The following is a 72089-nucleotide window of genomic DNA, read 5'->3' as shown; positions in this document are numbered from 1 at the left end:
GTGTCCATTTCTGGGCACCACAATTTAAGAAGGATGTTGACAAGCTGGAAAGTGTGCAGAGGAGGGCAACCAAGATAATCAAGGGCCTGGAAACCAAGCCTTATGAGGAGCGCTTGAAGGAGTTAGGTATGTTTAGCCTGTAAGACTAAACATGAGACTGAGAGGAGATATGATAGCCATCTTCAAATATCTCATGGGCTGTCACATGGAGGAGGGAGCAGGCTTGTTTTCTCCTGCTCTGGAGGGTAAGACTCAAGCCACAGGCTTCAAGTTGCAAGAAAGGAGATTCCGACTAAGCATTCGGAAAAACTTTCTGACAGTAAGAGCTGTTCGGCAATGGAACAGACTCCCGCAAGAGGTGGTGGACTCCCCTTCCGTGGAGGTTTTTAAACAGAGGTCGGATGGTCATCTGTCATGGATGCTTTAGCTGAGATTCCTGCTTGCAGGGGGTTGGACTAGATGATTCTCAAGGTCCCTTCCAACTCTAAGATTCTATGATTCAAGGTCTAGTAACTCTTTAAAAGGGATTTACTTGTTGTGCCCACATGTGAATGGGTTTGATTATTTCAGTGAACATTTAGAATACACGTACATCCCTTTGAAGCCCGCTTTGGAATGCAAATCAGTAAGTGCAAGCGCTTACATGGCATGCGCACACGTGACATCCATGTTTGCATTCACACCAGAGTTATGCCAGTATTTCCTCATCCAGCAAGAAATTGGCATTAGGAAGCCTTAGGAAGCCTTAAACATGTTGACCTTCATAGCTGGATCAGGGGCACCAGTGCTGTAGGTGTGGATGAAGCAAAGTCAAATGGGTAATGGCATCCCAAATACCACTCCTCAGATTAGGTCTTTAAAACCTGGATGTTTTCAACTTTGCAATCACAGGAGTCATACCTTGATTGTGGAGGACACGGCCCACTGCTGTCTTATTCTTCAGTTTCAGTGACTGTGTTTTAACCCTGACCAAGGGTTCTCAAAACTCATCATGAATTGAACAGCACCAAGCGGAGAGAGGTTGTGGGGGGTAAGGAGAGAGTGGAAGCAAGTTACTAAGGCAACCTAAAAACAACTCAGCAGACAGCACTTGTGCACATAAGCAGAAATGTGAGAGAGACAAGGAATCATAAGGAATTTTCATAATTAATCTGCATTTGTCCAAACAAACATGACTAAGAATGCACATGACTCCAGGAAACACACTGCTCTGCCTTTATTTGCAAATAATAATAATAATAATAATATACAGCTTTTGAAAACTACAAAAACCATGCAGTTAATTTTATGCTCCAGTCAGGTCTAATTATAATTTATCACTATCACCAGTGGAAGGAAGCACAAAATAAAAAAGGAGACAGCGCAGCCTCCATAGCATGCTCTAAAAACAGCCTGAGAAAAGAAAGGAGGAAGGAAACAACTTGACCTGTAGTGACCTTCCCCAACCTGGTGCCCTCCAGATTCTTTGGACGATGACTCCCATTAGCTCCAGCCAGCACACTTGGGATGGCTGGCCCACAATACACTTGAAAGACCTCAAGGGAAGAAGAAGCTTGCAGAAAGAAAGACGTTGACCCACTAGCACTTCATCCATCCATCAACACAAGTGAGAAGCCACCCAGGTAGCCTGGAATTGATGACATTGTCCAAGGTCAATAAAGGTCAATATTGGGGTCTGCTGCCCCTATGAATCCTGCCACCTGTGGCGATCACTGCACCTTGCCTCATGGGTGGGTCTGAGGAAAATATGGCAGGCAGTGTTCTGGAAAGCTTTGAAAGTGGTTTGGGCTCCTCTTGTCTAAATCCGCCAGTCAATCCATCCACTGGTAGCCCACCTACTACCTCAAAGTCATGTACAGTGGTAACCTCAGGTTAAGAACTTAATTCGTTCTGGAGGTCCGTTCTTAACCTGAAACAGTTCTTAACCTGAGGTACCACTTTAGCTAATGGGGCCTCCCGCTGCCGCACAATTTCTGTTCTCATCCTGAAGCAAAGTTCTTAACCCGAGGTACTATTTCTGGGTTAGCAGAGTCTGTAACCTGAAGCGTCTATAACCCAAGGTACCACTGTACAATAAAGAACATCCAAATGCATAATCATTTGCTGCTGCTCTGGTTTTTAAATCTGTAGCAAACAAAACAAAATCCTATGCTGGTGCCTGGTTTCCAGATGCTTTGGACTGTGGCTCCCATTATCCCTGACTACTGACTATGCTGGGCCAGACTGGTGGAAGCTGTGGCCCAGGGACCTCTGGGGGAACCTGGTATATACCACATCTGCAGATAATACTGTGGAGTACGTGCCGTGTCCACTTGTACAGAAAATAACAGCTGCCCCTCTACTTTGCTATCTGACCTGTAATTTAGTCTGCTGTATATTAAGTTTTAAAACAACAACAACAACAACAACAACAACAACAAACATAGAAGTTGGAGCTCCTAGAATAATAGGATCTACGTAATATTTGCTGGTAGGGAGCTCTATATTTTAGGTTTCCACACTTCTTTAGTGGGTGTGTCAGATGACAGAAATGGCCCCTGGTTGCATTTTGTGATGTTCAACATTAGGAGGAGCTACTTCCATCTGTCCCCCATGTTGGAAGTTAAAGGTAAAGGTAAAGGTACCCCTGCCCGTACGGGCCAGTCTTGACAGACTTTGGGGTTGTGCGCCCATCTCACTTAAGAGGCCAGGGGCCAGCGCTGTCCGGAGACACTTCCGGGTCACGTGGCCAGCGTGACATCGCTGCTCTGGCCAGAGCCAGAGCCAGAGCCGCACACGGAAACACCGTTTACCTTCCCGCTGGTAAGCGGTCCCTATTTATCTACTTGCACCCGGAGGTGCTTTTGAACTGCTAGGTTGGCAGGCGCTGGGACCGAGCAGCGGGAGCGCACCCCGCCGCAGGGATTCGAACCGCCGACCTTTCGATCGGCAAGCCCTAGGCGCTGAGGCTTTAACCCACAGCGCCACCTGCGTCCCTTTATGTTGGAAGTTATGCACCTGCATTTTGGTGCAGGAGGAAATAAACCAGCAGTGAGCAGAATGCAGTAGGAACCAGTGGCCAGTGGAGCTTGTGGTTGTGGGCAACATACCAGCTCTCTCAACGGTTTGTTTCACGGCAGTTCTGTGCCAATGTTCTGTTTTGGCACCATAGAAACTGTTGCCTTTTGCATACGGCATTTCCCCCTCGGAAGCTCATAAATTCTCATGTCTCCTCAATTCCTTAAGCTTGTAAATTCTCTTGGCTACCCAAAAAGGAACTCCTTGTTTCTTCTCTCTCACCTGTGAGCTCTTTCAAATCAGGGACAGTGCTATTTGAGTGTTTGGCAAACTTGATTTGAGTATATCCTGGGCTCCAGAAATAATAGCAGGTTGCTTTGATTTCCTGACAATGCGCTCGCTGGCTGAGACATGCTGCTTGCGCAGAGGGGTGCATGCTGCCTCTTGCTCGCTCCAGCTGAGCACCTCTCTGTTAAAAGAGAGCGAGGTGGAGACAAAAACCACCGTCTCGTTTCATATTATGTGTGTGTTGGCATGGCAGAAGGGGGTGTTGTTGTTTGTTGTTGCGTGGGTCTGTGCAGATAACCTAGTCCAAAAAGAGAGAGGAAGAAAAAGTTGCAGGATGCCAAGGTCTCCGGAGAACACTGACTTGCTAAGGGCGGTATATACTGAGAAACGGATCCATACAGTCACTTACAAGTACATGCATGACTAGAGACTGTTGTGTGGAGAAGAAACCAGCTGGGAGTGATTTCTGTAGGTGTAGTTGCCAACACTCATCAACAGAAAAACAAAGAAGTTTTAATCAGGAAATCTTCCCATAGCTGTACCTAGGCATGCACGAATTCTCTCACAACACACTCTTGACAGGCCCGACCCCTCCATCTGTCTCCTACTGGCACTGTATCCATAGCATCAGAATGCCTCGTAATCTTTAACACAGTTATCCACTCAACATCACTCTATAAAGCTGGAAACTTCTATTTGCCTGGTTTATAAATGATGAAGAGTAAGTGGCGCAGAGGCACGGAGGCCATAATTGTGGCAGAGATAAGGGGCCGCATTTGAACATGGATAGACCCCCATACTAAGGGCTCCTTAAACACCTCCGCAAACTAATTCGATTTTATACCGTCGGCAGCACAGTTTCTGTACAGATATAGCTGCACCATTCCTCATGCCTGCCCCACAACGCACACAGCTAAGATTCTCACAAACAAGTGGGTCAGGACAGGAGTAGAACGACAGGCACTGGCAAGGCGGGCAAGAGAAGCATCCATAATTTAGGCACTTCTGGAGATGTTGCTGAGGGAAGAAATAAGCGAGGAACACTAAAATGCAGCTGCCTTTTGATTGCCTCCTTCAGCTAGGCATTAGCGAAGCAGGAAAGCTGGTAGCCAATGAGACCAGCAGGACACCAGTCGCTCAGACCTTTCTTGGGCGGAATCATGTCCAATTAAAATCATCTCAGTGCATTGTGATCCGCTCAAGCTCTGCTCCTGACCTCCCAGACTCTTGCAACCATGCCAGCTTATAACAAATTACTTTGGTTCACTAGAATCTTAGGGCAGAAACAGAAGCATGCCTTTTAGACTAACACACACAGACTGCCAAGCACTGCAGGGGGAGGGATTGCTAAGAATAAAAACCATGTACAAGAGGGACCCAGGAGGGCACTCAAATAGAAAAGAGAAGCTTGCAGAGAGAAATGACAGGTCGACAGGTTGGGGTCGTCCAATGAAGCTGGTTTGCAGCAGTTGCAGGACAAACAACAATAAAGCATTTCCTCAGACAATGCAGGGTTGGGAAACCTTTTGCACCTTCAGCACCCCTGATGTTGCTGAACTACAGCTCCCATCCTCCCTGACTGTTGACCGTGCCGGATGGGATAGGTGGACATTGTAGCCTGAGAACATCTGTAGGACCACAGATTCCCCATCCCTGACAGAATGCCGGCTTAATCCAATGTAATTCTGTACAGGAAGATGTGGCAATGTCCTCTATCTAAAGTGATTGGACTGTTCCACGGAGGAAGAGGGTAACCACTGGCTATTAGTCAAGATGGCTGCATGAAACTTCTATGCTCAGAGGCAGTCCATCAATGGATATCAGCTACTGGGAAGCAGCATTGGAAGGTCATTGCCTTCATGCCAAGCTTGTAGCCTTCTCAGGGGGTCATTTGCTTGGTCACTGCAGGAAGCAAGATGGTGGGCTGGATTGATATTTGGCCTGAGCCAGGTAGGCCCTCCATGGTGAAAATTAAAGACAATCTCCCATGCCTGAATTATTTTTTAAAAAAACAAACAAAATTGGTTTTGGAATTCATCTTATGAGGCTGTTGAAGTGTAGGTGGGTTCCCACAAGGCAAGACACAGAGAAAACAGCAAGAACCTTTATTGAACTAACAGAACTGGACAACAGGGGCAAAGCAACTGCTTATATACATTTGTGAAGGCCTGTGCCAGTCTCACTCCCAGTGTGATCAGCTGTCTAAACTTTCAAGCTGCAAATTATGACTCAGATGAAGAGTTTAAGTTTGTTATCATAAAGTGGGCAATGGACATGGGACATAACATTATGATGGTAGACTGGGAAAGACTATGGGGAAATGATATAAAATTAATGGCATGTACCTCACTTAAAGAGATTCTTATGAAAATGATGTACAGATGGTACTTACTGATAAAATTAGCAAAAATGTATAAAACAAAAGAAAATAAGTGTTGGAAATGTAAAGAAGTAGAAGGTATGTTTTATCATATGTGGTGGGAATGTAAGGTCATCAAAAAAATTGGGAAATGATATATAATGAATTGATTTTTTTAAAAAAAATAACCTTTGTTAAAAAATCTGAAGCTTTTCTATTAGGAATTACAGGAACTGATTTAGCAAAAGAGTATAGAACTTTGTTTATGTACACTACAACGGCCAAGAGAATATTGTTAGCCCAGCATTGGAAAGAAGAAGTCCCTACAAAAGAAGATTGGCAAACTAAGTTAATGGAATACGCGGAAATGGCTAAATTATCTGGAAAACTTAGAAATCAAGATGATAACAAATATAAAAAGGAATGGGAAAGCTTTATTACATATTTAAAAAAGCAATGTAAACAAGTCATACTTGGATTATATAAGAGACAACTGTAAACATTTAAAGACACTGGCAGGATTTGATTAACTTCAACAGCTTATGATCAAATAGATAAATGTATAAAATACATGACATAATGAAAATATATGATACTTACCGAAGGAGAGGAAGGAAGTCCAAAGCTCAACAGAGCTAATGTTATGTATGAGATGTATTAATACAATGAATGTATTGGAACGTATGTTTGATGAAAACTAATAAAAAATTAAGTTGGAAAAAAAGCAATGTAAACAAGTCAACAGGCTAGCAGGGTTAAAAAAACAAAACACTTGTAATGTTATGGACAATGTTTAAATTAGGATGTAATTAGAGATAAAGATTTGTTGCTGACATGCAAAAATGAAAATAATACAAAAGAATCAGGGGAGGGAGTGGAGGGAAGTCAGGGGATTCAAGGAATCCCAAAATATGGAATTGACATTCAGAATGTATTCAGAAGTTGTTTGTTTTTCTTTGTTCTTTTTAAGTTCTTTTTTCTTTTTCTGTTTTCAATGAAATGATTATTGTAAAAAAATATTTAAAAAATTATTTTAAAAAGATAATAAGAGTAACAACAACAATTCCCTTAAAGCAGGGATAGCCTGTGGTCCTCCACTGAACAATTTGTATCATCCAATCTAACTTGGGCTGGTGGTGGAAGACCCAGAGGTTAGATACCCTTGGTTTAATAATAATAATAATAATAATAATAATAATAATAATAATAATAATAATAATTTATTTATACCCTGCCTATCTGGCCTTGACACAATCTGTATTCATGGTTTGTTTATTATTGCATTTCTATCTCACCTTTTATATCATCCATGAAGCGTAAGGTGGCATATAAAGTTTGTCTCCTCCTGCTTTTATCCTCACAACAACCCTGTCAGGTAGGTTAGGCTGAGTGACAGTGACCCCCCCACCCCAATCACCCAGTAAGCTTTAGGGCTGAGTGGGGATTCGAACCCTGCTCTCCCAGATCCTAGTCCAGCACTCTTACCACTGCACCACACCGGGAAGCAGGTCCACCCTTTGACATTTCTAGCTTTTATTGAATTCTGAAGGCTTCCCCACCAACATGTAAAGAAAGTGATAGGTTATCTCACACACCCAGTGAAGGAGGATCCCCTGCCTGCTTGCCTGCCTGCCTGCCTGCCTGGGTTATCTCTTCTCTCTTACCTCTCTTCCTATTTTACTATCTAATTTCTTCAGGAGCTGGGAGGGAAATGTATTATGGAACCAGGCTTATGCTAGGCTCTCCATTTCCTATTTAAGAAGCAGCACGTGGCCTTTATTAGCCTGCCTTAGCTGCACAGAAAAGCCAGGCTTTGTCGACTTCTTCCATTTGACACATTAAAAAAAACCCAGAAGTTTCCTAACAAGTGACTACTTTTACTTTTGCAGGGAACAGAAAATAAAACCACAACGTAGGAGCTAGGGCTGCAGCCTGAGGAAAAAATTCAGCGTGGAAAGAGAAAGGCCTCCTAATTCTGATTCCCGCTCCAGTGTGAGGAGAAAATGAACTGCAAAAGTGAGCAGCATGGTTTTAACAGCAAAATGCCTGCCTTCTGTAGATCCTAAGGTGATTTAGAATCAGAGAACCAGAGGGTTGGGACACTCAGAATCATCTAGTCCAACCCCCTGCAACACAGGAATCACTGCTAAAGAATCACATTCTATTGTCAGGCAGCTTGAACTGTCAGAAATAGGTATCCTAATATTTAGTCAGAATCTCCTTTCTTGCAATTTGAATCCGTTGGTTCAGGTCCTACTCTCTGGAGCAGCAGAAAAGAAGCTCGCTCCATCTTCCATGCAACAGCCCTTCAGATATTAAAAGACATATATCCTATCACCTCTCAGTCTTCTCTTCTCCAGACTAAACATACCAAATTCCCTCAAACATCCCTCAGAGTAATGGCTTCCAGACCCCTTTTTTCATCACCCTGGTCCCTTGAAAGCCAGTGTGGTGTAGTGGTTAAGAGTGGTGGACTCGTAATCTGGGAAACCGGGTTCGTGTCTCCGCTCCTCCACATGCAGCTGCTGGGTGACCTTGGGCTAGTCACACTTCTCTGAAGTCTCTCAGCCCCACTCACCTCACAGAGTGTTTGTTGTGAAGGAGGAAGGGAAAGGAGATTGTAAGCTGCTTTGAGACTCCTTAAGGGAAGTGAAAGGCAGGATACCAAGTCCAAACTCCTCCTCCTCCTCTTCTTCTTTTCCCTGCACACATTCCAGCTTGTCAATGTCCTTCTTAAGCTGTGATGCCCAGGTAAAGGTAAAGGTAAAGGTACCCCTGCCCGTACGGGCCAGTCTTGACAGACTCTGGGGTTGTGCGCCCATCTCACTTAAGAGGCCAGGGGCCAGCGCTGTCCGGAGACACTTCCGGGTCACGTGGCCAGCGTGACATCGCTGCTCTGGCGAGCCAGAGCCGCACACGGAAACGCCGTTTACCTTCCCGCTGGTAAGCGGTCCCTATTTATCTACTTGCACCCGGAGGTGCTTTCAAACTGCTAGGTTGGCAGGCGCTGGGACCGAGCAGCGGGAGCGCACCCCGCCGCAGGGATTCGAACCGCCGACCTTTCGATCGGCAAGTCCTAGGCGCTGAGGCTTTAACCCACAGCGCCACCTGCCCAGACGTATCCTTAAAAACAGCTAAAATAATGTGGCACATCACCCCAATCTCTGAACAAGGATCATGTTTCCTTTTAGACTGAGGGTCAGCGGAGACTGTGGTGACTTTATGATATATGATTTATTTAGACATATATGAGCCTGTGATGGAGAATTTCACAGCATTAACATGCCAAATGGGCCTTGTTTTAAAAAGAGATATTGATATTCCACTCACCCAAGGTTCTTCAAGGCAACTAATACTGAAATAACATGAGCAATTAGCAAAAATAAAAAAGTAATTTTGTATGCAAATCTACGTTTTAACTGATTCATTCAACTGATTAATTGGCTAAGAAAGCTTTAATTGGACAGCAGCCCTACATTAATTACTTCATTAAGTGGAACAAAATAGTATCATCTTAATGCTTGAGGGTCAAGCTAGACAACTTGTAAAATTGGTGGGTGCTTTTTGTGCATGTTTTGGTGGCAAGAACAGGTAGTCGGGGAGAGAATTTTACTAAGTCAATGACGTGAAAGAAAAGGGTTAAATTTCTCCTCCCCAAATGTCATTGTTCCAGTCCTGATTCCTCCCCTCCCACCTCAGCAGAGACTTAAGTTTTTAAAAAAACCATTCATATGAAATGCATTCATTTATTTTGGAAATCATCTAGTGTGGCTCTGAATCCTAATAACTATATAGCAAAATTAGCCTATATTGAGAAGTTCTAAACGTAATCTCTGAGGGCGTCAAGCCAGGTTTTTTTCTTATTAAGTGCTGTGTTTAATATTTCTCCTGTGCTCCTCCCACCCCATTCTCCATCAACTAATGAGAAAAGAAATTGTATTCAAAAATTATCAATGCAGAGAAAATTTCTGTGAAATTTTCATGGGTCAGGTGCAGGGGTTTTTCTTGTGCTTACGCTACTTTTGAGGTGGTCAGGGGTATCTGTGAGTACCCTTCATTGCAAAAATCATCTTACTAATGGTCTGCTCTTTGCAGCCTTCCCAGGTGCCTGGGCTTCAATTAAGGCCCGGGGGAAATGTCCTGAGACAACTCTTCCCATGGGGATTTATCCAGATAACAGAGGTCAGGTAGCCAGGGAGGCTGCAGAGTGCCAGACAAATATTTACTGGGAAGAAACACCTTTGGCCAACTTGCCACAATAAGCAGCTCTCAAACTCCTCACACCCAGCAAAATGGTAACAAAATACTAAAGAAGTTCCAAAGTGCCCTGAGAATTGAGAAAACAGAGTTTGGCACAGCATTTACATTTCAAACATTGTGCTGAACTGAAACAGGAAGCTAGGCCAATAATGGGTTACTGAAAAATGGAAGCATACTCATAAACCATCCAAATTATCACTGCATATTATGGGCAACCAGAATTACTTTATTAAAAGAGGTTGTTGTTGTTGGAGTTTAGAGTCACAAACAAGTCCACCTGCTAGCTTTGTCTTCCACGCTTATCCATATGGACCAACAAAGAGAAACTCCTCCTAAACATATGGCTTGCTATTTATCAATATTCTTAATGAGAGTGCCAAAAACTTGTAAACCCATTAATCTGGACATAACCTTTTCAACTGGGTCAGTGAACCTCTGGCCTGTGCACTAGAGCCAGCCTGCAAGCCATTGTTAATGGGCTGTCAGCTCCCTGGCAATTCCCCCCCCCCCCCATTTTATTGTGAGTTTCACCTGACCAAGCTGTCACTGTTGAGAGAGCTCTCTGGAAACAGGACTTTGATCTGTTCCAATTGTGAAACACTGGAGCAAACGGGAATGCCTTTCCTTCCTGTATGTACTCATTTTCACAACATTAAGATATCAATGTCTTCCCTTCTTCTCTTTCCATGGTTCATTTTACATATCACAAATCCCTGCATATTTTACAAAAACTATACCATTCAGTCTCCCATTATAGCATCCATCAAAACTTATTTACACTGTTGAATTCATCTTAATGCTGCCAGCATTTTCAACTGTACACAATTACTTCCCGTATATTCAACAAACATTTTCCAATCTTCTCTAAACTTATGTTCTTCTTGTTCTCTTATTCTATATGTTAAGTCTGCAAGCTGCGCATATTCTGTCAACTTAAGTTGCCATTCTTCTTTGGTTAGGACCTTGCTCGTTTTCTATTTTGGGTCTAACAAAACATGGGCCGCAGTAGTGGCATACATAAACAACCTTTTTTGATATCTGGGAATTTCAGTCTTAATTATCCTCAACAGAAAGGACTCTGTTTTTTTTTTTTGGGGGGGGAAGTAATTTTAATCATCTCTCCCCCCCCAATTCATTATGGATCATTTCCCAATAATCTTTTACCCTTTTACAAGTCCACTACATATGAAAGAATGTTCCCTCCACCTCTTTGCATCTCCAGCACTTATCTGATTCAGTCTTATATATCTTAGCAAGCCTACTCAGAGTCAAATGCCATCTGTAAATCATTTTCAAGTAGTTATTCAAAGAATAGCATGCTGTAAACTACAAGTCACTTTTCTAGAGTTTCCCCCAGATGTTAAAATCTATATTGTGACCTTATACCTATTGCCCAGTGAGGGATGGTAGAATCTGTCAGTTTGTTCTCTGATTCTTATTTTTCCAGTCACAAATTCAGTTCTCCACAGTTCTTCAACCATTTGTGGTTGCCTTAAAAAAAAAAAATCCTTGTGAAATCTCTTCAGCATTTTAGTGTGGATTTCTCTGGATAAACACATCTGTGTATGCAGTTTGGAGAAATCGAAGCAGTTTTTCACAATATGATGCATTTGTGTATGTTATTTTTGCTAATATGTTGTTTTTTATGCACTCTCTCCCCTAAAATGTGCATCTTAGTAAACATTCTTTGTTTGGAGAACTGCATCACAAAATTCAGAGGTGTGCGATTTGGGTCTCATTTCAGAGGGTGCAGATTTCATAGATTCAATTTTAAATGCAAACTGAATCATATCTCCCTCCCTTCAAACCTGAAGGTCCTGTATATGTTGTGAATTTGTATTCTTTGTGTTGAGGGGGGTGGTGAGTATGTGGCATGTTTATGTGTACGGATGCACAAGAGGAAATGCAAGATTAGCTGCAGGTCTCTAATTGCCACATTTTGCCCTTTTCAAGAAGCTTAGGAGGTGGTTTACCTGTTCCTCTAGTTTAAACACCTGTTCATTGAACTGGAGACCTGCCAGCACTATATCTGGGTCCTTTGAGTAACCCTGGAAAGAAAGATTCAAAAGCACACACAGGATTATAATAAGCATTATTCTAGGGATCTGTGGTCAACTTGGAGCTGTTTTAATCCAACTGAACGACCAGGGGCCCTTAGCTTAGTAAATATGCAGTCTCCCAGTTGCTTGCTGCCTGAGGTAACTAAAACTACAGTAACAGGCACGTTGGTATAATTAGGGGTTGGTGGTTCCAGGGTATATGTGTGAACTACAGGTTCACTAGGCATAGGCTGGAATTATCTTCGGCCGTGTTGCCTTTCACCTCAAGATGTATTTCCACCAATCATATACATCATTACCTCCTTTCATGTTTAATAAAGGTAAAGGTAAAGGGACCCCTGACCATTAGGTCCAGTCGTGGCTGACTCCAGGGTTGCGGTGCTCATCTCGCTTTATTGGTCGAGGGAGCCGGCGTACAGCTTCTGGGTCATGTGGCCAGCATGACTAAGCCACTTCTGGTGAACCAGAGCAGCACATGGAAACACCATTTACCTTCTCGCCGGAGCGGCACCTATTTATCTACTTACACTTTGACGTGCTTTCGAACTGCTAGGTTGGCAGGAGCAGGGATCAAGCAATGGGAGCTCACCCCGTCGCGGGGATTCGAACCGCCGACCTTCTGATCGGCAAGTTCTAGGCTCTGTGGTTTAACCCACAGCGCCACCCGCGTCACAATAAGCATTGCTAACTAAGCTTTGATTCTCACCATGATCAGTTACTTTGTGTTAGTATGCATGTTGGGAACCTGTGTTACGTGTAGCCATTTGCACCATGTATCAACTTATGTTCTAGCAGCTTATGAGCTGTATCTTTGTGATTTAAGTATTAGCAGTCCTTCTCTCCCAGTGGGGGACGGCATCTTTCTTAAAGCAATAGGTTACCATAACTTCTCTATTAGAAGCATATTCAAGCATTTATAGGGGGTTTACATTATCACATTCATTATGGCCCTTTAGGCCACTACCACAGCGGGCGCTCCCACACCTCACTGGGTTATTGTGGGGATTAAATGAGAAGGACAACTTAGAGAAAAGGCGGGCTCTAAATGCACTAAATAAATAATAATAAATATTGAAAATGATTGCATTTACAGTGGTACCTCGGGTTAAGAACTTAATTTGTTCTGGAAGTCCGTTCTTAACCTGAAACTATTCTTAACCTTAGGTACCACTTTAGCCAATGGGGCCTCCCGCTGCCACCATGCAATTTCTGTTCTCATCCTGAAGCAAAGTTCTTAACCCAAGGCACTATTTCTGGGTTAGCGGAGTCTGTAACCTGAAGCGCCTGTAACCTGAAGTGTCTGTAACCTGAGGTACCACTGTATATACCACATTTTCCTACAAGGAGGTCATGGCTGCATCCCTAGATCTCTGCCCCACCCATTTTATCCTGGAACATAGCTGTCAACGTTTCCCTAATTTTTAAGGGAAATTCCCTTATTCCAAATAGGATTCCTCGCAAGAAAAGGGAAAAGTTGACAGCTATGCAATCCTGTGAGGTAGGCTAAGAGGCACAGCATGATGGCTGTGCGGGGATCTGACCCTGGAACGCCCCTGCTGTCATGCAAATAACTTCAACTACTATCTCGCTACTGTTGTGATGTTGCAAATAAGTGTTAATGCTGCTAATTTCCTCACAGAGCTACAGCTGTTAGTTAATAGTCCCCGTCCCCCCGCTGATGAGCACATTTGTTGCACAGCTGCTTTGCTGAGTGGCAAACCCTTCGGAGAGGCACGACCAGCAACTGGTTGTGTGTACGTGCCGCCGCTGGTCGCCGAGCGTGGGTGTGCTAGGCAGCCGGGAGTGGGTGGGCTCTGAGAGCCTGCCTTGGCAGCGGAGAGATGAGTGGGTGTGCTGTTGCAGCTGCATCTCTCTGGACCCGGCAGTCCACCAAGCTTTGCACAGTCATCTCATCACAGACAGACCGTGCACTGTGTGTGACTGAGTGCAAGCCCAACGCTGCCACACACAGAGACACACAAACCCAGCTTCCTTCTCCTGTCTATTCGCTCATTATCTCTGGAGCTGAATTGAGGTTCCTCGCCCCCCCCTCCCCGCCCCCAAATCCTTGTCTCCTTGGCTGCTTCTCAGCTGGGCTCCATTTCTGCTGGCTACAAATGAGCGCCTTTTGACTCCCACTGCTGGCTGGGTCTAGCATCAGCTTCCTCCCCGCCCGCTCCCCGCTTCGCAAGCTCTCCCCTTCCCATCGCATGGCCTTTTTACAGCCAGCTGGGCTGAATCGCTTTAGGGGACCCTGATCGCAGAGAGGGAGAGATCTCCGAGTGCTTCATGACTTTTCAGGCAGAAAACATAATTAATTTGGGGTCAGGGGGCAAAGAAGCCTCCCTCGAGGATGGGAGCGGGGAAGCAAGAACCCCCCCACCTCCCGCATGCCCTAGATCACAAACTACAGAATTATACATTTTGTTGCTTGTATACACTGAATAAGGCTTCTAGCAGGGTTTAATCTGAGCTAGTCTCAGTCCTGAAACCAGTTTCTTATTGCCAAAAAGATACCTTGGCAGTGGAATGCAAGAGAACTTTGGAGCATGTGCAGTGAGCATTTTTTCCCCTCATAACACAAAAACCAAGCCCCATCCCTTAGGACCTGCAGCTTCTAGGCAGGCTGCAGTTCCTGCTATCTTTTGTTTTTACAAATTAACAACTGTACTTCTATTACAGCTTTGTACAATTGGTTTTCCTTTGTTCAAATTGTATTTTCTGCGGTCTATTTATACTTATAAGGTTTTGGCTGTGATCCTAGGCATAGCTGAATGAGAAAAAGGACCATTCAACAGACTGGAATTGTCTTCTTGAGGAAAAATGCATTGTGTTGTGCTCTTTGCCAGCTTATTTTACAAAGGTGCCAGCAGAATGCAAATGCTGAAACCATATCTCTCCACTTAACCTATATATGGGCACAGTTATCCTCTGCAATAAGCAGAATGGAGTGAACAATATGTCTTGCATAATTTTATTCAATTTATATCCCACCCTTCCTCCCAAAGGAGCCCAGGGTGGCAAACATTCACAATAGAACGTATTTCAAAACAATCTGAAATCAGTTTAGAACATTTCAAAAACAATAATCTCAAGTTGCCAGGAACAGTATCTTTCAGCCATCAAGTGCATGAGTAAACAGGAATGTTTTAAAATATTCATTTTTACCTCACCTTTTAGCCCCTGCCACAAAACACATCACTCGCCCATTTCTTCCTATCCCAGGTTCAATTCTTCAGTTTAGGGGTACAATTTGCTCCTTGCTAATACGAGTTGCACACCTGTTCAGACCACCTTCTAGAGCTTCATTCTATTATTTCAGTCAGTAGCTGTCAGGCACACACCCATATTCCAATATCTATATATTATACAAAACATTTAATAATAATATTTCTTACCTGCCTGTCACCATGAGATCCCAGGGACCATTACAACAATCTAACAATACAATATTAAATATTACAATTAAGATAATAAGGTGGGCTGTAAATTTTTTATGAAAGTGCCAGAAACACCTATGTGGGGAGGGAATTCCAGTTTAGGGGTTGCCATAAGGAATGCCCTCTCTCCAGGCCATCAACCCCCAAACTTATGAAGGAGGTGGGGTGGTAAAACTACCAAGCCCCCCCCCCCCAATCATTTTAACACCTGAGAGGGCCTGTAGGCTAGGAGGCAGTCTTTCAGATATTTGGGGCCTATGTCAATCAGGCCTTTAAACATTTTGAATTGGGCCTAGAAACAAACTGGAAACCAGTGCAGCTGTTTTAAAACAGGGGTTATGTGAGTTCTAAATGGAAGCCTGGCCAGTGTATTTTCATAGAATCATGGAATTGTGGAATTGGAAGTGACAAAAAGGGGTCATCTAGTCCAGCCCCCTGCAATGCAGTGATCTTTTGCCCAATGTGTGCCCAAACCCATAATCCTGAGATTGTGAGTCTCGTGCTCCACAGACTGAACTATAATGTGCTTTGGACCAGTTGAAGATTCCAAGCCATCTTCAAGGGCAGCCCCATGTAGGGTGCACTGCAGCAATCCAGCCTGGTTTTTAACCTCCCTTTCTATTTGAAAGATCACCAAAGCTTACAGTAGTGATGATGATGATAGGTTATGAAACATGATAAACTACCAACAAACCAAACAACCAAAAGAGAGCAAAGCAGAGCAGCAGGTTGCCTAGTAAAACAGCAGCAGAAATATTGGTCTATAAATATGGCATTCCACAACTGTGGCACTGTGACTAAAAAGGCTGTCTTGGAAAATGATACACCAGTGGTATTTAACTCCTAAGTTAGCAAAAATGTATAGGACAAGTACAAATACTTGCTAGAAATGTAAAGAAAAAGAAGGTACCTTTGATCATATGTGGTGCATTAGTTAGGTAATAAAAGCCTTCTGGGAAAGGATATATAATGAAATGAAAAAGAAAGCTTAAAATAACTTTTGTTATGAAACCAGAAGCTTTTTTTATTAGGAATTACATGTAGCGACATACCAAAGGACGAGAAGAGACTTTTTATGTACGGAACAACAGCCACGTGGATGCTACTAGCCCAGAGATGGAAAGAAGACAAAGCCCCTACCAGAGAAGATTGGCAAACTAAGCTGATGGACCATGCCAAAATGGCAAAACTGATTAGAAAAGTCAGAAAACAAGAGAACATTTTTTTAATATTAAAGAATGGGGGGGGGGGATATAAGTTACAGTACTTAAGTGACCATTGTAAGCAGACGGAAACAAGAGCAGGATTTTGATTCACTTGTAGTGTAAAAATTATTATGGACAATATGGTTTGATAGAAATTCTGGAGTAGGGATGAATATGCAGTTGTAGATGTTTAAATTGAGACTCCATGGGGGGATGGGGGGAAGTCCTGAGATTCAAAGAATCTCTTTATTTAGATATGTATTATTTTGTTTATTTACATGTTGTATTTGTAAAACCAATAAAAACAATTTCACAGAAGAAAAAAATTAAAAGGCTGTCTTGGACCCACCTACTATACCTTGGGGCAGGAGGACAGGATGGGACATGGGACAAATCTTCTGATGTCACTCTGAGTTTTTGTGAAAATGCGTATTGGAAAAGGCAGTCCTTATCATGACTGTCTCAGGCTTTAAAAGTCCAAACCAATGCATGGAATGGACTGAAAAACAAACTGAATCTAATGAAGGTGGAACAATATTGGGTGTACGTCAGTGGGGATAGGGAACCTGTGGCCCTCCAAATTTTGTATGGACTATGGGTTTCCCTCTCCCTGACCACTAGCTGGGGCTGATGGGAGTTGGAGTACAACAATGTCCAGATAACTACACTATCTAGATGACTGCAATGTCTAGATGCCCTTCCTATTCCTGGCATACAGGGAGCTCCTGTTTGTATTCTGGCAGTTACATTCTGAACCGGTAGAAGTTTCTGAGCACTCTTCCGAGTCAGCCCCATGTGGAACATAATGCAGTAGTCTTTTTTAATATGTCACCATGACATGAATTACAGTGGCCAGCTTCGTCTTCTCAAGGAGGGGCGAGGCAGGAATATCAGCTCTCCGGGAAGAGGGATTGAAAACTCTGAAAACTCTCTGAAGGGAACAGGGGTCTCCTGACAACTCAAACCCTTAAGCAGAATGCAGTTCCCAGGATTCATCCAGTTCCCAGGACACAAGTGCTTTAAATGGTGCACTTTGATGCAGATGTGGCAAGAGAGAGCTGGTTATACCTGCCCTGGCATTGCCCACCCCTTGACGCACCCCCTTTTTGCCCTTTCCACCGGAATAACTTCCATTAGTTATGCTTGAAAGGACAGCCAGAGTGTTCCTGGCTGGAAGGGTTGGAAAAGAAGATAGCTTAGCAATGACTATATCGTGCAGTGTAATTAGATTTGTCTCTGTGTACTTAATTTACATTTTATGTTATGGCTGCAAAATGTCATTTGTGCGCTTTTGCAAAATACCCTGGAATTATATGGTTCCCCACCCCCACTTGTTACGAGAACGGGGCTTAAATGTTAGAACGGCCTGAAACTTGTGCCGTACAGCAGATGACCAACAGTCTCCACGTGGCTGAGTAGCATCTAAATGAGCCCTAATTCAGCCTTGTAAATGAATGCACAGAAGTTACAAGCCTGCTGGGGGGGGGGGGTAGAGGAGCAAGAGACAGCACTGCCCCTCCTTCAGCAGCCTGCCGCATGTCCAGGCTGAGCAAAGAGGATTCCCTCCTCTAGCAGCCAAATAGGTTTCTGTGGCACAGAGCAGAGATGGAATTTGCCCTTCGCCCACCAGTCCTCCCATCTGCCTATCTGCAATTCCATGCTCTCCCCTTCCTACCTACCAAGGCTACCAAGTAAGTGCCTAAATGAAAGGCTGCCTTAATGCACTGAAAAGGGTGTGCTTGTATTCTATGACAGTAACAAAGTATCTGGGGAAAGGGACAATAAAGAACATAAATATCCCCATTATTTTGGTTCTGATGTTCCCCAGCACAACCTGATTGTTTTCAATAGGAAAAAAAAAATATTTGTCAACGGGCGTAATAATTCCCCACATTTAAGTTCAAACGTTTCAAAATCGTTGATTTAATTAAACTTTATTGATGATGATGGAGTCACAAGGCAGCAGGCGAAGGTAGGCGAATTGGATGAGAGATTTAAAAGCTCTCATCTTCAATCTTAATTTCCCAGGGAATAATACAGAGCGTATTTAGGATCGGGCCACTGAAGGTCCAGAGGACGGGAAAACCTTTTATCAACATCTAGGCTTCACGCAACTCCCCCCCCCCCCCAGGGTTGAAAACGCTCGGCAGTCCTTCCCGTGCAGGCAAGGCAAGAGGCAGAGCCTCGACCAAGGCGATCTCCGCCAGCTGCGCGGAACAGCGCCCGTTCCCATCTCGCCCCAGGCTGCCTTCACATAAGACGGGCGAGGCGGTATTCTTGACGGCGCCCGCCTCGCGCAAGTTTCCGTGTGACTCAGAATTCCTCCTCGGTTCCTCGCCAGTTGCTCGGCATGACTCCGAAGCTGGCGCGCGGCTCGGCGCGCTAGAACCGCCCAGGACTCCGCCAACCGCCGGCTGGGAGACTCGGGAGAGCGGTCGTTAGCAGCCTCGGCTCCGAGGCAGACCCACCGGACTCACCCCCCCCCCCAAAATCAACCCCGTCTGGGCACTAGGTCCCGACCACCGCTCGCCCTGGTCGCCTCCGAGCCGAAAGGGAGAAGGAATTTGGGGAGGAGCGCTTGGCGGCGGCGGCGGCGAGGAGCACCGGGCTCGGCTTCGCCTCTGTGGGGCCGCGGGCGCGGAGGGCTTCCGCTCCCCCCCCCCGCCTCCGCCTTCCCCTCCCGCGGCGGAGAGCGAAAGCAAAAGCCGCGTGTGGCCCCGCCCCGCGCGCTGCGGCTGGAGGGAGCAGCGGAAGCTCGTCAGGCTGCGGGTTGGGCGACTCCGGGTCCCCGCTCCGGCTCCTCCGGCGCCCCCGCCCGCCCGCCCGCTCCCTCCCTCGGCTCGCCAGGAAGAATCAGTGCGGCGAAGAGAGCGGCGGCGGCGGCGGCGGCGGCTTGCCCACCCCGAGGCTGGACATGTGGGCGCTGAGCGTGTGTTGGGTGCTGCTGGGCACTCTGGGCGCCGGTGAGTTGCCTTGGCTCTTTCTCTCTCACCTCCCCCCCCCCCGCCCTCCCGCCAACCCTCCGCGGGGCGTTTAACCGCCCGGACGACTTTCGGCCCTCGCGTCAGAACGCGGGAGCTTCGCCCTGCGCTTTTTGCGCTTCGCAGGTGGAGCAGCTTGGGAGTAGTGGCGGCGGCGCAGCGTTCTTTCTCTCTCTCTCCCTCCCCCCCTCTCTCCCTCAGGCCCCAGGGCGGGCAGGGGGGGGGAGGGGGGGGGTCGAGGAGGGACCACCCAGGTGCGCGGCTGGTTGTTTTTGGCAGGTGGGAGCCCGCGCCGTCCTTGCGAGGGAGCCGCTGCTGGTCCCACCAAAGTGCGCAATGACGGGCAGGGCTTCGCTTTGCGCCACGTCCCCTCCCTTCGAGCGAGCCCGCTGTTTAGGCGGGCGCTGGGGTTGATGCGCGCTGGGATTGGCTTCCCCCCTTCCCGACGCCTGACGCTCTCCATAAGCTCCGCTTCAGGATTCCTGCTGCTCGGAGTGTGCGGGGAAGCGGAGCCGACAGCAGGCTCTCGTGTGTGTGTGTGTGGGGGGGGACTACGAGGTGGGAACTGGGGCGCTGGCAAGCCTGGCACTTGCCGTGCCTGGAACCAGGCGGGAGACGTGGAGGGAATGTCCCTTTCCCCTCTCCCCTCCCTCCGCCTGCTCCCGCTGGTTTCCGAGAAGCGGTGCTTCCGTGGCTGCTCTTAGGAGGGCCGGGCTCCCGCTGGCGTTTTCGCACCTCATCATCATCGGCGATGGCTGCTGCCCTTGAAAGTACCCACCTAAACTGCTGTGGCAGCGGGTAATCCGCCTCCCTCTGTGTGGCTGCTGTTCCCTGAAAACTTCGGAGGACATGTGCGCAGCAGTTTCGCACAGCTGTCGAACTGGAACGGGGATCCGGTGGGGAGTGGGAGTGGGATATGGGGGGAGAGCATTCCTTTCCCCTGGGCTGCTTCCTTCTCAACACGCAGAAGTAATCTGCGGAATAATCCATGCTGGGCCTTTGTCGCAGCCAGTTAATGGGGTGGGGTTAACCACATGCCTTGTAAAGCAGCACACAAAAGTTGCCAGCCTGCAAGAAGAAACATCTTTTTTTACTGGCCTATTGGGGGCTAGTAGAAGAGGGGCACAGAGAGCTATCACTTTAGCACCATCCTACTGCATTTCTGTTCTGGGCGCAGAAGAGGGCCTGGCCTGCTCACTCACTAAATGGTCTTCTGTGCACGGTATTTGACTGCAAAGCAGTTCCTTATTGCCTGTGGTTTCCTCCTCATAGCCTGTGGTTTCCACGCTACTAGAGTTTGTGAGCCTGCCTCCAATCCCTTGTCCGTGAATTGCAGAGGTCAGAGGCATCTGGTGAAGCAAACTCTGCTGTTGAGCCTATAGCTTTGGTGACCCTTCCGAGGACCCACATCTGTTGGCCTGCAAGCTTTCCAAGTTGCTGGGTTACGCAGGCAGTGCAAGTGCTCAAGTTACACAACATGTGCCGCTGTCAGCCACCTACAGGTTTAATAAATTATATGCATCAACCTTTCAGCTCAAGCACGTAAGCAGTCTGTAGTGTGTGAGAGAGTTAAAGTGGGAGTTTTGAAGAGGAACAGAAAAGGCTAAGCTGGGTTGCACAGAAGATGGGGACTAGGCTAGTTCAACATAAAGACCTAAAAGTTAATGAAATCTGTAAAATTGAAATCTGTAAACAACTAGTGGACCTGCTTTTCAAACAGCAGGTAGGACACCTTCAAATCATGTCAGCTTTCTGTGGGCAAAAATTTCCTGCTCTGTTACAGGATGTAGCAGTGCCCACCAACTTGGATGACTTTTAAAGGATTAGGCAAATTCATGCAGGATAAGGGTTTATGTTCTGCTTTCACTGCTGGAGGTAGTATTCCTCTATATACCAGCTGCTGAGAATCATCGGTGTGGAGAGTGTTCTTGCTTTTGAGTCATGTAGGCTTCCCACTGGCATCTGGTTGGCCACTGTGACAATAGGATGTTGAACTACATAGGCCTTCGGTCTGATCCAGCAGGCTCATCTTACGTTCTGACCAAGTGGTCTTGTCAGCATTAAATACAAGAAAAGAAAATTAACAGAGCAACTTTGTCTATGCAGATATGCCAAGAGACCCTTGCACTGGTGCATTTCCTGCATGAATTAAACTGCATCCCAATGGGTCTGCCTGCAGGGGGGGCAGCCCTTTCATTGACTCATATGGGGTCAATTTTAGTTGCACTTGAAGGTTTGGTGGTGTAAATTACACTAAACTTTGTCCGTGGGACTAGGAAATTTGGATGCAGAGTAACTTTGCTAATTCATTTCTTTGTCCTGACATGCTCACTGCATACGTTGGGCATACCCCTTCTTTGCCCTTTCCACCAGCAACAACTTCCAACATGGCTTGCCCTTAACCGGTGTTAATAGTTATGTTTGGATAAATCATAAATGCTGCTTTAAGGTCAGCTCAGCCAGGAGTGGGAGGTATTCCACAACCCAACCTTGCTCAGGAAGAAGGATTGGAGATTAGAAGTGCACCACCTGAGTATTTTTTGTGAGCATTCCCAATGTCTTTTTTCCAGTGACCAAGGAATGGTGCTTTAAGAGTTTTCAAATGTTGGCAGTTGAAGGGAAATCTCAAAATAATGCTTTTAATTTGGTCCAAGATTCTTACTATCTGTAAAGGAGAGAAGGGGTTTAGGCTGCAGTCCTGTCTACTCAGAAGTAAATCCACTTGAGTTTGATTAGCATTGTTGTTGTTGTTGCTGCTGCTGCTGCTGTTGTTTAGTCATTTAGTCATGTCCGACTCTTCGTGACCCCATGGATCAGAGCACGCCAGGCACTCCTGTCCTCTACTGCCTCCCACAGTTTGGTCAAACTCATGCTGGTAGCTTCGAGAACACTGTCCAACCATCTTGTCCTCTGTCGTCCCCTTCTCCTCATGCCCTCAATCTTTCCCAGCATCAGGGTCTTTTTTTCTAGGGAGTCTTCTCTTCTCATGAGGTGACCAAAGTAATGGAGCCTCAGCTTCAGGATCTGTCCTTCCAGTGAGCACTCAGGGCTGATTTCCTTAAGAAGGGATACGTTTGATCTTCTTGCCGTCCATGGGACTCTCAAGAGTCTCCTCCAGCACCATAATTCAAAAGCATCAATTCTTTGGCGATCAGCCTTCTTTATGGTCCAGCTCTCACTTCCATACATCACTACTTTACTCCTGGGGTAAATGGGGTTAGGACTGCAGACTTACTTTCAAAACAACTCTCTTATGGGGAATTAGAATTATTTGAAACCAGGTGAGGCCTGTGACAGTACTATAGCCTTGGGGGTCTCAATAGTTTAAAAACCATTGTAAGCCACAAGATGATGCTCAGGCCTATGAAGTGCCAATAAGTCTTTGAGTAGCTAATAAATTGACACATAGAATTGTAAATCTCTGAAGTGTAGAAGCTTTGTGAAACTATAGGACATTGTCTGATATTGGTAAAACAGAGATGTTCCTAAGCTGAATATTTTAGAAACTCTTGCCTGTTTAGGCCCCACCTTCTCTCTGATATGATTAAGATGGCTTGACAACAGTACTGGCACAAAGCAATCACAACAAATAATTGGGAGTGTGGGGGGGATTATCCCAAACATTGGAATATCAAATAATGCAGAGGAAAAACTGATAGCTGGCTTGTTTTCCCTTTCTGTGCTGCTGTTACCTGATGTTCTTCTGAGGCAGTGTTAGTGATGGAGTAATTAACAAAAGTTTCCACAATTTTGGCTAATAGTGGCACAGTACACCCAGAACTGTTCTTAAGTGGCCCTCATTCTATGAGTTTGTATGGGGGTAGTCCTCAGCAGAATGTACCTTCCAAAAGTTATCAACACTAGCATGGACTTAATTCTTTCTGTTCAAATAAGTAACAGTCGTTTTTCCTTCTTGCAGGTTCTGCCCAGTTGATGTTTAAGAAGATTCACAATGTTTCCTTTGATGTCTGTAATACAACCGAAATTATCATACCGTGCATAGTTACTAATCTACAAAGGTTCAGCAGAGATGAAATGTTTTTGAACTGGAAAATAGATGGGAAAGAGTTTTTTACTTATGATGGCTATGAGAACAGGTATTTCAAAAACAATACTTTTTTGAGTGTAGATCTACTGGATATATTGAACCTAACTGCTGGTGTTGCATCAATCAAGATGTCTCTAAAGGAAGCCGTTCCTGGAAACTACACGTGTATAGTAGTAGAAAGAAACAGAGAAGGAGAGCATGTAATTGAACTTCGATATGGTACATGTAAGTTATTTGTCTTGTTTTTCTCTGTTATGTATCAAGACTGGTGCTTTTAAAGGCGCATGTATAATTTATCTGGATTCTTGGGTGAATGACAAAGTAGCCAGGGGTCCACACATTTTAGTTTAGTAGCCAGCTAGAATTGGTGCTGACAATGGAGTCTTTCCCTCCCCTGAGACTTCTGTGGCTGCTAGAGGAGGGCAGGGTGGGGTGGGGCTTTCTATTGAGCTTTACAATGGGCAGTGTGCCCAGTGTGGCTTCTCATGCTGTGTCTTGCAGACAGAAGTCTCGTGTTGCACTGAGTTTTGGTGAATGTGTTTCGGCTTGCTCAGCACAGCACAAGAAACGTTCCACCAAATCCTCTATGACTTGGAAAGAGCTTTGCTGGAGGTTGGAGAATCTGTTTCTTGGTGTTCTTATTCCTAGAGGGCCAGGATCATTTGTAGCTGGCAAGCAAGTTTGTTGGGGTGCAAGAAGCCATGTTGGCAGGTAGGTGACAGCGGATTTATCTGAGATGGTAATGTTTCAGGCATGCTTGAAGAGCTCCAAAAGGATCTCCTCAAACTCAATGAATGGGCAATGGAATGGAAAATTACAGTATAATAAATTACAGTGGTAATAAAGTGCCATATTTTTCCGTCTATAAGATGCCCCCATGTATAAGATGCCCCCTATTTTGGGGGACTCAGATTTAAGAAAATGGGGGGAGATGGCCCCGTGTATAAGACACCCCCTAATTTTTGACATTATTTTAAAGGAAAAAACCTAGTCTTATACACGGAAAAATACGGTAAGTGATTTTAATTTTAATTTTTGTCTGTGGCACAATGCCATTACAAAACATGCGATTAATGCAAGTACCTACAACCACAAATTGGTAGCAAATCAGAAGCCGTACTAGGACAAACACCAGGGAAGCAGGCGTAAAACAAAGCACTAATAATATATAACACTAATAATCATCAATACAAACTGAGGTTAGGAGCAACATCAGAATACCATTGTCACTGGTCCTCTTTGCCACTTATCAGGAGAGGCAAGAATGTAGTGATGTCAGGGCTGTGCAGTCACACCAGTGGAACCAATCCAGTGCTCCTGCTGCTATGCCAATTAGCCCTGACCTTGCCTTCACTTTACCTCTCCCCATTCATGTAAACTAGTGATGACCCTAGTGATGAGACTGTTTCCTCTTCCCTGCCAGGGGAGCCACTCCTGCTTGCATCTTGATTTTAGACAGTTTTCTTTTATCCTTGTGAATTCCACAGTGTATTTAAAGTACCTGCACCCTTCGTTTCGTTACCAAAATCCAATGCAGCTCATAAAACGCAGCCAGTCTGAAAACCACAAAACCAAACAGTGCAGCAGGTTAAGGTGGCTGCAATAAAATATCATAAACCTTTTCTCCACAAGAAGGCAGCATGCACTGGGTTGCAGAGTCCCAATGTTCCCATATGAGGTTTGTAAACAGCACAGTGGATGGCAAAATAAGGAAGGGACAATATGTATCTCCTTGTAAAGTTGGGCTGAATGGAGGAGAGGTTTCAGCCCTCCCCCCTCCCTGGCACCATGATTAAGATGAGCATTGTCCCTCTGTCATTCATTGGATGTTCAGTGTGGTAAGTGGAGGAGAGTCAAGCAAGCCATAGGCAAGGTGGCAGTGCCCACTTTTGGCAATGCTTGCTTCTGGTGATGATACATCATTCAGGCTGAAGAGACAGGCTGCTAGTTTGCATTCATGGTGGCTAGAATGGTATTTTCTCCCACACCGGGCTACCCCTTCCCTATACAATATAGTAGGTGAATCTTAAGAGGTATCCAGAGCAGTGTCTGGTTCTTTTTGTTGGATGAGCTTCAGCTGGTATGTCTCAAGGATGTGGGAAAGGTGCTTGGATCAATGCAGGTGGCTACATGTGTCCTGGGCCCTTCACATTGTCAGCTGTGGGATATGCTAGGTTGGCGAGAGCCAATAAAGTGAAGCTCAATCTGGGTAACACTGAAGCACTGTTAGCAGGTGGTTCCTTTGACTGGGTAAGTGGGATTTAAGCTGTTCTAGATGAAGTTGCGGGGGACACGGGTGGTGCTGTGGGTTAAACCACAGAGCCTAGGACTTGCCGATCTGAAGGTCAGCAGTTCAAATCCCCAGGACGGGTGAGCTCCTGTTGCTCGGTCCCTGCTCTTGCCAACCTAGCAGTTTGAAAGCATGTCAAAGTACAAGTAGATAAATAGGTACCGCTCCGGCGGGAAGGTAAATGGCGTTTCCATGCGCTGCTCTGGTTCACCAGAAGCGGCTTAATCATGCTGGCCACATGACCCGGAAGCTGTACGCCGGTTCCCTCGACCAATAAAGTGAGATGAGTGCTGCAACCCCAGAGTCGGCCACGACTGGACCTAATGGTCAGGGGTCTCTTTACCTTTTAGATGAAGTTGCAGTCCCTACACCACAGTAGGTATTCAGTTCGGGGATACTTCTGGATCCACTACCATCACTAGAAGCACAAATTGTGCAGAGTGCCTTCATCATCTTTAGTTGGTGTCCCAGCTGTGACCCTATCTGGACAAGGATAGCCTAGCTTCTGTTGTCTACGCTCTGGTAATCTCTAGGTTAGGTTGCTGCAATGCGTGATATGTGGGTCTTCCTTAAAGACAGTTTGGAAACGGCAGCTAATGGAGAGTTCAGGAACCGGACTGTTGACTGGAAGTAGGAGGTTTGATTGTATAACTGTACTGGCTGACAGTTCATTTCCAGACTTAATTCAAAGTGCTATTTTTGTGCAGCTCAGGACCTCAATATCTTAGGCACTGGTTTGTCCCATGTAAACCTACCTGAACCCTATGTTCATCACCTGTGTATTCCTTCCAGTGGAGGTGTGAAGGGTTGCAGCATGAGATGGGGCCTTCTCGGTTGTGGCTCCCTGATTGGAATGTTCCTTTTAGAGAGATGTGCCTCGCACTATCACTTAGTTTTCTGTGCCAGGTGAAGATGTTCCTATTCACTCAGACATTTTGCTCTTAGTTGGTGCTTATCTTCTAGTTTTTAGTAAGTGACAAATAAAATGAATAAAATAATCCTCACCATCTGTTTCCAGAGGCAGAATTTTAATGAATTTAGTTAGGCATCCAGTTTGAGACAAGCCATAGATATGCGGGGTTTGTTCTGTCCATTTGTTTACCTGGCAAACTGACCTAATTTTTAGCTCCTGTACAAGGATTGGAGCATAATTATTTTTCAGATTATCCACTTCTCGGAATTGTGCAGTACAATTTTTGCCTCAAAAAAGTACACAAATCCATTATAAAATGTATATTTTAGAATAAAATATGCTTAGAAATGTGTGTGCTGAAATAAAATTTGTATTTAAATGTTTTTAAATGCGAACTTTCATACAGATTTGGGGTTTTTTTAATAGAAAAGTCAGGTTTATGGACAGAATGGATTTTTGAATGAATGGGTGTGAAATTGTCAGAGATTGGAAGTAGACTAATCGCTACTTCTTAGGAGACTATGTAACTTTGCTAAATCAACAAGGCAAACTAATAGCATCCAGTATGAAGTAGAGTGAGGCAGAATATGGACAATCTCTCTTCCTCTGGGAATCACAACTCAAATAATGATGAAAGAGGCTTTCATAGGCTAGTCTGTGAGGAACAGCCTTATACCAGGTGTGGGCAGGATGTCCTCCCAAATCAAAGTAGAACAAAGGCTTATGATAAGTCTAATTTCATTTTTGTTGGAGTTGGAGATCAACCTGCTTAGGGATGTACTGTAGCAATGTCCCTTAACACCCTGAGTTAGGCAGCCACATTTGGACAAGAATGAGGAAGAGCCTTTGTGCTGAGAGTGGAATTAGCAGAGGTAGAAATGTCAGTTTAGTAGTGCTTTGCAAAAGTAGACACAGACACCCAGGAAGCAGCCTTACAAAACACCTTACAAAATTGAGTCCAAACTCTTTGATACTGGAAAAGGGCCTCTCTGAGTGAGACCATCCATCAGCCTCAGCCAGCATGGTCAGGGGTTATGAGAGCCACATTCCAACAAAATTTGGAGGCCTTCATGTTGGCTACCCCTGAAATACACAGGACTTGGCTAGTTGAATCAGTGGCCTCACTCGGTATAAGGCAGTTTGATTATGCCCTTATGCTTATTCATTTCATATAATTTATGTACTGCTTGATTTTTTAAAAAACAGCAAGCTCAATGCAGTTTGCAAAACAACAACCCAGCAACAATAAAATTACAAGGAAAAGACTATTGAAAGCAGCTAACTAAATCATAAATCAGATTAAAGCACATACAAACATTCTGCATGTGTGGGTAGCCTTGTGTAAACAAAAATGTTTTTAGCAGGTGCCGAAAGGAGTGCACTGGATGCATCCGCCAGATGTGAGTAGGCAGGGAGTTCCAAATTGTGGGTACAGCCACACTAAAAGGCTGATTTCTTACAAATGCGGAGCCTTATGGGGCACCAAAGGCCAATGTAAAGAGAGATGTCTTCAGCACATGGCGAAAGTTGTTTGATGAAAATACTAGACATGCATGCCTCTGTGGAAAGCAAGTCCCACAATTTAGGGGCTACCGCAGAAAAGGCCCTCTCGGGTCGTCATTCCTTACACTTCTGAGGGTAGTGAGGTACAATGTATCTTGTCTGTATTGAGCTAATGCAGCAGCAAGAGCTTTACTCCTATGTATATGTACATCTTTCTTGTCCATGGATATTGCTGTTTTGGCTACAGGTGCAGTGCAACTTGAACGGGAATTAAAATATAGGTTGATTGTTCTTTTGGTTCTTGAGGTTTAAAATGTGTTTATTATTCAGTTCTAATGGAATTAATCAGGCTGAATTATACACATTTGTAGAACTATGGGATTTGAGATTATTGCTTGTGGTAAATGTCTTGATGAGTGTTGAAATTGATATAGAAATGTATATTCCTTCCCCCCCCTTTTGTTTAATTTTCTTTATTGTTGAAACGTTTCCACTTCCAGTTCTTGACAACAAAATTGTCCTTATTCTCAGAAGTGATTTTCCTGAATCTTAGACAAAACATACCTTTAAAATGTAATTCTAAAAACTGCCCAAGCTCACAAAGGAATCACGATGCCACCTTCTGGTTAGAAAGGAAATGGCAATGATGCACGGGGGCATTCCTGAAAGCATGCTACAGTACCAAGAATTTCAAGAATCTTCAAGTAATGGCAACTCAGAATTCTAATACTTTTGTAATCAATTCTGGAAATTGAATTGACTCTAAAAGTCAATTTACATTTGGCCTGCAGCTTGTTTATAACCATTAGTTGAATTTTGGGATTTTGTTATTCAAGAATTCTGTGTAAGAAATGGTTAGATCAAATTATCCTACTCCGAACACACAGCATTATTTCAATGGTAGATGGTCTGTAATTGCCTGCATTTGTATAATGTAGCTATATAAAGTGCAGAAGGATAAGCAATTTTAGCTGACTAACATGATAGCTCAATTTACCTTTAACAATTGACAGTGTTGTGTCACTGTATGTTTCGAGAGGAAACTGGAGCCATGATTCAGTTCTGACACCTATTTGGGGGCAGAGAAAGACTCTTCAGTGCTCCTTAACTGCAGTGTAACTAGCCATGAGCACTGAAGCATTTTTGTTCTAGTGGGGTCCTAGATGCCTGTAACAGTGACTCATACCTGGCCATTGAGCATGATGGCTGGGGCTGGTGGGAGTTGGAGTCCAGCAATATCAGAATGGTCGCAGGTCCCCCAGCACTGCTGTAGTTTCTCCTGGACTCTGTGGTTTGTTTTTATTTATTATGAGTATTTATTAAATTTGCATGCTGCCCTTTATCCGAAAATCACAGGTCGGTTCGCGACATGAAAATGCAAATGAGAACACAAAACACACACCGGTAATTAAAAAAACAACAAACCAATAACCCCCCCTTCCACAAACAAATCAGCCAAGAGAGACATTTCCCCTGCAGTAGCAGTGCCTCAAGTGCCATTTCTGCTGCTACTATTCCTAATGAATTCTGTACAGTGGGTCTTTTAAAGAAAACCAAATGGAAGCAGCAACACTGCTACCACCAGTAAATATTTTAGTGGGTTGTCCAGCCACTCAAAGCCTTTACAGGCTGCTTCTGGGTCCCAGGCAGCTTGTTCCCCATCTGTATTCTGAACTGCTAATTTGGATGGAATTGCTAATTCTTCTTTCAAATGTTTTTTGATATAGCCTAGTGCAACTAAATTGCCAGCATGAACTGATAAGAATTAAGAACTGTGTTTTCAGCTGGGTCTTCTTAATTTTGAAAAAAATATATAGCTAGATCTCTTTTAATAAAGTAAGCTCAAGGTGGCTTCCAAAAAAGTTCATTAAAGACCTAAAGCACAGTAGGAGCAGTTCAATTACCAGAGTGAGTTGCATGCAGTAAAACCCCCAAGGGGAATTCAACATAAAAACAAGGAGATTTAAATTTAAAACTCATATTAAAAACTTGCCCAAATCAAAAAGTCTTGACAGCTTGCCTTGAGCTTCAGAGAAAGGGAGCAAACCAAGTCTTTTTAAAGAGGGAGTTCCACAAGTTTCTGGATGCTAAAGTAGAATAGGCCATGTCTCACACTCAAGCCAGTTGTACTTCTGAATGTGGTGGGATGCATTGTTTGACCTTGAATATTGAATGCAGTGGGCATACAGGCTCATATGGCAGGATGCCAGAGATGCCTTGGTCTCAGATCTGCAGAGGCAGATTCTTTTGGAGGTAGCCCTATGTAGCGTGTGCTAAAGTAATCCAGTCTGGGCATGGCCAAGGCATGTATGTCACTGGCTAATCTGCTTTATTCAGGAAGGGACAGAAGTGATACAACCCCTGCCATAGTACTCCTAGCAATAGCTGCTACCTTAGCGTTAAGGAACAAGGCTGGGTCCACAAGCTCTCCCAGCCTTGTGACCTTATCGTTCCAAGGGGATGCAAGAAGAAGACAAATCTCCATTCCCAGATCATGCAGATGTGTAGAACAGACTTCTCTCTGCAGATGTGTCACAGATCTTTCCATATTCTCCACTTCATGTATTGTTGATAAAGGCAAAGGTGATGTCTTGCCTCTGCAAGAAGATTCATTTTGCGGTCCTTAATGAGCTGTAGACCTTTTGTCTGTATGATTACACTCTTTCCACCAGTTCCTTTGCATAATTTTGGATGTTTCATGTTCCCTCTTTTCCATGTTTGTTTACTCTTGCAACTTGCAAGTGCTAGTTCAGTTCTGTTGTGGCCTTTAAAGTAGATGGAATAATAGAACTGTAGAGTTGAAGGGAATCCTGAGGATCATCTAGTCCAACCCTCGGCAACATTGGAATCTTTTGCCCAATGTGGGGTTCAAACCCTTGACCCTGAGGTTAAGAGTCATGCTCTACTGACTGAGCTAGCTTAGATGTTGCCTTTTTTTTGTCACTGCCGGTTCTTCAGTTTAGATAGATAGATAGATAGATAGATAGATGGATAGATGGATAGATGGATAGATGGATGGATGGATTTAGCCTTTGAATTGAGCTTAATGGCTTTGTTGTGGGACCTGGCTTGTAATAAGAATTTAATGTCACAAATAGCACTGTTCATAACTAGTGAGTAGCTGACAAGCTGCTGAAGTGTACAAGCTGAATCTGCTCCTGGGTATAATCAGTTTGTTCCATTCAAGAAGTTTGATTCTTTCCTGCTTACTTGCATGGCCAGATTTATTCCATTTGAAGGAAGTAGTCATCACAATCTGGCAATAGCAGTTGTAGAAGTTAGGTCAGGTTGCGCTCCTTGAATCATCATTGTGTTTCTGCGCAGTATTCTTGCATTTCAAGTAATGGCCTGATCAGAAGTAAATTTTTTTAAAGTAAGCATGCCAAAGGCTAAAATCCATTGCAATGTTTTTTATCTAGGGTCTTGCTTTTCTTAGCCAAATAGCTTTACTTGGCTTTGCAGAGGAAATGTGATATTATTTTTAGATTATGAAGTCTATGTAAACTACCATGGTAGTATAGCTTCTGTAAGTATTTGGGATGGATAAGAAGCCACTGTGGTACAACTTGTTCTGAGTCTCAATTTGTTAGTATATTGATCCAGATTTAGGCATGAATTAATTGACTTTGTGGTAGACATGAGATCAAAGAAGAATAAAAGTAACAAGTTCTCGATAACTTTTTAATAGCATCTTAAACTTGTTTTAATTCCCTTTGATAATAGCATACTTGAAGGCAATCAACAATTAAACATTCATATTTTTAATGTGTGTGACATATTTAATAACTTTACTCAGTTGTGCTAGTGGATGGCATATAAAGATTTTTGATGTAATCTATCAGTAGTCTGTTCCATGTCAAGGACTTTTGGAGTGTCAAAATGAAACTAGAGAATAGTTTTCTAATGTTAAGTCTGTCCCCCTGGAAATGAGCCAGTCTGTTGAGATGGAGAAGCTGTTACTCTTAAGATACTGGGTGTAGGGGGGGATGCCCAAGGGAGAATAGTAAAAATACACAATTCTGTCATTTTATGAAAATGAAACTTAGAAAAATGACAGTTTGGACTGTGAGTGTTTAGTTCCTCCTGTGGTCTCCAAAGTAAACCCCAGAGCTAATGTCGGGTCAGTATATTAATTAATACAATAAGACTTGCTTGTTTTGTGTTGCTAAATCAAACTAAAATTTGTATTTTTTACTATATTTTTCTTATAGCATTTTGGTTTCAACCAATGGAAAGTTTCTTAGTCATTGGTGCAGCCATATTGGCGGTAGCATTGTTTTTGCTACAGGTTGGCTATGTTGGTAAGTACTAAATTCTTTATTCCTTACCAGTGCTGAATAGTATTTTATCGTAAATTGCTTTGCATGTGCCCAACAATGGAGTAAAAAGTAGTAGTAGTTAATGCATTATGTTTAAAAAAATGTGTAAGATTTCATAGTATGAGCAGTTTATGTAGCTTCTAACATTTTCCATTCTTGGAAAATTACCAGGAATAAAAGATTCCATTGTAATTAATTTCAAGTCTGATACCCTTTAATATGCGACTTCTGTTGATGGTGATCAGTACCTTTTTCTGATGATCTGTTGTAGAAAGGAAACTTGTGGTTATCAATGACTGCTTGTTCAAGATCTTAGCGGTACAGTGAACACAGAACACAGTTTGCTTCTTTCTAGAAGGATTATTATTTTGTAAAAAAAGAAAGCTAGCTCCGAGTCTGGGGGCCATACCACCTGTTGACCCAAAACCCCAATCTCAGTGGGCCTGGCTAGACTTGGAACATTGGAATGGCTTTAGCTTGAGGAACTAGTTTGGCAACCTTTCTGTCCCACCTCCACTCTTCATTGGGGTATTGGCTCTGTGAGCAAGAAATAGGTGACTGCTCCTCCCTTTCTTGATGTTCCTCAGCTTGGCCATTTAATTTTGGGGGAGTTATTTCCTATGCCTGCCTACAAATCAGTCCTACTGAGAACAAATGGATTGAAAAATAATCTGAAAATAGGTACTTGCACAGCTCATATCCCAATTGCATCTTGCTAGGAGACTTCCTAGACTGGCATCTCATTCATCACTACAGGAAACAGGATGCAGTACTTGATAGGCCTTTGATCTGACCTAGCAGGGGTCCTGTTGTATTCTTAGTGCTTGAACTGCACAGCTGCGGATAACATTTCAATAAAGGCTTAAGCAGCACTAGCAAAATGCAGGGTGTGAAATGGAGGTGCCGGGAGATTTGGGATCTTTCAGACATGTTGAGGGGAGTCAGGGGAACAGAAAATTCATAGCAACTATGTTCTAGACATCTAACCTCAGAACTTAGCATTTCATGTTATTGAAATATAAATATAACAGGATTATTCCAGTGACAAATATGAGCCAGAACAGTGTTGTTGTTGTTTAATTGAATCCCAAGAGAAGTGCGGAAGCAACAGTAGATACGGCGTCGCTGATTGCATTCAGCCACAAATTCTGGTTTTGTTATCCTTTCAAGTGACACTACCCAACAAAATGCCCTATGCAAGTAACAGTCAGCTCAGGGTGGAGATACAGAAGACTGACAACAAATGCCCACGTGTCACTTCATGCACCACTCGCCCTAAAACAAATAGCAACAAACACAGTGATGCCTCAGAGTGGTACCATTGCGTAAGTTCACCTGGAGGTTTGAGGTAGAATATTCTCAACATGTGGGTGACACCCAACTCTGTTTCTACTCCACATCTAGTTTAGGTGAAGCAGAGGAAATGCTAAATCCAGCGTCTCGCTGTGCTAGTGGGCTGAATAAGGGCCAACAAATTGAAGCTCAGTCCAGAAAAGACCGAGGTGTTCATCTTGTGGTTGACTGGGTTGCACTCTGCTGAAGGATTATGTTTGCAGTCAGTTGTTTCTCATTGATTCATCATTGTCAAGCACTAGTTGTTTGGTGCCACAGAATGCTTAGACCAGTGTTGTCTAGACAGAGATAGCCTTGCTCTGGTGAGTTCCTGGTTAAACAACTGTAGTACTTGGTGCTGCTTTTGAAGGTGCTGCTGCTAGTTTACTAACTGGGACTGGGTACCATAATCACATCATGCCCTTGCTGCATTAGTTGCACTGACTGTGGCTGTGCTGTGCTGAAATTTGTCTTCCATTCTTCAAAAACAACCACCACCACCCCCGCAAAACCAACCCCTCCCACTGTGAAATAGGCTTCTAGGGTGGTTACTTTTTTGCTGCATTTCTGGGGTGATTTAGAACTTCTTAACAATTTTGGTGGGAATAGGGTTGAGTGTACCTTATTGTTGTGAGTTTTCTTAGTGCAGTCACCTGGTGAGGTTTCAGAATGCAGACCACTGGGGAGACTTGTAGGATGAAAGAAAGCATGCTCACAAACCGCAGCAGCCACCGTGTAAATAAGGAAAGTGCAACAGAACTCTTGTACCATGCCCATTTACTCCCTTTGATAATTTTTGAATGCAGTTTATTTTTAATATGCAGTTAATTATTAATTGTTATACAATGAGTTTGGTTTTTAGTTTGGTTTTCTTAAAGGAGGAGATGTTTTCAGCACTCGACTAATCTCTAGCTCCAACTAAAAGGACAAAACCAGCAATTAGATGAAAACCCTTCTTTCTGCATGGGAGAATTGAAGCATGGCCTGCCTCTGCATACACCTTCCTATGCCTTGCAACCAAAGGGCTTCTGTGGGTGCCCTGCCATCAGAGGCAAGGGAGATAGCTACCAGGAACAGGGCTTTCTCAGTGGTGGCTTCCAGTTATGAAAAATTTTCACAAGAGAAGCTTCCTTGACATTATCATTTGGGTATCAATCAAAGCCTTTTAATCCTTTGTGGGCTCCATTACTGTTTTTCTTCTGTTTATTGGTATAAAATTAGAGCAATCTCTTTAATAAGTAAATAAGCAAAGTTAATCGCTCAGGACTTATGCAGACACACATACATAATAGTATACATAGCTCAAGACCAAGAACAGAGCATCAGAATACATGGTACATTGCCATGGTATGCTAGTTACAAGATTTCCCTCACAAAATCACAGCAGTATAGATTAACGCATGATCTCCAGAGATCGTCAATCACTTTTGCTTCCCCATGGCCTATTTTTAAAAATTGGCAGTCCTGTATGACATTTAAAAATCTGTAGCATCCAATAAAAATGGAGTGATGCTTAAAGGGGAGTTACTTCTTTCCTAGCAAGCATTCTTGCTGAATATGGCAGACTGTCTCTGGTTGAACAAAGGCCTTAGAAGTAGATCTGGTTACTCCACCATTCTAGGTAATAATTTATGCTGTACTGATTCGTGTACTGTGATGTCCGAATGAGCCCACACCAATGCTCCATATAGCACCTGGGGAAATAATTTACCCTTGTAGAGCTCTATTAAAGGACAAGGAGAAGCTCTTTGATATAAAGCTTCAAAGTTGCTGTAAAGAGAAGGTTACAGGATGGGGAGAGAGAGATTTAACTGAAAGAACTGAATTAAAGACATAGATAGAGTTGCAGCTTTAATAGTTTTCCCCCCTCAGTTATTCAAACTTACTTTAGCTAAATTGTATTTGTACACTGAGTCCTATTTTAAACTGCTGTGAGAATTTTAATGAATACCCATACTAAATAATAGATTAGTATCACTTGGTGTCCAGTAAAGTAACTTTTGGCATGGGGAGACAGCCAAGGCCGATCATCATTCCCATATGGTGGAATACATTTTCCGTGAAGTGAAAACTTACTGAACAGCCATATAGATAGATTCTTTATTGTCATTACACAAGTGCAACATTGCACAAGTGCAACGAAATTGGATGCCATCCCTTAAAAACAACAAAAGCAAAACAACAACAACAACCAAACAAACCACATTCCAGCCACACCCACACCCACACCCATCAAACTCCCAGGTCACACTATCGAGTTACAGCATTTAAAAAGGCCACAGCTCTTGGATAGAAACTATTTTTCAGTCTATTTGTCCTTGACTTGATGTTTCTATATCTCCTGCCAGAAGGCAGTAGTGCAAACAGACTGTATCCCGGGTGAGATGCATCCTGCAGGATGTTGTTTGCTTTCCTAAGACAACGGGAACCGTACAGTTCTTCCAAAGATGGGAGAGGATGACCAATAATCCTTTGGGCTGTGGTTATGACCTTCTGGAGCACCTTCCTCTTCCTAGCTGTACAACTGGAGAACCAGGCACAAATACAGTATGTGAGAATGCTCTCTATGGAGCCTCGGTAGAAGGACACCAGCAGTCTCTCACTCAGATTGTTCTTCTTTAAAAGTCTGAGGAAATAAATTCTCTGCTGGGCCTTCTTCACCAGAGCAGTGGTATTTGCGCTCCAAGTCATGCCCTGATCGATAGTCACTCCCAAAAACCTGAATTCCGCCACCCTCTCCACCCGTTCCCCTTTGATATACAAGGGCTGAATGTCCGCCTTTTTTTTCCTGTAATCCACCACCAATTCCTTGGTCTTAGCCGTATTAAGAGCCAGATTGTTCTCTCCACACCAAACACAAAGAGAGCCATATAATAAGGCTCTCTTTCTGTTTCTGACCTTACGAGCTCATTTTATGGTGTCCATTAACATGTTTCTCTGAATGAGCCAACGTTCCCCCACAGGCATTTAGTATGGAATTCCCATGCTTCATTCACTCAGTGTTACAGAGCATCCACACAGCACTGTCGTTCATTCGTTGTCATCCTGGATTTTCCCTGGGTTCATACGGAGTACTTGAATGGAAGGAGTACTTGAAACTTCACAGATGTATTTACCTTTAATGCACTCTTCAGTCTTTTCTAAAGGGTGCAGTTTTTCCATGACAGACAGGATAACTGACCCATGCACACCTTGGCACACCATTACGACAACATTTGTGTTGAGCACCATTTTTGACGTGATTTTAAAAATCCACCTTTAAAAAAAAAGTGAAAGAGAAATATTCCTGTGACACCATACTGCTGTGGAATTATTGCAGTAGAGTGTTACAGCACTATAGCTGTATTATAGCTAATAAATTAGCATTATAGCATGATGTTTATAATGCTATACCTCTTTTTCATTAAAATATTTATGTATGAGTGTATGCATTCATGTATATGGGTTTGTGATCATTAAATGATCAGTTTTAAGAAATGAATGGGAGTCATATAATGGCATCCAACACAATGGTTAAACTAAATGAGTGCTGGAGTCCCCACACATAGCAACTCAGTCATGCCCAGTGGCGCACAAAGAACATAGCAGGATGAATATAGGAAGAAAAGAAAAATACATAGTTGCAGGAACCCAAGTAACAACAAAATAGATGTGATTACTGAAACATAAGCATGTGCAAATACACACACACATATATATCAGATACAAAATATGAGTTATCCAATCAATGCCTGCTACATAAATAGCAGTGGAGTTGTTGTTTTGTGGTTGTTAATTCAGTTTATATACTGCTCTTTATCAAAAGATACCAGGGCAGTGCACAACATTAAGAACACATTACGGAGCAGCAATAATAAAAGTATAATAAAAAGCATAATAATAAAAAGTATAAAAAATGATCATAATAACAGCAAACCCCCCCACCCCCGCTTTAACAGGCCATAGATTATTTAATGGCTAAAGGCCTGGGTAAAGAGGAATGTTTTTGCCTGTTGCCTAAAGACATGTGGTGATGGCACCAGACCAACCTTTCTGGGGAGAGCATTCCACAGTTAGGGAGCCACTACAGAAAAGGCTCATTCTCATATTGCCACCCTCCAGACCACTCACGGAGGTGAGACATAGAGAAGGACCTCGAATGACAAGTAAAGGGCCCAGGTCAATTTGTATGGGGAGAGGTGATCCTTAAGGCGTTGAAGTCCTGAGCCATGCAAGGCTTTATAGACTTTACAGGGCCAGGAAACTAATGAGAAGCCAGTGCAGTTGGAGCAGGATTGGTGTTATATGTTTGCTCAAACTGTCTTGTTCTGTTGAGCATTCTGCTCATTGAATTTTGCACCAGCTGAGGTTTCCGAACCTCCTTCAGAGGCATAGCTGTCAACTTTTCCCTTTTCTTGCAAGGAATCCTATTCGGAATAAGGGAATTTCCCTTTAAAAAAGGGAAACATTGACAGCTATGTTCAGAGGCAGCCCTGTGTATATTGCATTATAGAAATCCATCCTAGAGGGAGGTTACCAGAGCGTAGGCCACAGAAGTTAGGCTATTCAGATAGGAGTGTAGCTGGGCCACCAGCTGACACTGACAGAAGGCACTCTGTGCCACCAAGGCCATCTGGGCCTCAAAATGACAGCATTGGATCCACAAGCACCCCAAGCTACTTAAGGTTAAAATGGAGTATAACCCCTTCAAGAGCAGGCAGTCTTCTACCTATCCAGTCTAGCGAACCACCCACTGGCAGTGCCTCAGTCTTATCTGAATTGAGCTTCAGTTTATTGGCTCTCATCCAGTCCATTATCAAGGGAAGACCAGAAAATCCAGGATTTTCTCTTCTTTTGTGCTTCTTCAGAAACCAGTTGAAGAATTATTTGTGAATGGCAGCCATTTATCCTCTTATTCTTTCTTTCCAGACCCCACCCCACCCCCCGGACTTACTTTATTCCTACACATTGTGATTCTGCTACATGTACCTAGGCATTTGAATCAATCCTAGAGGGTTGTTACTCCAAGAATGAAGAGCCCAAGTGAAGGGTTTTCAGTTCATAGGCAAGGGGTAAATATATTGAAATGCATGGCCTGCTGCTGCTGCTGCTGCTGCTGCTTATCCGGGGAACCCCTCAATTTTTGCTATGCATATAGAAAAAAATACAACTCTGTACTCCTAATAATGTGGAAAGTCGATTGTAATTCTTTTTCTGGCTTACAAAAGAAGAGCAATGATTGGGTAGTGCTAGTAGCCATCTGTTTGTCAGTTGCCTGTCTCTTTTATTTGCAGGATTTAATAGGTAATATTTTTGTTCAATTTGCTTCTGAAAATTCCACATGCCCTTGGTACATATGTTGAAGCACTTGAGAGAACGCAAATTGTTATTTATAATACTGTGTAATTTAAAATGTCATTCATAGGCCAGTGCCTGTTGCAGTGGGCATTGTGAACATTGAGGGAGTTTGTAATGCTAGATGTGGATCTTCAAAGCTTACTAATCACTTTAGACATCACTTTGGATACAGTATATATTATTAAGCTAAAAACAGTCCCATTGTGCTGGAGAGTACTTACATCTGTGTGATGTAATGTTTCTTGGGGATGCTAACCCAATGCCTGTAGGCATTATTTCATGGCACGCTGATTAAGTAAACATTTGACAGAGTAGCAAAACAGAGCATTTCCAATTTATTGCTGTGCTGCAGAGGTAAACTGTAAGACAGCTACTGCTTTAATGTATCAGAAAACATGAGTATAGTGAGAGGTGATTACTGATAGCTGTTCAGCTTTTAAATGCTGCTCTTTAGAATTCTACTTGCAATGTTTCTTTCTCTCACACACGTACTTTTTAAAACACGGAAATCATGCTGTGTTTTTTTTTTTTTTACCACATGCAACATCTACAAAGATGATTCTGGAACAGAGAAGTGTACCTGGCAGTTTGTTAACAGTGCCTAGGGCAGAAGAGAGCACAGCTGGTGTTACTGAGCGTACAATTTTTCCAACTTCTTTTCTTTGGAAGGCTCCCAAAGTGCTGTACAAACCTATGAACCATCAGTCTTTGAAGCAAACCACTTCTGTAACTTCGCTAATTTAACTGGGTGTCTTTAAAAAAAGAAAAGGAAGAAGACTGGCATGTTCTGTTGAATAGGAAGGAAGAATTTAGGATCTGATCTGTCTCACACATGAAGCTAACAGCAGACGAATTGAACTCTATGCAGTGCACTTCTGATTTGAAATAGAATCTTGGAGAATACTGCAACACATAGACAGAGCTGTAGATTTTGCTTGTGGCCAGTATTGTATGGCACAGGTGGAGTGTTTGCTGCTGGGAGGAAGAGGAGTGCAGGAACGCAGCATCTCTGAAGTGGCCTCCTATTGACATGACAGAAAGTAGTAATGGGGGCAGGAAGTCTTGGAGCGCGTAGTTGCAGTTGTCCCTTTGATATTGCCAGTTTGAGTCGCTCAGAGTTTTACAGGTTGTGTAGATGATTGTTACAGATCTCATACAGCCGATCCTGAATCTGCTATTGCGTGAACCTTGAGTGGAGGAGTTGGAATTTTTGTTTCAGTTACAAGTGTAGGATGAATAATGTGTGCCAGTAGTAGAAAGGGGCAGGCAAACCATTTAAATTTAACACAGAGGCATCTAAAGCAAATGAGAATGTTCATAGCAGGACATAAATGTATAGCGGCAGCATGGAGGGGAGTAGTGTTCATGGAGGCAGCCATTCTTTTCAACATATTCTCATAGAGCAATGGAAAGCCATCACCCCACTTGCATGTGCGTTCAAAGCGTGTAGCAACAAAGAGACCAGGCTTTAAGGAATCCAACTATCCCTAATTGCATGCAATAACAGAAGGAAGCCAACATTTCTGTCAGGGGACTGCCATCGGAACAGGGAAGGGAGGCAGTTGGGATACAGGGAACCTCTGAAAATCTTGTGAAGCAGTTCCTCTTCCTGCGGTGGGGAAAGCCACACCTCCAGTGGGGAAGAGGGGAAAGGGCCAGAGGATGCTGCTGGGAGCCCCAGCGCCGCACCCCGTCAGTCTGAGGGTGGGAAAGGCCACACCTCCAGGGTAAAGGAGCGGAAAGGGCTAGAGGATGCTGCTGCTGGGAGCCTCAGCACTGCTCCTTGCTAAGCCGGCCAGGAGAGAAGCATGCCTTTTCTGTCGCCCACCTTGCGCAGAGGTGTAAAACGCAAAGAAGGAAGGAAAAGGCTGGGGGTGACTAAGCTCTTATGTTGGGGGAAGACCCGAAAACGACCACTCCTGGATTCTGCTAGTGATTGAGGCAGACATGAACTTGTGGTTCTGCACTGTAAATAGTTTTGCACCAAAATAAAACCTGTAAAAGACAGGTCAGAGTCCTGACTGGTTACTCACGAGCAACCACCATTGCCATATGACAATTTCCACAAGCCTAAAAATACATTTTACAAACTCTTAGAATTGCAGATACCATTTCCGCTATCCTCATCTTCTGCTTCCGGTCTTGCCTCTTTAAAAGCCTTTGGTGGAATGCAACCAGTTTGCGCTAGGCACATCATTCCCATTTGGCAAATATGTGGATGCTTTAGATTATGCATAAGTGTACAGATAAGCTCTTTATGACAACTCCCACAGCCCGCCCCTCATAAGACTATTTTACAAAACTGAATTTTTTACTGATGCAAACATTGTGGTTTCAATAATAAGGCATTTCCCCTCCCCTCATGCCCCTTTGAGCCTTTTCCTGAATTCCACCCTGATGAAGAGTTCTGGTGGACCCAAAAGCTTGCTCATTATTTTCTGGGAAATTGATTGGTCATAAAAAGGGTCTTTTTCAGAACAATGGTGGCATTTTAGCCCTTAGTCATGCAAGCTAGTGTAACTTACCTTTCTTCTGATTAGCTTACTTGGTGGTTTCTCTTTGGGAGAAGCTGATTTATTTGGCATGCAGAAGATTGGCAGATAGCACCCCAGAAGATAATCACCTCTGTTGTGAAGTAGGTGGTAGTGCCTCATCCTTGCCTGTCCCTGCTTCACTGCACCTCTGTAAGTGTGGTATGGAATGATGACAGCAGCATAAACATGTTTATGTAGTTTTATTTATAATCACCGCTGTCCAAAATCACTTGCAGAAACGTTCAGCATTTATATTCTGTTGATGCTTTTTCTTCCAGTAGATCATAGAATCAGATGAAATGTAAAAGCAGCATATTTGTGTTTAAGTACTTTAGTGTTTAAATTCTCCTCCCCTTTTCATTTTTACTTAAAGCTGTGAAGTTTGAGATGAGTCTTCTTAAGAAGATCAGCTTTGGTCTTGTAGCACTAATAGTCATGATTACTGTTGTGCCTGGTGCTGCTCTTTTGGTCAAAGGTAAGTGTCAAAAATTAATATCATTACTACTTTCCATCCTTCAGTCTGAAGGTTCCAAGGGCGGTACATGGTTAAATATCTCAGAACCATAAAACAATAATACAGTGGTACCTTGGTTCTCGAACTCAATCTGTTCTGGAAGTCTGTTTGACTTCCAAAACGTTCACACACCAAGGCGTGGCTTCTGATTGGTCCCAGAAACAATGCCAACAGCCGAAACAGACGTTCGGCTTCCAAAAAGCATTTGCAAATCAGAACACTTACTTCTGGGTTTGCAGCATATGGGAGTTGATTTATTTGGGAGCCAAGTTGTTCGGGAACCAGGGTACCACTGTATAGTCCAAACAGAAAAAAACAAAAATCAGAAATGGCAAGCAATCATGCATCCAGGACCTCTCAGCCTGGGGAGACAAGTATGTCTTCAGATGACATTTAAAAGTAGTAAATGTAGGGGACAAACAAACCTCTGTGGGGAGGGAATTCCACATCCGTAGTGTGCCACATTACTCTGCCATGATCTATGGATTTCAGTGGTAAAAATCCATAGAGCAAGTCATGCAGATCTTAAAGCATGGGCTGACCAGTAACAAGGGAGCTGGTCCTTCAGATAGTTGGGTATTAAATAGAGCTAGAGCTTTGTCTACCAGTGGGTGCACCTCAGATTGGTTCCAGTAGCAGGCCGATAGCCAGTGCAGATTCTGGAGGACAGGTACAGGGTGAGTCCTTTAAAAGAGGCCCCGTGGATACAGAGTACACATGTTCCACGGGGCCTCTTTTAAAAGACTCATGATGCCACTTTGCAACATCTGTCAGTAACCTGGCTGCCATGCTGTATACCACCTGCAGTTTCGGGACCACTTTTAAGGGCAGCACCACATGGGGCATGTTGCAGTAGTCTATTGGAGAGGTTGCCAGAGCTGGTGAACCAGCCAGAACTGGACATAACCACTGAAGCTACTTGGGCATCAGTAGAGCTCCTTCAAGCTTTGCAGAAGGTTTTATATACCAGGTACGGGAGATGAGAAACCTGTTCAAATAAAGGAAAAGGGGAAGTTATTACCTTCTGCACAGGGAAAGGGTAGGAAGCTTGTAGGCCTCAGATGCACCCTTAATCTAATAATAATAATAATAATAATAATAATAATAATAATAATAATAATAGTAATAATTTATTTATACCCCACCTATCTTGCTGGGTTTCCCCAGCCACCCTGCATGGCTTCCAACTGAATATCAAAAACACAATACAGCATCAAACATTTAAAAACTTCTCTAAACAGGGCTGCCTTCAGATGTCTTTTAAAAGTAAGATAATTGCTTATTTCCTTGACATCTCCTGGGAGGGTGTTCCACAGGGCGGGCGCTACTACCGAGAAGGCCCTCTGCCTGGTTCCCTGTAACCTCACAGCCAGGGAACCGCCAGAAGGTCCTCGGCGCTGGACCTCAGTGTTTGAGCTGAAGAATGGCACACAATCCTGCCCCTCCTCCAGATTTTGTTAATGCTAGGAAATAGTTCTCTCCAATTCACAGCTCATACCAATTCATACCAAGTAGAAGTGAGAGGGACAGTTTAATCTAATAGCACCTAAATTTGTATGCACAGGGCCAGCAACACTGGTTCATCTTCTGGTGCTCTACTTGGATCTGATTTAACTTGTTTGTTTGACTTTTATTTACTAAATTAAAGGGGGGGACTTACTAATTGTATTCACTGTATAAATATTTTTTCTAGTAGCCAAATATTTAAATCAAAGTATTCGGTTAGCTAAAAAAAAAGTTAATAAAGCATACTTATTGTAGTTTAAATGCTACTTTCAAACAAGCCCAGAGCTTCATTTTGTTTTATTTAACACATGACAGTTCAATAGCATGCTCTTTAAAAAAGTAAAACATAAATGCATTGAAAATTGCTAACAGACTAATTTTAGCATGCCCAAAGAGCTGTGAATTGGAGAGAACAAAATTGGGGGGAGGGGCAGAATTGTGTGCTATTCTCAATCTTGAACAATCTGTGACTATACCAGATTGTGAACCGTGAGCCTAATTCTCTAAGTGATGCTTTTCTGCAACCCCTTTTAATTTCCGTGGGAGATTTCAAGGACAGGCTTTTTATTGTTTGCATGCACTCACCTTCTTCCTATTGTTAATCCTTTTCTTGTTCAGTATAAATTAGTCATGTCAGAAATAGCTAGGAGTGGTAAGATGACTGAGTACTGTGGCCTTAGTTTGTTTTTGCTTTGATTTCAGATGTGGGGGATATTTGGCCATCCAAATGTTGCTGAACTACAGCTCTCATCGTCCCCGGGCATTGGACATAACTTGCTTTGAATGATGAGAGTTATAATTTAGCAAAACCTGGAGAACAAAAAGGTTCCCCACACCTGCTGTATTTCTTTCGCTGTGCAAGCATTATGTGTAAAAGATCAACAAGAATATGAATTAAGCTAAGAGGCTGAGAGGGGGCATCACATGTTCCAAGAAAGGCCTGCAGTCTCCATTGACAAAGTTGGTAACAGTTAGAATCTTAATCTGAATGTTAGCTTTTCAAGTAAAGGAGCACCTTTTTCTGATTTAGTAGTCTTGATATGAATGCTTTTGTTATGTGAATAGCTTGGGTGGTTCTGGAGCGCTGTTTATTACATCCTGTTATGGAAACAGTTCTAGTTTCCTCTTGCAGAGGGCATTTAAGTAGGTCACCTTCATAATTTGCTGCCTCTTTTAGGATATAGTAAACACTGTTACTTTAAAGGGGTAGGACTCTTGTGATTGTATCACTTAATTTTTATTGTCCATGAGGCTGTCTAGTACTGTTCCTTTCTTAAGAACTAGTAATAAATGGTGTATTCCAAGAATACAATGGGTAAAATAATATATATTTATTTGGGGCACAAATGTGTTGGGGTGTTCAATCAATAGCTTTATGGGTTGCAGGATTTAAGAGCAAGGGGTAACATAGAGTCTAGTTCAAAGTAACACTTAGCTTGCTTTCCCTGAATAGTAACTGTTCTTTTCCTTTTTTATTTCATTTGGCTTTTTGCAGAGGGCTTTACATTAGCATCTCAATTTGGTCTTGGCTTAGTTGTACTCCCTACTATCCTTTTGGTGCCGCCTCTCTTCTTTGTGTTTCAATCAGGTGAGAATCTGTTACTTTACTGTGAACTTGTTTTCATAATCCATTGTGGTGAGGGAAGAGGAAGCAGAAAGGGAAGAACTCCTTAGATTTGTAGATCTTTTTAACAATGCTAGCTCCAGCCCTGTACTGGAGAACCTCTGGGAGAAATTTTAGCATTACAGTCATGCCTCAGAATTCAAACGGAATCCGTTCCAGAAGTCCATTTGACTTCGTTCGGAAACAAAGGCACGGCTTTCAATTGGCTGCGGGAGCCAAAATGTTCAAGTCACAAGGCGTTCCTCAACCAAGGTACGACTGTATTGAGGTGTAGCTTGTGTCTGCATTGTGGCATTTCACTGCAGATGCTGGAGAGAGTGAACTTTTGTTTCCTCCTTTGCCATTCACAGAAGTGTGGTGATACTTGAAGCCAATAGATAAGTTGGCCTCATCTGCCAATGTTCCCTGACAGAGACAAGAAGCTAAGCTGCAAAGATTGTTTAACTTGGTAAAGATAAGTGGATGAATCCAATACTCTGATTAGCTCTAATATAAACATGTGTGCACCTAAGTGCGGAAAGTTAGCTTGACCGAGGAATGCAGCTACTTGTCTTTAGTATATCATTTCTGTTTCAATATACAGCGTTGTATGTACTGTGATGTAATAAGATAAATTAAACGAGACAGCCTAGCTGTGGGAGGTTTTTTGGTTGTTTTTACTTAACATTCCATGTAGCACACGTTCACCCTGGTTTCAGTTACATTTCAGAAGGTGTTTACTTTGTTCAATTTTCCCTTATGTATCTTTTTGGTTTTGCCATTCTTTTCTCAATAACGTATGATTATTTCCCCAGTTTTTGAGAAGCCACCGCTCTTTGCAATTATTCTGATAATTCTGAAAGCGCTTGGATATTTAATTGCTGTGGCAGGTTTGGCTACAAGTTTGCCAGGTGAGCAATGTATTTTATTTTATTGAAATTCTTTACATTTTTTGTTCCCTAGAAATTACTTACCCTTTATACTATCAAGGGGAATCAGCTTGCTAGCACACTTAACAAATATCCTACAAAGCAGCTTGTCTGCATTATGAAATGCACAAAGGGTTTGTGAAATCCACACAGGATTTCAATTTCATTGTTCCGCAAGGGACAATGACAATAAAGATATCGTAATCGTAATCGTAACAGGGTTTTATAGAACAGGGATCTATGAGGACTTGGAGCTACTATTTTATCTCTTGAACAATTGCCTGAAGGTGGTGTTACCTTCTAATTAGAATGGCTATGCCATGTACTGGGACGCGGGTGGCGCTGTGGGTAAAACCTCAGTGCCTAGGACTTGCTGATCGTAAGGTTGGCGGTTCGAATCCCCGCGGTGGGGTGAGCTCCCGTCATTCGGTCCCAGCTCCTGCCCACCTAGCAGTTCGAAAGCACCCCTAAGTGCAAGTAGATAAATAGGTACCGCTTTATAGCGGGAAGGTAAACGGCGTTTCTGTGTGCGGCACGGGTGCTGGCTCACCAGTGCAGCTTCGTCACGCTGGCCACGTGACCTGGAAGTGTCCTCGGACGGCGCCGGCCCTCGGCCTCTTGAGTGAGATGAGCGCACAACCCTAGAGTCAGTCACGACTGGCCTGTACAGGCAGGGGTACCTTTACCTTTACCATACCATGTACTGCTGCATTTTGTAAGTTGGAGCTAAAGGGTTTGCATTAAATTGTTAACTTTGTAATACTGCATATCCTAAAGATTCACTCAGAGCTACGGCTGACCTTTTTTGTAATTATTTTAATTTGTGCCCACATTCTTAGTGTGTGTAATGTGTTTGTGCGCCCACCCGCCTGCCCGCGCGTGTGCACACACACACACACACACACACACACACATGCAGTTTTCACTTACTGCAGCAGAGAAAATTGTGAACATAAATCTTTTCACATTTAGATGCATTTCTTTACTCTTAACAGCATTAAACATCAGCAAGAAGACAGAATGTGTGAAATGACTGAGTTTCAAATATTTAAAGGTTGTCTTTCTAAGGATGGCCAGCCAGAAATAATAATAGCATAAAGGTAAAGGTACCCCTGCCCGTACGGGCCAGTCTTAACAGACTCTGGGGTTGTGCACCCATCTCACTCAAGAGGCCGGGGGCCAGCGCTGTCCGGAGACACTTCCGGGTCACGTGGCCAGCGTGACATTGCTGCTCTGGTGAGCCAGAGCCGCACACGGAAACGCCGTTTACCTTCCCGCTAGTAAGCGGTCCCTATTTATCTACTTGCACCCGGGGGTGCTTTCGAACTGCTAGGTTGGCAGGCGCTGGGACCGAGCAGCGGGAGCGTACCCCGCCGCGGGGATTCGAACCGCCGACCTTTCGATCGGCAAGCCCTAGGCGCTGAGGCTTTTACCCACAGCGCCACCCGCGTCCCCGAATAATAGACATCTAAATTTGCGGTGCTCTTTTGGTGGGGGCGTGGAGATTGTGCTTAGATTTGAGTTTAGAAAAAGCTGCCTCTGTGAAATTACATTTATTGCAGCCTTTAAAAAAATAAAGCAATAGAGCTGCTTTTTTTTTTTTTTTTTGGTCCTAAAACCTTGTTTGAATAAATTATCTTTAACTGCAGGCATCCAGTCTTCAGCCCTTTCCACTGCTCTAAAGCAATATTCAATGTTTGGCAAATAAAGCGGCAGTAGCTCTGTTCTAATGGCTCTGTATGCTCGCCTCTTATCTTTCTTATTAGATAAAGGCTAGTTCAGGGTTGCAGTGACTCCTGTGGATTGCAGATACTCATTTGAGATCACAAAATATCTGAAAGGCGTTTGATTTTGCTATGCAGTTTCTAGTCTTTTCCTTTCGCATTAGTGAGAGGTCCACCACCACACCACACCACACCATACCACACCAGCACACAAAATTTGGGGTCTCTGATTAATGAAGAGGAAATTGATTGTATGCATTCTTAAATTTCAGCAAGATTACTAAGCTTTGTGTAACTGTGTGTCAAAGTCATTGCATAGAATTTTGCAGAAAAAAAATTTTTAGGCTCACGGTGACTCATTTTAACACAAGCCTATTCAACAAGTTCGTCAAGTGTGTGAGTTGTTCTTTGGCATCCAGCATCTAAATATTTCCTCCACACTCACCATTTTGAGTTTAAAAATAATTGTGTTTATACTGGGGGTTTTTTCCCCCTGTCCTAGATGGAAGTAACATCTGTTCTTCAGTCTCCTGTCAATAACTTCATTGTTAGTGAATAATATTTTAATTTCACTAAACTGCATATTATCAAAGAAGATGTTTGTGATCTAGGTTTTAGCATAAAACCATTGAAATTATGAGTCTTAGAGACCAATGCTTGCAGAAAATTAAAATACAGCCAAGTGTATTTGTTTGCTGTTGGTTTTTGACCCACAGTTCCTTAATATTTTCCTGCATATTCCTTATGGTGGTTGATGCATGTAAAAGACACAGCAAAACCTGACACTTTCTGTAGCAGTTAATGTGCACATTGGTGCAAGATGTTATGGCTGTAGATCTTTTCCTAAGTGTTGTAGTTACACTGCCAGACCAACTCAGAAAATAGAAACAAAAATGCTAACCTAAATACTCCATTTTCTCTCTCTTAACAGAATGCCCACCAAAACGAACTTCTCTTCTGATTGCAGGCTTAGGAATTATTGATATTGTAGCAGCAATTGCTTTCATTTATATGGTTGTTATTGGTAAGTACTATTTACTTAGAGTATACATGAAATGCTTTATCTTAAAATCAAATGAATATTCAAACAAAGTTCTTGTTTAGTGCCGTTCCGGAGAGGATTGACCAGAAGATCACAAATGCAGGTTGCCTTGTGTACGAGCAAGGGGAACCCTCACATCCAGGGGCTAAATGCAGCCTTGCCCGTGCTTCTTTCCAGCCCTGAGGACTCTCCCCAGGTCACACTGCTCACAGATCCTGTTCTGTACCATCATTGAAGGCTCTTGACTGGCTGAAATATACCCTTGAGCTATGATAATGCCCCTTGCTTGCTTGCTTGCCTGGATTGAGGATATGTATGTGGGGGTGTGTAGATAGAAACCAGTGTAGCTAAAATGTAGCCTCCTGTACAAAGGGAAGAGTTGCATTCTTTGTTCTACCTCTGGCTCCACCTACTTTTTGCCTTGGGTCTCGCCCACCACTGGCGTGCAGCCAGGGAAAGTGGCCCTCAGACTGAGAAAGGTTCTCCATACATGGGGTGATATCATGCAAAAAAAGTTCCTTTACCACACGAGTAGATTTGGGGATGGCAGATGGGGAGAGGAGAGGGAGGTGAAGTACCAATGTGAAAACAGAAATCCTTGGGCTAATGGAACTACTTTGCTGGATTTTGCACCTAGCCTATCAGATAAATATTTGGGGCACTGTGTAGCATTGTTTTGAAGGAGGGATGGCAGTTGACAGTGGATCTCACTGATTTGTCTCTGTTTGCAAGGGTTATATTGGGCTGTTTTTAAGTCCTGTGCCATGAGTACAATGAGCTGCCTTCCATTGAGTGGTGTGGAGCCTATCATTCTCCTTTCTTTCAGAAAAAAACTTTTTACGGGAAATAGAAGGTGCTGATGTTGATCAGTAGGGGCACATATCCAGCAACTGAGTTCTATAAGGCATCTTGTGATGCATTCTAACGCAGATCAATATTTTTGGTCTGGGGGATCTATTGATAAAAGGAAAGCAATCAGCAATCAAACTTGGGGGCACATAATCAGGTCCCAGGCTTACTTGTAGTAGAACTTTAGTTCAACATTGGGCCCCAGATGTTGTTAGCCTACAACCCCCTTCATACCTGACCATTCATTCAGCCGGGGATGATGACAGCTGTACTTCCAATATCATTTTGGGGACTCAAGACTGAAGAAGCAGTATGCCTGCATTGTAAATGAAGGGAAGGTGAGTTTGCTGATTGGAGAGAAAATGGGGTTGGGTTGGGTAGGCAGTTGTTGTCTATGTATACCTGAAAATATTTGGTTTGGATTTTCTATGTGCGAGTTATGCGGATGAAGAATGTGAGGGTTGCTCTGGCACAAATGCTGCTTAATAGGTATTCAAAAAATAAATGAAATGAAAGTTTGCAAGCTAGACAGTAATAATACATCTAATACATCTGTGCGTATCTTGCACATAGGCCTTGAAGTCTTTGAGCTGAAATAATAGATATCACATGGTTAAAACTATCCAGAGAAGCATGTAACTTGGCCCATGGATATAACGGGGCTTTCTGATTCTTAGCCCCCCTCCCCCATGCACAGCAGCATCACTCTTTGAAACTATGCCTTGGAGGCTGCTGTTCAGAGGAAAAGGTTAAGCCCTTTAAAGTTTTTCTAAGCTTTGTGGGTGCTTCAGAAGGAAGGAACGCTTCTGCACTTCTTTCACAAACTTATTGAGGAGGTAAACATGAAGAGATTGGAACTGCATTCACACAATCTATTCCAAAAGTGTTTTGTGTATGTGGCTTTTTGTTCTATGTATCCATGTCCCACAGTTGCTTCTGATACAGGTGTGAAGGGAGAGGACTAGTACTGTGTAATTGTGATCTTCTCGGCTGGGCCATGATTGACCCAAAGCTGAATTATGTGCTGAATTGCACTATGACCATGATTCCATTGTTTTGTCTATGTTTGTGTGTGAGAGTGCATCTTTTTTAAAATTTTTAGTAAACTTATGTCCTGCCTTTCCACCTGAAGACTTCCAAAGGTGGCTAACAACATAAAATTTTAAAAAAGCAATTATCTGCTGATAGTCATAGATACAAGAGCTGAGCAGACTTCTGCTTTTTGGAACCACTTTGTGTTTTGTACTGGAACTCCAGCCTATATGTCCACCTCTAGTTAGTGTTAAAGGACCATGGTTCATTTTATGTCTAAGAAATTGTTCTCAGTGACGGAACTGATGAGGTCTCAGTCCTTCAACACAAGTGCACTCCTGGTTCCTTGTTAGCTTTCTTCATTTCAGCAGCCTAATTTAGTTGCGGGAAGTTGTTGCTACTGTAAAAATAAAAATCGAGCACCGGAAACCCTTGCCAATCTAATGTCAATTGCCCATGAATCTACTAGTACATTGTGCTCTAACTTCTAACCATCACTGCTTTAAAACAGGTAAAGTGGGCGGTAGCAGGTTTGTTTTTGTTCTTTTTTTAAGCCCACAGCAGCAGCCAAATAAATTAAGAAATGGCAGTTGGAATAAATAAGTTCCTAAGAAGTGGTGAAAGATCGTTAGTGGTGAAGAAACAGCCAGGGACAGGAAGGAAGGAAGGGAGAGGAGGATAAGAAGGAGAGACAAATATAGTCACACGTTGTAAGATAAAAGCCAAAGTGGGTCTTCCAGGCAGGTGTGTGTTCTGCATCTGAAAAAGCTGAAGGCTACTGCTGTGGAATCCATGCATGCATGGCTACGACCTCTGCTTCTTGGCTTTGGGTCGTAGAGGTGGAAAGTCCTGCATGTGTACCATTTTCATTCTGTATACTGCATTCCAATAGCAAACATGAAAAGGGAAGGAGGGACATGTGGTTTTAACCAAAGATATAAATATTGAATCCACACAATTCGTGCTTTGAACATGCACTCCTGGAAAGCTTGCAAGAATGCAGGTCTGGGCCAAGAAAGTAACTTTGCACAAGCAACCAGAAGAAAAGCTTTGCTTCTGTCACACTCCTGCAATGTTTAAAAGATAAGCATGGGAAAAGCGAGGAGGATGAGACCGAGACACAAGTTAAGAAGTAGAAAGGAAAAGAGAACATATTAGACAATGGCCTCATTGCAGGTAATGCTAAAACCATGAATTGTCACATGCTTCCCTCTTGCCTCTCCTCCCGTGTGATTGGAAGGAGTTTGCTAGCCTTTACTTTCTGTTTCACAGCATCTTTCAGCAAACATCACGTACCAGTAGGAGGTGCTGGCTTAAACAAGCTGTGCTTCATGTGCAACAACTGAAAGTAAATGCTAGTAGCCGTGTAGGAAGATGGCAGGAAGGGGACAGAGCATGAGTCCAAGGCTTTGGCTGAAATTCTTTCTTGGTCGTCTTATGTCCCTGCATAGTGGTGATTAGATTTGTGTGCTTTGAGTATCCAGTAAGAAATTGTGCTATATTTTTACTTGTAACCATAGGTACCAGATTCAAAGATCATCAGCCTCCAAAGGTAAGCTTAAAATTAATGCATACGGGGTTGCTGGATGACTCAGGTGATACATAATGTGATTCTGAATCTTTCACAATTGGTTTGATCAGATTGGTAGCAAGTAGAATCACGGCAATGAGAATTCTTGCCATTTTAATAGGTTATGTAGACATGCAACCCTGGCTTGCCTCATTATTCATTCAACTCTTTATTCATTCAACCTCTTTTCCCATCTCCTTCATTATACAAAGACTACAGAGTGGAGACTTGAATTGCAGCTTTACCACTCATACATTGGAATCGTTAAGAATGGAAGAAGTAACCTTTTTAAAAATAAAAATAAAAAGCTAGAAAAATTTGAAACATTTGAAAAATAAAATCAAGGCAATGCATTTCAGGTAACTTGTATACTACAGCTTTGAACAGTGAAATGGTAGTAGATTAAAGCCTAAAGATTAATCTCAGTGAGTCTTGATTCCTTCAGAGGCTGCTCAGTTCACCTCAGGTCCCAGTTTCCATTTGGTGAAACCAAAGCTTTGCCGGGTTCGTTTTCCTGCAAGGACAGCTTTTACAGTTTTGGAGTGGTTAAAAAAGAATGAATCCAATCTCCTCTACTTTGTTGTGGTAAATTTGTTAGGGGATACTATGTCTCTTCAAGAGATATGTGCTTCCCTAAAGGTGAAAACCTGCCAAATTTCAGAAACATAAATGCAGGGGGGGGGTGTTTGTGTGTGTGTGTGCTAGGCTTCTTTTAAAGGGATTTGCTTTCCTCCTTGTGGATTTTGGGGAAGTTATTTTTGTATGAAAATGGCATACTTTCCTAGGAACACCTCTACAGTGTAACATGCAGAATTTCAAAAGGGTGGGTGCTTGGGCTAGGGGGGGAAGAGGAATGAGGTGGGAGCCCTGCTTCAGGCTGATGCTCTGCTCAGTTGGCCCCAGAAAGCCTCAGAAATGAAGTACAAAGCTGTGTGTGCACATGCCAGAAGCCAGCAGCACGAGAAGAACTAACAAGAACAAGGATATTTATTTCTTCGGCATTCCCTCCAATTAAAACCCAGTCACAAATATATTCTCCCCAGCTCCCCCCTTCCTTACTCTGATTTTTTTCTTTTCTTATCAGCTTGGGGGGAGAAATTTGTTGGAGGCCCATTAAACTGCTCAAGGTGATTTGGAGGGGCTCACTTGAGCTCAGCTAAGTTTCTGATCTTTCCAAATTGTTCTGATTTGGCTCTGGATTTGTGCATATGCACAATGCTAATAAGCCCTCCTCCCTATTCTTTTTTTTTTTGGGGGGGGGGAGGTGCTTCACCGCTCCTGCAAGCTCCTTATCAACTGCTACGCTAGTGTTGCCTACTTTCTAATGTGGAAAGATCAGCCCAGAGAGAGTTTGGCAGGAGGCCGTGTGGCTCTCTTACCCTTCATCCCTGCTTCCTTATATAGACACACTGTCACTCAAATATGACTGGAAGGCAAAAAGATGCTGCGCTTGAAGTTTGTTGTTAGACTGTTTCTCATGAGCAGCTGATCGGTTGGTAAAGCTGTTTATTCACTGTGCCACTTTAGACTGCAGATGGGGCTAATATGATTGAATGCTCTTCTGTCAACAACAACAACAAGAGCCCTGCACAAATAAAAATTAATGAGAATCATTCTAAACTAATCTTTTCCCTGACATGTGAGTTCTTTTGGCTGATGGTTAGAGGTAGCAGGTGGGGAGGAGGAACATGGAAAAGCATTCAGTTTTGTTAGCTGCTTGAAGTGGTACAATATATAAATGGATTTACCACCGCTTTTGCTATGTTTGACATCTAGCCCTGCATATTTTTTTACTCTGGTGTATACCAATGGAACCAGGAGATATATATATATCTCCTGAAAGCACACTTGAAAGGTAAAGTGAAACGGCAGGTGCTTCTAATATTTCTTCATCTGTCAGACCTGAGCCCTTGCTTGAAGTTTCATTTTCTCCCCCTCTGGCAGTAGGAGAAATTGATAGCCATACAGCTACTGTTAAAAGGAGGAGATCCATTCCTTTCCCCTGCAAATTGTAAAATCCGTCTGTGTAAGCTGCCTGGGTTGCACTTCACACTGTTCTGGATATGTCACGTTGCAAATAAGACACCTGCCCTATGCCCTAGTGCAGACCTAACATTTACGCCAATGGGTAGGAGATCAAGAATGTACCTTAAGCTTCCACACATCCTCGTTCCCTGTCCCATAAGCCCCTAACCACACTTCTTTTACAATGGGAGTTTTCAGACTGGCTGCAAAGCAATCATGTTAACCATGGTTTGTTTATTGATTTCTTTAAAAAAAATATGTACAGACATTCTCCTCCCCCCCCCCCAATGCGTGTCCTACTCATGCGAGACCGCTTTTACACAGGTTGCTGTGAAATAAAGAGATAAAATAATTGAAATGGCATGCCTTCCCTCTCTTGGAGCTGCTGCCTGCAAGTCATCTTCCCTCGCTTGGTACTGCTGCCTGGAAGTCACTCTCAGCCTCTCGCTCACTGCGATGGGAGGGATTGGAGGGAAGGCTGGGAGCAGCAGCCCGAAGCAAGAGAAGGAACACTGGGCAGTGGCCCCAAGCAACTTCCAGGCAGCAGTTCCAGCAGTGCGCATGAGTCTCTCCCTCCCCACCCCATGTGCCCTCCCTATTAAAGTTGGGTGCTCCTCACTTTTTGCGATTTCAGTTATGTGCACGCAGGCCCCGAACATAACACCCCACATAAGTGGTGGGATGCCTGTATACACAACCCTTTGGTTAAAATCATTTGAGGTGCATAACTCTCAGTAAAAAAACAGTAATAACAAACCCCATAAACGATTAAAAAGCGTTGGGAAATGAAACCTTTAATATAGCCAGCAGAGAGAGAAACATGTATTCAGCGAGCAGCTACAATCCTGGCCTTAATTTTTCCTTGTATCCACTGCAGATAATATACTTTGACTACTTTGATTGGTCTTTTATCAACTCCTTGCCAAACTTAGTACACTTCAAATGTATTTTCCAAGTCTGACAAAGTTTTCCTGAAACCCTGGGGTTCTTTTTTTCTTCTTCATACCAGGCAAAATTTATTAGTAATTTTTTGCCAGTTAATGGTTATTTCAGAAGATACTGGCAGTGGTATATTCAAAAACTGTCTTTGAGACTACTATAATTTCTGGGGCAGACCTTTTCCTCATGCAAAATACGTTTAAACATCATGCATGAGTTTTTCATGATTAACTTTAGTTAGCTTTTCCAGACTTTGCATAAATACTTAATAGGGAAGTCTCTCCATTAAATCAGATATTTTGCTAATTTTTGTTTGTTTTATCTAAGTTAAAACAACCCATCCCGTTTGTAAAATTAATTTTGTAACAGAAATCACATTAAATTCCTTAATTGGGTTCAGTAGCTTCTCAAAAGAGTTATTTGAATAATATATAAATAATGCCACAGCATTTGCTTATGAATTAATTTTAAAATCCTACTGTCCCATCTTAATGCTACTTACTGCCTGCTTAGACCCTGACGCTTTGGCTCAAGGCTCAATAGTTAGGGGGAAATGAATTTAAAAATAGATAGGGTAAACTGAACGTACACCACTAATTGAGACAGAAGTATATGAGTTAGTATATATCTTCAATATTCCTGTAGAAAATTTCCCTTCCAGATCAGCATTTTCCAGAATCGGGTACAAATAGCTCTATTCTAAATAGTCAAAAGCTTTTTCCACATAAAAAAATATAACCCTCTATGGTTTTTAGACTTAGTGATCACATGAATTATATTCAAAAGATTCCTTATATTCATTTCTAATTTATGTTTTTCTTAAATAAAACTTAACTGATCTTCTGCAGTATACTTCCCAATGATTGTGTTGCCCAGATTTTAAACTCTTGTTTTGAAAGGGTGATGGGTTGGTAAGATTTGACTCCAGAAGCATCTTTATCCTTTCTTAAGGATAAAGAAGCCTATGTTTTTGGAAAGGTTTGTTCTTGCATATCTGCATTTAATGCCTCCAGAAGAAGATATGACAATGCATTTCAAGAAAATATTATGATATTTAGTAGCAAAACCATCTGTTCTTGTTTTAGTATTATTTTAATTCAACAACAGCTGTATAGAGCTCAATAACTTTAACTGGCCTTTGAGGATTTTCAATATCTGTTTTTGTTAAACAGGACCGTTTAATGTTTTCTAAATAGGAACTTATTTTCTTTCAAGAGGGAGAATCTGAGAGCTACATAACATTTCCTTAATTCATATGCAGTGTCCTTTGGCTTTGTATCAGCCCTATCCCTGTTCTTCAATTGCTGAACCATGTTATTAGATTATTTTACATACATAGATGAAAGTAATCTGTTTGGCTGGTAGCCTTCTTGGAAAAAAATGCCTTGAAATGTTTTGGGTGCAACTGATTAGGCCAATTTGCTTTCTTGGGACTTCTAACTTGCCTAATTTTGTCTTAAACAGAGGCAAATTCTCCTGCCCCTAATTGTTGAATTTGATTGATAAGATCCTTCAAATCCCCTTCCCCTTTTGTTATTAAATAGGCCACACTGGTGGCGCTGTGGGTTAAAGCCTCAGCGCCTAGGACTTGCCGATCGAAAGGTCGGCGGTTCGAATCCCTGCGGCGGGGTGCGCTCCCGCTGCTCGGTCCCAGCGCCTGCCAACCTAGCAGTTCGAAAGCACCTCCGGGTGCAAGTAGATAAATAGGGACCGCTTACCAGCAGGAAGGTAAACGGCGTTTCCGTGTGCGGCTCTGGCTCACCAAGACTGGCCCGTACGGGCAGGGGTACCTTTACCTTTACCTTTTTTATGTTATCAAGACCCTCATCACTGATTTTGAGGCCTTCCAACCAGTGACTATAGTGGTCTCAGAAGAATTATTAATTCAGAAATATTTCTGCATCTTAGCAGTCACAATCTGATATTGTAGTAATAAATTATTGACTTGCCAACATCTATTTCCTGATTGGGTCTTATCACATGTCTGCTCTGTTGTAATGAGAGCATATCTTCATATGTGTAAGTTCATAGGTACAGATGATCAGAAGAAGTTGAGAATGGAAGGATGAGTAGATATCACACCGCTGTATAAATTCTGGGAGAAGGAATGCTTAATGTTCAGAAGCCTTGGAAAGAAAAGCCTACTTTTAAGGCTGGGGTCTCATAAAACATCCTCTTTGCTCCAGTAGGCTCCAAATGGAGGGTTAAGTGTACACTCATCATTGCACTGGGATCTACACTCCATGTGTTCTTTCTCTCTTGTCCAAATCAGCTCCTCTGGGAGCTAAGGGACTAGCAATCTTGCAGTTTGGGGGAGGGGGGGTGAGGCTGTGAGCCAACCTGTGGGACACATTTTCTCTCTGCTCTTGACTACATGTTGTCATTACTGGCCCTAGAGCTAACAGCCTGCCATTAACCTAATTAATGTTCTGCTGTTTCTTGTATTTGTTTTGTAGAATCATTATTTATTGTATATGTCAATTAGAGTCATTTAATTTGGGAGATCCAAGCTAGACATGAAGACATTTATATTTATATATATACACATATATATTTTAAATATTTTACAGAAAGCTGTCGAAGAACCGCTTAATGGTAGGTAGCAACTGAAATTTTGATCTATATTCAGGGACTTGGTTTTTGCTCCAGTCCAAAAAATAGCTTTTGGGGCTGTTTAAAAAATGTATATAAGATAATGAAAAAATATTCCTGACATTAAATTATTGGTTTTTCATAGATCTCTTATGGGTATTAGAAAATAGTTTATGGCTCTGTAATTCTTGGTTTATCTGGACCTTTTCAAAGTTCAGATGGCTTTTTTTTTTTACGATAAATACCACTTTGATCTTATAAATTAATTTGCCAAAAGGAATTACTTTCTTAATGAAAGATTTGTTCCTTCTGAAAAGTAGATATGAGTTATCTTTTGCATGGGGTTCACAAGTTTCTAGGATAGTGCTTAGCAAAACTTGGGTGTGTTTTTTTGTTGTTTTTTTGCCTTTTGGTCTCTGATTTCCTCATTTGATCCAACTAGTATTGGGGGAAATCCCAATGAATGCTGATGTAGAATCAAGAGAAAAGCTGGTTGTGCATCAGACCCTCTAATTTCTTTTCCATTACATGGAACTCTTGCATGCCTTAAATTATAATATATATTAACACTGTTCCTTCTAAACTGCTGTTTACATGGAATTCTTGCATGTCTTAAATTACAATATATTTTAACACTGTTTCTACTAAACTGCTGTTTACTTCTTGCTTCTCTAACTACTAACATTTTGCTTGGTTTTGCAAAGATGCGAAAGGAGTGATGTTAGAATGATGGTAAGTTTTGCCTGTATTTATTAGCTTTGCTTTTCACTAGGGCTATGGGATTTTTCCTTTGTGTTGATTTTTTCCCTTTTTCATGAAACAGGAGGCACACTTCAAAGCATTAGTATTTCTAGTTATTAGTTTTTCTAGTAAGACACAATCCTTGAATATTTCATCAAAAATAGTCCCTGAGGTCCAGTTTTTCTAGCTATGAAATAAGGTGTGTGCGGGTGTCTCCAAATAGTGGCGGTTTATAGTCACTTTAAAGCCATTGGCAAACTTCCTTATTTCCAGCATCTTTACAGATTTTAGTTTTGCAGCTGTGGCTCCATAAATCCATTTGCTGCATCAAATGGCCCTGGCCCTTATTAAATCAGGCAGGGGGCTTTGCAGTCCACAGATCACCCTCCCAAAATTTCAGTCAACTGCTGAGCCCCAGAATGCAATGCAACAGAGAACAGTAATAGAAAGGAGCTTCTTCCTTCTCCAAAGCCAATAACAATATGAAGCAACTCTCCTTCTACATCTTCCCCAGCCCTTTGGCAAATACGGATGACTAGGGAAGGAGTCAGCAGCGGGCACAGATAAAGGCTGGTTACTGAGCCAGGGTAAAACTTGTAGATGTCTGTTTTCTCCCTTGAGAGACTCACAGCCTTGTAGCAAAGAATGCAGTTCACAAATAGAACATATACTAATGGCAAGCATATTATCTGAGTGTGGAGCTTGTGGAGCCAAAATTATGACACCCTCACAAAAGAGGGGAGGTTATCAGCAGTCCCAAGGTTTGCAAGCAGTGGCGTAGCGTGGGGGGTGCACGGGGGGCCGGCCGCACCGGGCGCAACATCTGGGGGTTAAGGGTAGGGGTAGGGTTAGGGGGCGCAAATCCACGGGTGCTGACAACCCACGCTACGCCACTGTTTGCAAGAGAGAGAGAGAGCCTGAAAAGGGAGAAGAGGGGAATGAGACAGAAACAGTCCAATGAGTACAAAACATGCTAAATGGCTAAAGTATATTGAGTGGAGGAATTGGATTGGAACATCTTGAAAGAAGGTAGGACTGCCTGGAAAACTGAATGAGAGCCTTCTACTGTGCAAGGTTTGCGGCAGATTCCACTTGGCTGCGAATGGCCTACAGGCAAAGTTGCCAGGCACACACAGGGTCAAGGGGAAGAGTTTCTTAGCTTAGCTGGTGGTCAGGAACCCTGACCATGAACACCCCTCCACACTGCAGCATTTTGAATTGCCACTTTATTCCTGTTTTTCAAATTACTTTCCTTCCTTTATAAATAAAGGCAAAATAGTATTGGTGGTGGATGTGATCAGAAAAAATGGTATTGGTAGTGAATGTGATCAGTCTGTTAGACTAATGCTTACTAAAAATACTGATTTTCCTAATTTTGTAATTAATCCACAGGGAATTGAGCAGGATGGGAAATAAGTGTTCATGTTTTACATACTTCATTAATCTCTGGCTTGCTATTTAGTTCAGTGGCTTCTGTATTAATCTTGATTTCATGGGAATCGAGATTAATTAATCTAGGACCGCAACTGAACTTGCAAGTAATTAGGTCTTAGTCATTCAAGCAATTCATCAATGAGATAATCATGAGTGTTTAATCTGTTTGTTCCAACTGTTTGTGCATCTTCTTAACACTAGATTCAATGAGAAAGTAAGTAAAATTCATTAAACCCCACTTGTACTGTGTTAAAGAGTCGATGGGGATACTTGAAGTGTAAAATAAGAGGACATTATTATTCAATTTACATCCTACCTTTTTTCAAGGAGCTCAAGGGTTCCCCCCTTCCCGTTTTTTTCTTCACAGCAACCCTTTGATGTAGGCTAGGCTGAAATACTCAGTCTGGACTTGACAGTCCTCTCCATACTCTCTCGTCAGTACTTGGTCTGTCTTTATATTCCCTTCAGTCAGAAGACAGTTCAACTACACAAAAATTATGCTCTGTCATCCCAACGTCTTGTTGATTTTTAACTAAGAATGAGCGAGTCCAAATAGAATGTCCACTGAAGATCTGCCACAGTTTGACCTTTTTGGTTCCACTACCCTGTCTTAAGAAGCTGGTCTCCAATGTCAACTGACATCATGGAAAGTCTTGCAAGGCATATAGATACCCCTTTTATTAATTGTGTTAGCATAACTCTTTCTTGTTACACTAACTGAAGAACACCTTTTATGCTCAAGGTCTCTTTTAGAAGTAAACTGCCAATCTTTTTGTCTCATTCAGAACTATCTACAAATCAAACCCTTTTTATAACAGAACATCATTCATTCACGTAACCTGGTCATGTCACTGTTTCTCCACATGGACATACAAACCTGCCTGTACTGACATCTCATTTGCGCATAACAGTAAGCCATGGTTAATTAAACTACGGTTTATTAAACCGTAATTTGACTATCCAAACCCACCTCCTTAACTATTGTTTGTTTGGTATCAGCAAACAACATTCTCAAGCCATGATTTATTGTTGGCTTGTGAAACTTGGTTTGTGTTAAGGAAGGCTTGTGAGTACACCAAGCCATAATTAACTCTGGTTTGTTTAGCCACCCCACCCAAGATGTTTGCCAAGCTACAAAGGAATAGCTAGAAAACACTAGATCTTTACAGGACACTCTGGAGAGCCACTGGCAGTCAAAGCCAGATGGACCAAACACATCATGCTAAGCCATGATTTGTTTGGCTCTCCAGGGTGTGCTGTAAAGATCTTTTGCATCACATGACAATTTAACTGGAGATGCTAAGGGTGGAACTTGGGACCTTCTGCATTCAGTCTTACACTTCAAATAGATCCTCGAATAGGTTTGTGGAACTGAAAATAGCTGCAAAAACCAATTGTTGCTGATCTTTCATAATGTATATAGTGAATGACTATTATTCCTATCTCAAGCAACCTACCTTAAGTTCTGAAGGCAAGTTCTGAATTGATTTATCAGATTTAACTGTTTGTTTTTAAAGTGTCCCAAATTTCAGATAATAATTTTGTGATTTATTTTTCCCTTCCCAGCAAAGTAAAGCAATCTGGCAATGGACATGGAAACAAGTGGAGAAAGACTTTTGTTGATACACCGTGGCCTTGATGATGCACTACTCAAAGAAAAAGAAAATCAGGAAATTAGTTGTTTTGCATGTGTGGAAAAGTGCTGTAATGACTTATGAGGTAACTTTATAGTCACAGGAGTTGTGGTAATGTTTAAAAGAGAAATGAGTGTATGCACGTGAGTTTATTTTTATTTCTCTCCTTTTTAGTTAGATGAGGGAAAGAATACAAAGGACTCTCTCTCTCTCTCTCTCTCTTTTTACCCACCGTTTTGTGTCTCTTTAGTGCTGCACTGTTGAACTGCCACTTTTCATAAAGACCAGACTTCATGAAAGGACTACTTTCCAACATAACAGTGTTTGGCACATTAGCGCCTTTCTGTCCTGGGCCAATTTCTGTGATGCTATACAGCAGCTACTTCTTACATGAAGTAGCACTCCTAGCCTCAAAACTGGGGAGCAGTGTTGAAGGAAGGGAAGCAGAAGAGTTGCTCATGAGTCCGCAGTTCTCACTCTTTCTTTTTTTACTTTTTAAAAAACTTTTTGTACATATAACTGTTCAGTGCTAATGTATTTGCTCGACCTTTCCCAACCTAGTTGTCCCTCAAGTGTGTTGAACTACAACTCCCCGTCAGCACCAGCCACACAACCATGCTGGATGTCGCTGATAGGAGTCACATTCCAAAACATCTGAAGGGGTAATGGGTTGGTGAAGGCTGATTTATATTACGAAACAAATGCTTTTTTCCTGGTAGCCTGCAACATGGCCAGTACCGGCTCTATATTTAGAAGAGGTTAAGCTTAAGCTAGCATTGGTATGACTGAAAGTTATTGCAGGTCACAGAAGACAAATCAATGGGACCACTTACACAAATCTTTGTACTGCATGATAAACGATGCTATTTTTTTCCATCTTGCTTTTACACACTAACCTGGTTCACATTACACAAAACAGTGGCCAAGTGCAATGACCTGGGTATGCAGGCTCCCAGGGAGGAGACGATAGCTGCCTTGCTCTTCCCTAGTTGTTTTGCTGCTGCATTGCGCACCATGCTAATACATGGTGTGGCTTAGCATGTTGTCTCATCTCAGGCTTGAAGGCTAGTTCTGCAGAGCAAACAGCAAACCAAGAACATACTTTACTTGCAGCTCATCGTTAGTTTTGATGATTTAAACCACGAGCCAGGGTTAGATGGCATGGGGAGTCAAAACATGGCTTAGCTCAGTGTGGTCCAGCAGCAGAATGACCAGAGGAGGGTAAAGTGGCCGTGATGTCATGTTCACGCTAAGCCAGTTTGGCACAATGTGCAAAAACTGCCTAATTCCAATCTTACCTTTTTGACGTTTTCTATGACAAATACAGAAACAATATTCAAATGAGAAAAGTATTTATATTAAGCACTGTTCATACCCTATGTGGTGTGAATGTGAGTGGATACATTACAAGATGAACAGATATTGTTTGTATTATAATATTTTTGAAAAACGATCGTCATTAGTCTTTTCTAAATAAGAGCCTGGTTTCCAACTCTCTCAGATGATCACAAAAGTCCCATCCACGCACTTCCTGTTAGTATTCCTGCTGTATATACTGTAATTCTTTGTGTGCTTTGGTGATCAGTATTGTAGTCAAAGTAACTTTCTCTTTTTCCTATTCTTTAATTAAAATGCTCTTTAAAATTAAGGACCGAGTTCAGCTTTCGTGGCACAAATCCCAATTTCTACACTGCTGAATGTAGTAGTCCTTTAATGTTCATGAGGCTGAGAATCATCCCATAACACTTATGCTAATTAAATCCTATTTCTTTTCCATCTCCTGCAGTTGCCAGAAACTTATGTGCAGAAACAGGAGTTGTTCTTTTTTGGTCTATAGATTGCCAGCATTCCAAATTAAGCTGCAATTTTTTTTTAAACTATGATTTCTGTGATCTCGTCTTTCAGTTATTTACATATACAGGATTTATTATTTATTTTTATTAAATTTTGTATACTGCCTATATCCATAGATCTCAGGGCAGTTCACAATATATAATTACAATATAAAAACACACAAAATACATAATAAAAAAGGACAGAAACAAACCAATAATCCCCGCTTCATTCAAGAGGATTTAAGGAACTGTATTCCTGTTTCCATCCCACTAAAATATTCTGTGTAGACTCCATTCAAGAAATTGCATTAAAAAAGCATTGTGTGCTCTTCTGCACCTTCCCAATAAGAATCTATCCACTTTAAATATACTGCAAGATTAATTGTATTGAAACATAGCGTTCTGAGCCCCTAAATTGTGGAGTCTCCCTTTTGTAAGTTCAGGTCAATTTAGTGAAATGCTCTTTATTAAAATGTTCAGTGGGACTTTTGCTCAGTCTCCTGATAGCCCTCTCCCCTCAAATAAACTGTGTTTCACATCTACAATAAAGTTGGAAGTTACAATAATTGCAAGTTCCCCACACCCCCACTCACTGCCCAATTCAGTACGGCAATTAATGAACAAAACATTTGCCTGAATAAAGGGGCTTATTAGAGAGATCTGATGCAGTTTGGTTCTCATTTTTAAATGGCTGTGCTCCCTGGGAGCAGGAATATCATAGATTGCCTCTGATTTTGAATATTTGCTTTGCTTCTTTTTTTATTATTACTCTGGTAGCGTTGTTCAGTGCTCTCATTCCTGCATTGGTTTCCAAAATTTATTCTTAGATTTCTGGGTACTATTGTTTGATCCTCTGATAATACCAAACTGGGTAAAAGGGCTACATTCTCATGTCTGCCCCTAACTGAGGTAGGTATTTGAAGATCGTATATATTCATGTAAAGATGGCAGGATTAGGTGGTAAGCTTGTACATTGGCTTTAATTCTTAAGGTTTGGGATCTTGGATCTCTCTTTTTAAAAATTAAGATACTATTGTGCATGTGTTTGAGGTCCGCCATCCTGAATGCAAAACAAAATTCAATATATCCCATTAGCTGGTGATCGGTCCACGTGTTCCGTAGCATCGTAGTAAGTTGATTCATTGCTGATGCATCTCATTTCTGGAGCATGCAGAAAATGAGAATTCTGCAAATTCATTCTATGCTATATTTGAATTTGAAGTCTAGTCCTGCTGTTTGCCTTGCAAGACTATATGATTTTGTTTGAAAAAAGCACTAAAGACAACTTATGTAGCCCACAAATGGGTAAAGCCAAATTCTTTCCTATAAATAAATAAATATTCCTTCGTCTTACAGAAAGACTTTGATTCTGATTATGCCCGTTTGAGAATGTCATAACATGTACAAGAGGGTCCTGTGCTTTAAATTTCATATGGCCGTCATTCAGAAGAGAAAGTTTTCCTAACCTAGTCCTTTATTTCCCCCGATGTTTAAGAAACCAAAGTGGTTATGCTTGTTTTAATACTTGTGATTGGGGTTTTCTTTTTCTTTTTGTATAACTATAAAGCCAAATCTTTGTTGTTTGACCATTTGGAAAAATCTTCAGTCTTTTAAACATAACAGTGTGTTTTTATTTATTGAACATAGCTTTGTAAATCAACTATATAATTAAAATAAAAGTGTTTTAATTTTTTGAGGGTCTTTCTCCTTGCATTCTCGAAGTTACTATCAATTATTTTTAGACCTGCTAGGCTACTTTTCTTTCAAATTAACCCTGAAAAGTTTGTTGCAAATTGTTACTAATTCAGTTTTTCACAGTATGCTTAACCATGCCCCTTTTTTCCATTGAAAATATATTAACATTAAAACAGAAATGTCAGTGACACAGTTTTCAGCCGGTGAGTTCAATGCTATGTTCTAATTTTAGCATATTAGCACTAAATGTTGAAATTTCTTTAAAACCATGCAAAGAAAAAAAGCTTAAATAATTAAATTTCTGGGAGCTAGTGTAAATATAATGGAAATAACTTCGCAAAATGTAAAATGCTCTCTTCTATGCTATTGAGAAATCATGGTGAGGTGCATTTTAAGACATTAAAGTTGGTAATGTACATTAATCATTCAAGGCATGTTATAGCATTATGGGGGGGGGGGAGTTGGCTAACTTTTTAATTACTTGACCTGAGAAACGTCAGCAAGACCTAAGAAGGAAAAATTATTTTCAGATCAGATGCTTGTCAGATTCATACCTTTTAGCAGTTACTTTTATGGCACATCCCTTCTCAGGTTAAAAATTATTCAGAAGCGCTTCCATAGAAAGCAAATATTTTATTATGCCTGGGACATCTTGGTGTTTTTGTAGGCAAGGTTTGAGGAGTTCATATAGTGACAAGAAGGTCTGTTTGGGTGGGGCATAATTTATTGGTAGGAAAATGGAAGAGGGAAGGCATATGAGATTTCAAAGATAGAATGCCTGATGTAACAGCTGCAGATCCATTAGCATTCCAGTTTTAAATAAAACTTAGAGTCTGATTCACCTCATGCTTCAGAATATATTGTTTGATAATTAGCCTCCTTAACCCCCCCAGGATTATGGGGGGGACGGCCCTTGCCTGCTGTGCCCTATACCACCCCCGAATTTGTGGGGGTGGGGGCACTAGGCACAAAGCCCTCCTGTGGGATTTTCGGCACTCCTCGACGCCGTCCCCGATTCGCGCCACTGGTTGCAATGATCTTTAAAAGAAATAATTTGGACATGATTAATTGCACATACATCAAGGAAAAAGGGGAGTAAATACTGCTGACAGAAGAGATCTCTGATAACAAGACAACAATAAAATACGAGAAGAACGTCAAGATAAGGTAATGACAGGGGGGAGGGGGGGAAAACCTGCCTCTACCTTTTTATGTGACTTAACAAGAATCCCCCTCCCCTAATGAGTCAGAAATTAAGGACTTAAGCTGTGGATTTAAGGCTGTGTGGAGATAAACTTTCGATCCAAAGCAATGTTTCAAGATGAAGCTGGAAAGCTAAGAGTTTTGGAGTGACGCAGTCAGGAAAAAATGCCGTTCGTCATTTTGTGAGGCATTGTGGGAGCTCTTGGGTCTGGGAGGAGAAAGAGAGAAATAGAGTTGTTTACATATCGTGAATCAACTCCTCAGTGGGACTTAAGAGCGACAAATGCCAAAATTTACGATGGATAAAGTGATGTTATCTACGAAGGAGATATATGGAAACCATCTGGACTTAGTGGAGGAATGGGAAATCCACACAGGATTATTACACTTGCTATCGGCTTAAGGAGACTAACAGAAGAGATCGTAAAGGAAAAAGAGAAATTATACGAACAAGATATGATGTGGCAACACCAAGATAAGACTGGATAGAATTATGAACTTTGTTTGGACTGATTGGGACTGATTTGGACATTAACGCAGTAATAAGAAGATGATCTGAATTCCCCTTTGGATCTTGAAGTATGGGTTCCCCCAACAAAATTTAAAAATTTGGCTTTGTAATTCGGAATTTATATGATGTGATTTAATTTGATGTGATTGGCCAGTTAATAAAAATTTTTTTTAAAAAAAAACAGAATATATTGTTTGAGATTGAACAGTTTATATGTTTTACAAGGGAAAATATAAGGTATGTGAAGTGTAGGTGACCTTGTAACCGAAGCAACACAGAAAACGCAGGTGAACGTTTCCTGAACTTCTCCACCCTCTTGGCATTTGTAGTACAAAAGCTTCCTTAGAATTCTAGATTTGAAAAAAACACACACAAAAATCCTTTGCTGCCAAGAGCAACAAAATAATAAAGCACATCTTGATGCGTTTTGTTCATAAAAATTCAGCCCAAACTGTTTCTAACCTTCTGCTGATGTTTCTCTTTCTCCCACTCCCTCCACTCTTGTTTTAAACTTGACTGTCTTATATTGCAATTTTCTGAATTCCCACTTCACATGCTTACAGTTTCTGCCTTTACTTTCCTGTCAGGCATGCAGCATTAGCTTTCCGATATTACCATAAGCATACATTGGACTTGGTTAATCCAATAAATTATTTATTTCATATATTTATACGTCATTTAATAACAGAACAGTTTCCAAGTAGTTTACACACACACCCAAATTAATAATGAAACTATAAATTATTATTTCTCCAGCCACTCTGGGTGGCTTACAGCATATCTGAAAACATAAAACATCAAGAGTTAAAAACCTCCCGATACAGTACCAAATAAAACAATACAATTCTCAAAAAGCATAAACTTGACAGCACATTTTTAATACATCTTGAGAGTCAGGGAAGTGACTGACTAGCCTGACCTTTTTCTGAATGCTGCTGCTTTCATGCTAGACCTTGCTATGGCCATTGTTGGCTGCCATGTTCAAGGCTGGGCATGAGTTTTTCCACTTGACAAATTGGCACCAGCCACTTAGTTTTTGCCCACCTCTTAGAAGTCATCACTACTTTGTGAGGTTAGGCATTGGGTACGCCTTAGTCTTGGCTGGAGGGGAGGTTGTAGCCTCTGCTTGCCCTCCTTGGTTAAGGGTATCCCATTAAAGGGATCTGTGAGGAGTTCATTCTGTTTGACACCCAGATGGGAGCTAGGGCCACAGAACTCCAGCAGGGCCCCCTCAGGAGGTATCCCTATTTGATGTAGGTCATAGTGTTGCGAAGGTTACCTGGATACCTGTTCAAAGTGTGCTCAAAGACTACAGACACAGCAATTCTAGAAACAGAAAGTAAAATTTATTGCTGACAGCAATAAGTCCAGTGGAGTTCTCTCCCAAGGACTGGACCCTGATCATGTGTGCTCTGGGCTTATATACCTTTTTCCAGATAGCATTTGGCATTACATATTCATAAACTGCAGCAAAAATTAAACCAATAAGCTTGAACACCACCCTTCTTTTATCCTCCTATGTCCATATAAAGATTACTTCTGCTTTCCATATAATTGCTCATTATTTTAGTAATTACTCATATACTGTTATCAGCAAGCAAAGCAAAAATCCCCAATGGGCACACAAAACCCCTCCTGTTATCAGACATCCTGTGTCCTATGTGGAAAGCACCCAACTTGGACATCCTGTTTCACTGAACATTGGGTTATGATGACCGTCCCATGGCTGTGATGGATGTCTTCCTTACAAACTGCAAACACAACTAAATGCATATAAGTTTGATGCTAACATAGCAATAAGGCTAAGAGAAAGGCACAGCACTTGGCTTTTTAGAATTAGGCACTTTTGGCACTATAAGGTAAAGTGAGGCACAACAATATATATAAGGCACAATGATATAACTGTATGCTTTCTTTAGGGGGCCTTGCCACAATAGCTCCTCGCCCATGATGTGGTTGACCCTTAGGCAGACTCCCAACAGACAGGCTGGAGTTAAATAAATGGCTTTACCCAACGCCTACGCCAAACCACATCTGTAACCAACAAAGTTGTACCGTATTTGAACCCCCCTAACACTATATGCTGCTGTCTGGTCTGCTTATTTCATTACACAGGGAGCAACTGGGTCTCTGGGCCTTGGCATGCAATTAATTTTGTTTTCCCAACATTTCCTTATCTGTTAATTTCTGTATTGTATTTGACTTCTGTGCAATGCAAAAGCCGCTGCTGGGAATATAGCCAAATATGGCACAAGTTTAGTACTCATTTCCATGTTACTTGTTTCCAGAAAAAAAAAATCCTATTGCAAATAACATGGAAATGAGCACTAAACTTGCACTATATATTTGCTCAAGTGGCTTTTATGTTGTGTGAAAACTCAATGCAGAAATGAACAGGGAAACTTCAGGAAAACCAAATAAGCTGCCACATGAATACAACCTCTGTGATCTTCAGCCTTGAAAGGCTCTTAGCACGTTTTTTACAACGGCACGACATACACACTATACCAGGTATAGGAAGGTACAACTAAATATCCTTCTGTGAAGAGAACAGGCATTTCTTGCCTCCATTTAACCTTTTCCTTTGCAGTCCCGAATCCCCCAAAATCTGTTGCTGGGTTTCAAGTGCCCCTTGTGAATGGTGATGGGCAAGACACTTGGTGGAAATCACTTCCCCTTCTGTAAATAGAGGGGCAGCATAGGATCCAAGCCAGGCTTCCTCAACCTTGGCCCTCCAGATGTTTTGAGACTACGATCCCATCATCCCTGACCACTGGTCCTGATAGCTAGGGATCATGGGAGTTGTAGGCCAAAAACATCTGGAGGGCTGAGTTTGAGGAAGCCTGATCCAAGCCAAGCACATATATTTAAAAGGAACAACAATACTGGCAACAATTTAAAAAATCAAACCTGCCCAGCATTGGTCAAATCAGATACTAGCTGTAGTTAGAAAAATGGGGGCAAATTATAGTGTTTCATTTTTAGAGGTATTAACATAAATGATCAAATAGACTTTTGAGTAAACAAGGAAAGTGATTTCGTTTTTTTAAAAAGCCCATTTCGATAGAGATGACTTGGGAACCATGTTTTGCAAGATCTACACTTCATTTATTCTTAATGAAAGAAATTAGAGTGTGTTCATAGTTTAAATGCCTGCCTCATCAGAACTTGTGTGTGCCTCAGCAGGTAATGTTCAAATCCATTTGGAATTTTCCTACTCTTCATTTCCCCAAAGGAAAAAAAAATCTTATACTTGAAGATTATGCTAAAAGCATGAAAGCCTTCTTTCTGGAGGTGTCAGTTTCAAAACTGTAGTATATTAAACTGGTATTGCCTTTGTGTGTAACCACCATTCTCACATGGCCCACCCAACGTTGCTGTAAGGGATCATTGAGGTCACATCCCTTGGTACTCAATTAAGCACAATTTTATTACATGCAGTGATATATCAAAACTGTGGAAAAGCAGAGAACATTTTCATCAGTACTGTTACTAAAATAAACCAAGTTTGAATTTTGAAAGCACTGAATCTTCCATAGAAACTGCATCTGTAAGACAGCAGAACTCCCCCCCCCCCCCCAATTGAGAATGCTGAATAGCTTTTTCATGTTTATGTGAATGCAGAAAGTTGTTAGCTGCATTTGCAGGAGAGGTTTGGCATATGTCAGTGTTGCACACTACATCAGTAACAGTAAATCAATGCTTTAGAGACCTGCAAATTCATATGCCAATGCACAGTGTTATCCTGTGGATAATGGAGTGACCTGAGGTTCAAGTCAAAGCTTGAATGTCTAATGATGTTTTGCCATTCTCAGCAAAACGTCAGGAAGAGAAGCTGTTAACCAGAACAGTAGATACATAAACTACCAGATCTGGCCTAAAAAGTGTACCCCATTTTCTAATGGGGTGATGCCAACATCTTCCTTGTCTTCTAAAGCTTCTCTCTGGTAATAGTGCTGGTGGGAAGTTGGTTCATTAAAAAGCTGTGATGATGGCTGCAGAGTGTACCCTGATTTTAGCTGATGTGAGCAATTTATCTAGATAGATGGAGCAGGTGAGCCAAAGCTTCACTGGCTGACTACCCCCTTTCCTCTTAAGTGAGGGCATCCCTAAAGCGAAGTTCAGCTCATGGGAAGTCCACATCCAACCCTCTTCGCCGAGTACTGAATGTGTAATAGGCACAGCCTTCCACCAGAAAGATGTATTGCTGCTTTTGTCCATTTTATCTCCTACCGATTGTGTATAGTGAAATGTCTTGTTTGTTCAGAGCTTGCCTTGTCTCCCCTGTTTCTCAAAGGGAAAGATTTGTGTAAGCTGCAGTAAGAACTCCAAGGGGGAGGGACAGAGAGACTCTGTTGTTTGGGGTGGGTGGCTGTTTCCATCATGCCCCATCCTCCTCCTAGGAGCCTTCATAAAGGAGGAGTAAAAGCAGCCAGAAGAACTGGGAGCCGGATTCTGATCTTTTGAGGTGCAGAGAATGTTGATGAAACAGCAGCCTCTGTGAGGGAAGTGATAAAAGTCCATTGACTGAGGGAAGAAAGAAAAGAAAAAAAAAGACAGGGCCTAGGGACAGAAAGAGTTGCAGCACACACCAGAGGAAACCTGAGGTTTGAGAGGGAACAAGAATGGCAAAATGTCACATGCAAAAAGGTGGCTAAAGGCCCAAGAGGCTCTAGATTTGAGAGAAGAATGAAGGAGGCTCCGAGTTGAGAGAGAAACTCACACAGACCTTACAAGATGAGCTGTGCACTGCAGGAGTGAAAAGGCAATTAAGCTCTGGAGTAGAAGTTTTGGGATGAGCAGCCAAGGGGTGAGCCAGGGGTCTAGTACTCACATTCAGTTTGA

General features: G+C 42.4%; 1 protein-coding gene and 1 long non-coding RNA gene across 2 annotated transcripts; one reads left to right on the top strand and one right to left on the bottom strand.

The window, feature by feature from the left end:
- Positions 1 to 19339: 19339 nt before the first annotated feature.
- On the top strand, positions 19340 to 65528 carry CD47 (CD47 molecule). Its single transcript, XM_079974588.1, has 10 exons — positions 19340 to 19572; positions 23510 to 23863; positions 32556 to 32645; positions 42240 to 42341; positions 45382 to 45474; positions 46305 to 46400; positions 49074 to 49166; positions 52586 to 52617; positions 58170 to 58198; positions 61933 to 65528. The coding sequence occupies exons 1-10, from the start codon at positions 19524 to 19526 to the stop codon at positions 62003 to 62005; spliced, it is 1011 nt and encodes a 336-aa protein (XP_079830714.1). The 5' UTR covers positions 19340 to 19523; the 3' UTR covers positions 62006 to 65528.
- LOC307215397 lies at positions 53331 to 58049 on the bottom strand. Its single transcript, XR_013838499.1, has 2 exons — positions 56800 to 58049; positions 53331 to 56754 (listed from the first exon to the last, which is right to left on the bottom strand). It is a non-coding gene; the product is annotated as an uncharacterized lncRNA (long non-coding RNA).
- Positions 65529 to 72089: the final 6561 nt, after the last annotated feature.

The sequence above is a fragment of the Podarcis cretensis genome, assembly GCF_951804945.1.
Source record: "Podarcis cretensis genome assembly, chromosome: 4".
Classification (NCBI taxonomy): Eukaryota; Metazoa; Chordata; class Lepidosauria; order Squamata; family Lacertidae; genus Podarcis; species Podarcis cretensis.
This window is presented reverse-complemented; position numbering and strand designations above follow the sequence as displayed.

Coding starts and splice junctions, on each gene's coding strand:
- CD47 (XM_079974588.1), top strand. CDS start 19,524: ATGTGGGCGCTGAGCGTGTGTTGGGTGCTGCTGGGCACTCTGGGCGCC. Junction 32,646..42,239: donor GCTACAGGTTGGCTATGTTG/GTAAGTACTAAA, acceptor TTTTACTTAAAG/CTGTGAAGTTTGAGATGAGT. Junction 46,401..49,073: donor TTTGGCTACAAGTTTGCCAG/GTGAGCAATGTA, acceptor CTCTCTTAACAG/AATGCCCACCAAAACGAACT.